This window comes from Cryptomeria japonica, chromosome 5 (assembly GCF_030272615.1).
Source record: "Cryptomeria japonica chromosome 5, Sugi_1.0, whole genome shotgun sequence".
NCBI classification, from domain to species: Eukaryota; Viridiplantae; Streptophyta; class Pinopsida; order Cupressales; family Cupressaceae; genus Cryptomeria; species Cryptomeria japonica.
In genome coordinates, this window is record NC_081409.1 from 711143389 (window position 1) to 711215477 (window position 72089).

At 33.6% G+C, this 72089-nt stretch overlaps 2 protein-coding genes and 2 pseudogenes across 2 annotated transcripts; all 4 read left to right on the forward strand.

The window, feature by feature from the left end:
• Positions 1-9847: 9847 nt before the first annotated feature.
• On the forward strand, positions 9848-10195 carry LOC131876106 (G-type lectin S-receptor-like serine/threonine-protein kinase SD2-2). The gene has a single exon (XM_059220894.1). It carries the CDS (start codon positions 9848-9850, stop codon positions 10193-10195), a length of 348 nt encoding a protein of 115 aa, XP_059076877.1.
• A 14308-nt stretch (positions 10196-24503) lies between these two features.
• On the forward strand, positions 24504-25946 carry LOC131876107 (uncharacterized). The gene is made up of 2 exons (XM_059220895.1): positions 24504-24927; positions 25018-25946. Exons 1-2 carry the CDS (start codon positions 24504-24506, stop codon positions 25944-25946), a joined length of 1353 nt encoding a protein of 450 aa, XP_059076878.1.
• A 3256-nt stretch (positions 25947-29202) lies between these two features.
• On the forward strand, positions 29203-37012 carry LOC131042174 (G-type lectin S-receptor-like serine/threonine-protein kinase At2g19130; annotated as a pseudogene).
• A 2388-nt stretch (positions 37013-39400) lies between these two features.
• Positions 39401-40161, forward strand: LOC131876108 (ADP,ATP carrier protein 1, chloroplastic-like; annotated as a pseudogene).
• Positions 40162-72089: the final 31928 nt, after the last annotated feature.

Genomic DNA, 72089 nt, shown 5'->3' on the forward strand with positions numbered 1-72089 from the left:
TTTCAATATAATTTGAATATTTTATGGATAAAATATTTCATTTAGCCATATTTTGTATATCATTTCTATGCACTCACTAGGCACATTTTTGAAGGTCAACTATAAACTCTATAGGTGAAACAGAGCACCAAATCAATTGAAATCACATGATAAGACAAAATACTTAAAACACATATACAAAATAGTTAAAATAGAAATAATACAATTATCACTATTGTGATAACATATATAAGATTGAAATATTAATAATAATAATGTTTAATTTAAATATAGATAAATGTCTTACAATTGATAAAATTGATATTCCTAAATTTTGATTTAATTTAAACTTAATAATAAAACCAATCACAAAATATAAAAATAATAATTAATTTAATTTAATTCTTAGAACTTTATTAATAAGAAAAGAAGTTAGATACTAATAAAGTTAAATACATTAAAAATTATTCTTATTATTTACATCTAAAAAAATTGTTTAAAGTGTTTTTGTATTAAATGCACGCCCTTAAAAATATATTTTTTAAAATTATTATAAATTAAATGTATCATATATTTTTTTAATTTAATTAACAAACAATATCATATAATATACTATTATGATTTATTAGTTAGCATGGTGAGTGGTGGAGGTAGAGGGCTAGGGTTGCTACTAATGGAGAAGATGTAGATGAGGATGAGGATGAGGATATAGAGGCAGATGGTGAGGGACTGGTGTCTGGCCTCTTGGACCATTCTTGTGCCCTTGTGGATGAGGTGTTTGTGGCCTTTTTGGGCTTGGTTGGCTAGCTAACACTCTCATTGATGTCTTCCACTTGTCTAGGTCCTCTAGTGAATCTCTGGTGCCTCAACGTGTGTATTCTGGTGAGGGCTTGGTTTGATCATGGGAACCCATATTATGGGCTCTTTGGCCTTTCTCTCATCACCCATGTTCTATTATTTGGCATTTCCTTTGTCCTCCCCCTGCAACGGACCTCTGGATCTACTCTGCATTGGGGTCTTTGGTGTTGTTGTTGCTTCCTTTCATGACTTGGTAGTTCTTTTGTGCTTGGTTGTGCCCTTTGTCCTATGTTCTACCTGCCTTGAATTCTGAGTGTGGGTTGTCCCATAGAATTGGCATTGGCCCTTCCAATATTTTGTTGGTGCTAGTTCTCTGTGGTGGGGTTTTCTGTTGGGCTTCTCCTTCAGAGGTTGAGATCTAACTTGTCCTCTGTTCAGTGTTGCTAATAACCTTGTTTTGATATGGTTCGAGATGTGGCTTCTAAGAAGTGTGAAGTGCTTGTTCTCTGACATCTTCAAGCTACTTATTCTAAGTTCTCTTTGTTGTTGTTTGTTAGATGGAGTTGTCATTTTGTGGGTTGTGTACTTTATTCCCTGTGCTTGGCTATTCGATACCCCTTTGTTTAGCCTATCTAAGGAGGTCCTTTTTGTTATAGATGATGGTGTTCGTTGGGGCTCTGGCTATCGTGATGGGTGTTCTTCCTTTAGCTTAGTGTGCATTTGTTTCAGCTCTACCTTTCTTTTTGGTCTAGGTTAAGAAAGTGTCTCCTGTTGTGATACTTTAAGCGTCCCTATGGAGGTAGGACTTGAAGTTTTGATTTTCATTAAGGCTATGTCTAATGGTGATTGTTTATAGGTTTTTTGGGTTGCTCTTTGTGATGGTGACATCTTCTATGGGAGTAGCTTTCTTTGTACTATGGGAGATGGATTCTGGTGCATGTTGAGGGTTGGTTACCTTGTGGGAACCTAATCAGAGAGGGCTCTTTATTTTGTGTACTTGCTAGAGTGTTGCTTTAGATGACCGTTGCTATTATGGAGGATTCCCAATCCTAGCCCTTACATTCTCTATCACTCTTTGCTTGCCTTTTTGGTTTATTTTCTAAGAGTGTTTCTGGTAAGGATGACCTTATTGTGGAAATGTTTTGTGGGGCCTTTTAAAACCCAAGAGTTGTGTGGATCTTTGTTGCTAATTTTGACAAAAATCTTTTTATGGACAACATATCTAGGGAGGTGACTGATGTGGGCCTTTTGTGGGGGCCCATTTTTTGGTGTCCACAATGGTTTTTCTTTGGATGTGGATTTTCTTTTTGTCCTTCTCCCTTTCTATGGACAATTTGGTTGATAGTGTTTATTCTAGTAAAAGGTTTTGAGATACCTCTCAAAACTAAGTGTTGGTTCTCCTCTCCCTTGCCTACTTCATTTCTTCACAAGGAGTACTCATTGATGATTACTTCAAAGTGATCATAAACCCATTTCTTTTGTATTAGGTAAATTTGCTTGTTTGGGAACTCTTTCCCACTATTTGATGCTCGAGCAAAACGTATCATCTTCAAAAAAAAGGTGTTCTTTTTTTTTTTTTTCTTACATGGTGATCTCACTGCTTGCGAGTTCCTCCTTGTGCATCTTTTTGGTAGTTATGTATCAGTAATTGGCCTATACCATCTTTTATTAATCAAAACAATATCATATATTATATAATCTTTCAAATAAAGGATCAGAGAGCATGATTTAAAATGTCAATCTAAATAAATTTACATATTTTATGATTGATACTCTTAATGAAGAATTTTGTTTGATATCTAAGCCTCTTCAAAAGTTAAATATTAAAGTTACAAAGTTGATCTCTTTTTCTGAGAATTCACAAAGTGTGATACAAAATATTAATAAAAAGATGACACAATTTGTTTTTGAGTAAACGTGTCAAATCTTATTATTTAAACAATGTGTACAAATATTCACAAAAAAAGTAGGATACAATTTTAATCTAAAATCCTTTCAAAATCACTCAATTTTAATAACTTTTTATAATATTCTTGGTTTTTAATCTTTGATGTTTCATTTTTAGTTTACTTTTTATTTATTAAGAATATTTATTTCTATTTCTTTCTTAATTTATTCTTTATGTTCACATAAATGTTTTAGCGATTTGAGATCTCAAACTTAATCTTGGGATCACTCCAAATGGTTTTCTTCTTTTAATTTTTATTTTATTAAGAACATCAAAAAAAAATTCATAAACTATATTTGTTACAACGTATTACCATTGTTTACATTTTGCAACATGTCTACCAAGTAGCTACAACATTGAATAGCCTATTAATGGGCTCTCTTTGGTTGATTCAAATTGTCAAGATAGAACCAAAGTGGACTGGCATAGACCATATCAGGGATGGATGAAAATTAACTTTAATAGTGCATCAAAAGGGAATGCAGGCCCATCGGGAGCTAGACATATAGCTTGCAACTGGAAGGGTGATATTTTTGCTCTTGGCGCAAGATGGTTTCTAAAAGGGACTAATAATGAATTTGAGGCCCAAGCAACATTGTGGGGTGTTTGGACCATCAAAAGACTAAATGTTTCAAAGATTCACCTTGAAGGGGACTTGTTGATTATTTTTAATGCTCTCATCAAAAGAGAAGTTGTGTCATGGAAATTGAATAAATATATAGAAATATTAATAAAATAATTAAATGAATTTGAAAACTTCTGAATATATCACACTCTATGGGAGGGTAATAATGTAGCAGACATACTATGTGAAGTAGGTGGATCATCAAATTTAATACAAGGGAAGGAGATTTGGGAGGATTTCCAAGGGACTGAGTTGTCACATGAGAAGGATAGTATGTCAATATTTGTGTGGCAATGATGTTTATGAGTGGCCAAGATCGGTGTTGTGGGATAAAAGGACACTTTGGGTTACTTCCAATTTCCAAAGTGAGGTAGAAAAGAGTGAAAGTGAGGGTATTTTAAAGTTGGAAAACTGTGTAGGAGGGTGATCATGGAGATGAATTTCACACTCTTGTCATCTAAACAACAACTAACCTTTTGGGCAAGATATTTCAGAAGCATCTATGTGAAATTTCCATGTATGAGGAGCCCATTTTCATCCAAAATCTGGATTTATTACATTGAGAAGAGTATATGAAATCAAAATTTAGGTTCTAGACCAATGATAATTTTGACTCTATAATGGCATCCTGGGGTTTGGAATTGGCCACCGAGGAGGAGGTTGAGTGGGTGGTTTTGGCTTATGTTCTAGAGATTTACCTTTTTGGACTAAAATGTCTATTGGTGAAGGTTATTTTGTGGAAGGGCTTGCGAAGAAATGCAAGTGAGGACATTTGTACTGGAGAAGAGAGTGATGAGTTTAGGCCCTTCATTATTTGGAAGGATGGGATGAATAGAGAGGAATGGTAGGACGAGGCCCTAATAAGTTGGGAAGACCTACAAGAATTTGTTCAAGAGAAGGAGATTGAGCAATGGAAGCTCCAAGAGGAGAAAAGGAGACAAGGTGTCCAAGGTCTGAGCTTCAATTTAGAAGAGTATTGGGACAATGGTCCAAAGAAGTTGAAGCAACAAGGAGCTAGGTAAATACTAACTTTACAGGGATGCAATTGGTTTTTGTGGGTGACTTTGCCCACAAATTTGTATCATGCATAGTTTTTGATAATTTCCATGTCTATATATGAATAGGATTTGGTACTGTTAGTATTTATAATGTCATATTCTTGGGTGACCATTTTGGTTTATGAGCTCCATGAATGGTAGATGTGATTTACAAAATCTTGTGCACTAAAAAATGTATGGTATAAAGGGGCTTGTGAAGGTGGTGGGCATTATTAGTTGTTACTATTTTAGATTGGGCGGTTATTGGACTGCTATATTTTATAGTTTTAAATGTAATCCTTATTTTGTAAATAATAAAAATCATAACAATAAAAAAAAACCTACAAAATCGAACAAAAATCTAATTTTAGTTTATTCTATTTATACTATCAATAACAAGTGTATGCATACTTTTAAGTTGTATGTTTTATATTAGAATTCAATTTTCTTTATTTTTAAAATAATTATAACATGATTTAAAAAAAATTAAATCAATTAGAATTATTTTTATTATTTGAAAATATAAAAAAACATTTAATAGAAGCCCCCATTACGCGACACTTCTTTTAATATATTTCATTGAATTTAATAGAAATAACAATTTTTTCGTAATAAATAAAATTAAATATTGTTTATAATATATTAAGTGACTCAATTGTTTTTATGGAAAGAGGTTGTATTAAAAGTGGACTATAAATCGGTACTATTAGCAATTGATGAGTCATCTTTATTATGTTGCATTTTACCATTTCGTAAAACTTTCCCGGAAAGGTTGGCATCTCTTGAAAGTGGTCAATCATGCAAATTTAACGTTGATTGTCCTCCATATAAATTACAATAGTAGATTTTAATTTATAGGTAGTAAAGTATAAATTATTAAAAAATTAATTATCATCATTAAGTTTTCTAAGATGTAATGTCTTTGATTATTTTAAATTTAAATTGATCAGGTAAAATTTATTTAAATAAAAAATTATTTGATTGTCATAATTATTTAAATTTCTTTAGATTTATGTCATAATTTTGATCACCAAATGTGATTCCAAATGTTTGATGTTTTGTGAAATATACATTGTTTATTATATTGTCTTCTTGAATGACATTTGTGATGTTATTCAAAATTAAATACTATGTAGTTTATAAAATACCTACCTACTTTATGTATTGTCTATTCTAACAATTATCATTTTTATTTTTACAAATGATAATATTTATTGTTTTGATAGTTTTTTTTAATTTTGTTATTATTTTTTATATATCTATTATTTATACAATATATAATAGATTATTATTGTATAAAAATAAATAGATACAAATATTTTAAATTTATATATAATTACTATAATTAATAACAACATTTTACTAATTCAACTATTTATTTATTGATATTTCCACTGATCTAGCTAGTCTACCTAAGAATATAATGAGTCTCCTGTTTTTAACAATTCTGACCAATTTCTTAACAAATACAATTTCAAAACAAATAATTTCTTTTCAAAATTATTGATATGGCTATTGAACCTTTATGACGACGCATTAAGAACAAGATTTACAGAAATGGTACCATATTTTTCGGAGTTCTAGCCCTAATTTTACTATATAATCTGATCTACTCATTAAATATGAAAACCAGTCATACGAAAATGGGAAAGAGTGGTCTCCAACCATATACGATCTTCGCTCTTACTGTATTAATTACAATGTGCATCTGTGACGAGTTATCTAATGTGAACCCACTCCTGGGCTTTTCTCCTTTCGATTTGAGCAATCTGGAGCTAAACAAGGTGTGCTAACATGGAATAATTCTGTCCTGTATTGGGAGAGTGGAACTTGTGACGGCAAAATTTTCAGTGCAGTTCCAGAAATGGTAAATGGGGTGTTCTACACTCTCAGCATTGAAAATAATAGCTCTGGTTTGTATTATACTTATGTGTCCCTGAAAGGGATCTCTCGTTTTCTGCAAGTTAGGGCCGTAGAAATACAAGAATATGCATTATTTGGTGGCAGTAAATGGACCATGCAATATGCGTTGTATATGGTTTCTGTGGCGCTTACGGAACCTGCAACTCCAACAATCTCTTGTTCTGCAGCTGTGTGGAAGGCTTCACCCCCAAAAGACAATCGCGCCTGGGACTCGCAAGAGTGGTGGTCTAGTGGCTGTGTTCGCAAGAGCCCATTAAACCGCGATACCAAAAAAGGCAGCACTGACGAATTTATCGAGCCTGGTGTAACGTTGTCTGATGGTTCAGCTTCGTCATACTTCACACCCACAAAGGAAGATTGCCAGAAAGCCTGCCTCCACAACTGCTCGTGCACTGCGTTTGCTTTCAATTCTCCTTCCGGTACCTGTCAGATCTGGTCCGGAGATTTGCTAAACATGCATAACTCTGAATCATTTAAAAAACAGGTAGGTCCAAAAAATAAAACATAACAACAACAATAAACAGATAAAAAATAGGACAAAATAGGGTTAGAAAAGATATATAAATTCAATTCAAAAATACAGTGTACAGCAGCTATCTTCAATCACACATATATATAGCTATTACATCTTTGAAGCCTATAATCTTCTTGCTTTCTAGAAAACTCTAAACTCTCGAAACTTCTTTTTACAACAGCTCTTTTTTTTAAAACAGCTCTTGGAAGACTCTAGAAATATTCTATTATTTTCTAGACAATCTTAATCATTCCTAACATCCCCCCTTAAGATTGGCTAGAAGAATACAAAGAAAATTCAAAAGAAAGGGGAACATTATATTACTATCCCCCCTTAATGTTCACCTCAATCATGCCTAGCATACCCCGTAATTTCAGAAATTTGGCTTCAAGCATACTCTTAGTAAATATATCAGCTGCTTGGTCTTCACTTGGACAGAATTGGAGATTAACAAAATTGGCTTGAACAAGATCCCGAATATAGTGAACATCAATCTCAATGTGTTTTATTTTAGCATGAAAAACATGATTATTTGCAACTTGTATAGTACTTTGATTATCACAATACAAAGGAGTAGCTAAACTTTGTCCAAAACCAAGCTCAAATAAAAGGTTGCGAATCCAAACTGCTTCCTTTCTAGCTTCTTTTGCTGCTCAATATTTTGCTTCACATGAGGACAATGATGTAGTTGTTTGTTTTTTGCTGTTCCATGTAATTGGACCTGACCCAAGCTGAAAAATATAACCACCAGTAGATTTCCTGTCATCTATATCACCTTCCCAGTCTGAATCTATAAAGCCAATCAAATAAGTTGAAGACTTGTAACTATAATGTATGCCATAGTAAATGGTTCCACGAATGTATCACAAAATCCTTTTGGCATCCAACCAATGACTTTCTTTTGGTTCTTGCATAAATCTAGATACCATATTGACTGCAAAACAAATGTCTGGTCTAGAATGTGTTAGATAAACCAAGCTACCAACAAGTTGTCTATATAAAGTAGCATCCACCTTCTTGGAAGTACATTCCTTAGTAAGCTTAACTCTAGATTGAAAAGGAGTAGGGGCTGGCTTGCATTCAACCATTTGAATTTTTTCTAAAAGATCCAAAGCATATTTTGTTTGAGAAATAAACAACCCATCATGAAGCCTACTAACTTGCAAGCCAAGAAAATAATTTAGGTCACCCAAATCACTCATAAAAATGTTCCCTTAAGATCTGATTTTAAGTCATTAATCAACCCAATATTTGGTCCAGCTATAAGCAAATCATCTACATAAACTGCAACAATAATAATGTCATTTTGCACTTTCTTCACATATAAATTTGGATTTGATTTACATTTTTTAAACCCATGAAGCTGAAAATACCTGTCAATCTTCTCATTCCATGCCCTTGGTGCCTACTTAAGTCCATAAAGTGACTTCTTTAATCTGCAAACAAGATTAGGATGTTGCTGATCTACAAAACTTGGTGGTTGATTCATATATATTTCTTCATATAAATCTCCATTTAAGAAAACATTTTTGACATCCATTTGATGAATATGCCACCCAAGACTTGCAACCAAAGAAAGAATAATTCTAATTGTATTCATTTTAATGACAGGAGCAAATGTTTCTTCATAATCAACACCCTCTTTTTGATTGAATCCCTTAGCAACCAATCTAGCTTTAAATTTTTCTATAGCACCATCTGATTTAAGTTTTATTTTATAAACCCATTTGCAACCTATCACATTCTTACCTTTGGGAAGTGGCACAAGTTCCCAAGTTTTATTTTTCACCAAAGCATCATATTCTTCTTCCATAGCTTGCTCCCATTCTCTCTTCCCACTAGCTTCTTCATATGAGCTTGGGTCATTTACATGCAATACTTTGGCCATGAGAGCACTACCATTCCATCCTTGGATCTTTGAGCCTTGCCTATATATTTCTTCAACACTCCTTGTCTTTTGTCTAGCTGAAAAGTCACCTTCTTCATCATCACGACCTATAGAAAATGTCTGATTACAAGCATTAGTTGTTTCATTTTCAATAGTATTGTCATCATTTGTATCCTCATCAATGTAGTCAACATTGCTTTCTAAAATATCTGAAAAATGAGAAGCATTTGTTGTTGTAGAGTGAGAGGGAATGGCTATAAGTTGTGAATGCTCATCAAATTTCACATCTCTACTAACAAAGACCTTGTTTGTTGTCAAATCATATAACCTATAAGCCTTTGATTCTTCACTATAACCCATAAACAAACACTTATGACTCTTTGGTTCTAACTTTTTTCTCTTTTCATCAGGAATGTGTGCCCAATCAATACACCCAAAAACTTTAAAATAACCAATGTGAGGTTTCCTACCACTCCATGCTTCTTCGGGAGTGATATGTGTGAGAGCTTTAGTGGAAATTCTATTTATAATATGTGCAGCATAGGAAACAGCCAAACCCCAAAATTTATTATGTAAACTTTTAAAATACAACATACAACGAGCCATTTCTAAAAGAGTTCTATTCATTCGTTCAACCACCTCGTTTTGTTGAGGAGTATAAGGAACTATTCTTTGCACCTTAATACCATAATTTTCACAAAATGACTAAAATGGGTTTTCTTTCAAGCTGAAATTGAAAGGTTCAATACATGATGATAAGCAATTCCAAGCCGAAATTAGTTCTCTTGTCAACATACAACATGCAAATTTGATCAGACTTTGAGGGTTTTGTGCAGAAGGGTCCGGACGGTTGCTATTCTATGATTACATGTTGAATGGCTCTCTAAATTCCTTACTGTTCAATCAAAAGCTACTGGACTGGAAAACCCGATTCCAGATTTCTCTAGGCACTGCACGAGGTTTAGTTTATCTCCATGAGGAGTGCAGAGATCACATCATTCATGGAGACGTAAAGCCTTAGAACATTCTTCTAGACGGTAATTTTTCACCCAAGATAGCAGATTTTGGTTTGGCAAAGCTTGTGGGTAGAGATTTCAGCAGCGTATTGACCACAACGAGAGGACCAATAGGGTATATGGCTCTAGAGTGGATCTACGGTCTTCCCATCACGTCCAAGGTTGATGTCTATAGTTTTGGTATGACGCTCTTGGAAATAATTTCAGGCCGACGAAATCTAGGTATGAACTGGCAAGTTTCAAGCAAGCATTACTTTGCCTCTTGGGCAGAAACCCAAATTTCTGAGGGGAATATGAGATACATTGTGGATGAGATTGTTGTACTTGTAGAGGAGACAGACATAGAAGAGATGAAACGAGCTATTGTTATTGGATTGCTATGCATAGAAGGGGAAGAGGAGATGAGACCAAGCATGGAACAAGTGGTGCAGATGCTGGAGGGGAAGATGGATCCTCAAACTCTGTAGATGCTTAGTTGTGAAGTCAAAGACAGACAAGCAAACCAATGAGTTGTCCAGTGAAGGACAAACAAGTAGACCGACGCTGACACTAAGAGCGATCCCAATGAAAATGTTTTAGGGTAGAATAATATAACCGGGGGATGCATTTTAAAATTAAGAACGAGCTTACAAGCCTAAATGTTAGGGAATGTATTAGTATAAATATCTTAATGTATTTGTATGTATTATAGTGCAAATTTGTTATTTTGATAGTTTTAAAGTTTTATATAAGGATGCAATTAAGTTGGTGATTTTGGTTTATGTGTAATTTTAAGATTCTTTATTTAAGGAAATTCATATTTATTTTAGAATTAATCTTGTTTTTAGATTATATTAGATTATTATGTATGGTTTTCAATCAATTTTTATAATGTTTTTGTGAACAGTAATAATCACAGCTTCAAAATGAATGATTAAGTTTCTTCCAAGGATTTATGTGTTTATTTCTATTCTAATTCTAACAACTACACTCTTTAATAACTAAGAAAAGAGATGATTTATTTTATATTTTTTAGCATTATTTTACATAATGGTTGGTTTCTTAAATGTACTTTTGTTGGTGCAACAAAATAATGCCCATGTATGGAATCAAAAGTTGAATATTTTTTATACTAGATTATTCTTATAAAAATTGTGTGAATTAAAGAACACCTTGTTTTGAGTCATACATATTTGAAAGTTATGGTTTCAAAAGCTTGTTACTAAAGGCATTCAACTGTCCCAATTGCTATTAAACTCTAAACAATGTGTTTTTAACTTGTACAATTCCTATCAATGAATAACTCATGAGAAGTGGGATGGAAATGTCTATACCCTTTGACATCATCTAAGTATCCAACAAATATATAAGGCTTTCTCTACAGATCCATATCCTTGCATTTCTCTATCAGAATGTGAGCCCAAGCAAGAGAACCAAACACTCAGAAGAGTTTAACTATAGGTTTTTGACAAGTCTAAGCTTGAAAAGGAATTACCCCCTTCACAACTTCGTGAGGAAGTCGATTCTAGATGTAACACGCACAGTTGATGGCCTCTTCCTAATACTAAGGTGCTAAAGAATTCGAGTGACTCATACAACTGGCCATCTCCTTCAAAGACCCGTTCTTGCGTTCTATGACACCATTCTGTTGAGGATTGTATGGAACTATGTACTGCATATTGATACCTTTTGAAGCACAAAATTTTTGAAACTAATTAGTAACATATTTACCCCCATTATCTATATGCAAAATCTTGATGAACTTCCCATATTGTTTCTCTGCAAAAGCATTGAAATCTAGAAAATACTAAAATACTTCAGACTTTTGTTTGAGAAAGTAAACCCATGTATATTTGTAAAAGTTATCAATAAATGTCAAGACATATCCAGCCTTGCTACAACATGGTTGTGGAAAATCCTACCAAGTCACTGTGTACCAACTCCAATAGCTGTGTAGCTCTCCATGCTTTACCTTTATCATAATTCTTCTTAGGATGCTTACCAAGAAGGCATCCATGGAAAACTCCATTAGAAAATCAATTAGAAGGCAATCTTGAAACCATGTCTTGTTGACTGAGTTGTTGCAAGTAATCGTAATTCAAGTGGCCAAACCATTGATGTCATAAACAACTCATCTCATCTGCATGAGTGAGTAACATTGTTGAAGGAAATTTACGAACAGAGTGAGAAAACTAATATAATTTGGAATGATGTTCTGCTTTTCCCACAACAACAGTAGACCTATTATGCATTTCACTGATTACTGCTATATCTGGTGTGAACTCAACTCGCTTTCTAGAACCAGTGTGAGTGATTAGATAAATAGATAGGAGATTCATTGATAAAGATGGGAAACAAAGAAAATCCTCAAATGTTCCTTCACCCACATTAAGAAACCCTCTCCCATGCACTTCAATAGGAGTGTCATCACCCATTAGTATAGAAGGCATAGATCATGGTTCTAAAGGGGTGAAATCATCTTCTGAAGAAGCCATGTGGTGTGAAGCACCCAAATTAATTATCTAGGAATTGGATTGTGAAGCAACAAAAACTAGGGCCATACCCTTTCCTTTCCCCTTCCTCTTATCTATGTTCTTTAAAGATCCTCTTGATGAACTCTGTTTGACTAAATCAAGCACCTTGATATTATTCTTTTCAAGAAGATATGAAAGGTGATCTATTTGTTTCTTTAAACACTTATGTTCATCATGACGAGGCCTCTTACAATAAGAACACTTGACCTCCCCCTTCTTAGTTTGATCACCTTTTGATGAAGAAGTCTGATTATCTGCTTTTGAAGTAGTAGATTTATGATATTTCTTCTTCTCTCCTTGGTTATTTTTTTTCTTATGTTGCTTACTCAACACTTTTTCTTCTTTTGTACCTTTATTTATAGCTAAGGCATATGACTTAGAGGGTTTTATCAATACCCATTTGAACCAATTTGTCCTGCTCCCTAGTGAGTTCTTTAGAAAGTTCTTCTAGAGAGGAAATTTTTAATGTGGTACCTAGTACACATTTTGTAGCATAGAATGTAGAAACAAACACTGAATAGTTAGGACCAAGTTTAGAAAGAATTCTCAAGATCAGCTGCTTGTAGTCATCTTTCTTAGTTCCACACTATTCCAACTGCAATCTTATAGACTTGATTTTTTTGAAGGAGTCTTGTATACTATCAAAATTGTTTGGATTCAACCCTATGAGTTCATTCTCCAACTGATGATCTCTTAGCTCATCCTACTTACCGAAGAGGTTTTCCAGAGTGGTCCACACGAGACATCCACCCTTTCCACTAGTCTTAGAAATCATCCCCTCCCCTCCAAATATTATGAGGCTGGTACTTCATAGTTAGTGAATTTACAAGGGTTTTTATCATATTACAATGCTTCCTAAGGCTTCAATGGCCAAAAATAGAAAGTCTTAATACAAGTAAATTTGATACAAGATCTAACAAAAATAACCTTTTAACTCTGTAATAATTCCCAATTCCTTTCCAACAACTAATAGTTTTTGAAAAACAGAGTTATGAGGTTAAAGATATGACATGTTCAAAGAAAAAATGCAGCTGATTCAACCCCTATTTTGAGAAACCCCCAACCCTTAGCTACCCATGACGTGAATGATGTTTCATAGATGAAATTTGCTGAGGAAGAGGGTAGAATGGCATGGATTGGAATGACATCCATGTGTCTGATGACTCAAAGTACAAAACCTTAGAGGATGAGAGACCTCCTCAGAAGCCAACTCTTGACACTACTAGTAGCAGGAAAAGCATAAATCTACCTAGATGGACAGTGAAAAAAGTTGAAAACTTTTATTCTCATCCCAAAAATTTGTGCTTGCAAAATCTAAAAAAGCAAAAATCTTGGAAAAGGGTAGAGAATCAAGATAAAGGTGAGGATTAAATTAAACTTGATATCCCCCTTATTGTGGATGCAAAGGAGTTGAAAAAGGATGAAACATATGTTGACATGCTCTTGGTAAATTCGATTTCTAACCAGGAGAAATGTTTCTGTTGGGTTTTTAGTGAAATTGACCTCCTAAAATAGGGCATCAAGGACATTATATACACTTCCACTGAGAATCTGACACCTGATAAAACTGATAAGCTCCTGAAGTTGACACAAAAAATTACAGAGGACATCAAGGTCATGAAAATAGAGTATGAATCTAAGATTTCCAATCTAGAGAATGATATACAAGAATTAAAGGAAAAACTTAGGGATTGGTGGAGATCAGCAAAGAGGCAATGTTTAAAAGTGTGGAAGGTCTGAAAAGAGTTCACGATAAAATTGCCATACATAAAGCCCAACGGGTAAGATCTGATCTATCCTCAAGTGGCAATTTGGTCAAAAAGAACCAAGAGATGCAAACTTCTACAGGGCCCTCTACTAGCACCAAGACAAAAAAATAGGAAAGAGGCAGTTCGAGAGTTATTATGGAGGAGTTTGAGGAGATTAACAATAGGATGATTTAGAAGAATGCTAAGATCATGAAAGCTCTTAGTTAGTTGTTTCTAGCTTGTGCCTTTTGCTCTCATTTTTTTTATTGAACTCTATGGGGTTTGTTCCATGTTTCTATTGTTGTTTAGATGTTGTTTAAACTATGTTTTGATACTATTTATCCTTTTTTTGGATTTGGGTTTTGGGTCCCTGTAAAACCCATTTATCTTAATCAAAAACACTAATTTAACCCCAACCCTTACCCTAAGAATTATCCTAGAATAGTAACCCTAATTGTAGCACAACCATAACCCTAAACCTAATCTTATCCTTATTGAAACCTAATCATTATAACCTAACCCTAAACTAAACTCTAACCCTAACTACAATTTTATCCCTATTTCTAACCCTAATTGAACTATAATCCATAGTATAATTAAACCTTATCATTATCAAACCCTAACCTTGACAATATCCCTAATCTAGACCTAATTGAACCTTTGGAATATCTAATCTTACCATAATCAAATTGCTATTGTAATTAAACCCCAATTCTAATTAACTATAACTTTAACCCTTGATGTTGATCCCTCTAATTTAATTTCAACCTTAACCTAACCAAAAAATTAACTCTAAAACCATAGAATTAAACCCTACCTACAAGATGAAGCTTAATCTAGCCCTACTTGAACCCTAACTACAATATTAATTTAAGATATAATCCTAATATCTCTTTAGAATGTTGACCCAATTAAGAATTGTATTTATATAATATTAATACTAACCCTAATTAATCTTAAACTATAATTCTAATTAACCTAACCCTAACTTAACCTCAATCCTTACCCCAAGCATTATCGTAGAATAGTAATCCTAGTTGTAGCGTGACCATAACCCTAAATGCAATCTTACCCTAACTGAAACCTAACCCTAAACTAAAGCCTAACGATAGAATCAAAACCTAACTACAAGTTGACCCCGATTTCTAACCCTAATTGAACTATAATCCATACTATAATTAAAATGTAGCCACAATCAAACGTTGACTATAATTAAATTGTTACCGTATTCAAATCCTAACTGTAAAACTATAACCTTAATCGTAACTCAAAGATTTCCCTTGCATTGAACCCCAACTCTAAACTAATGTTAACCCTAACCTTGATTATGCTTGAGCCAAAATAATAATTAAATTATAACCCGAATCATATTTGAACACTAACCATAATCCCAATATTTATCTTACAATAGTAACCTTAATTATAACCTAAGTTTAACCATGCCCCTAATTGAAGCTAACCTTAACACTAACCCTAATCTAAATATAATTCAACTAAAGAATTATCCTACAATACTTTAACTGTAATCTTAGCATTACCCTAATTTAAGATTATCCTACAAAAATTTAACCCTCGCTTAGCATCACCTAAAACCTAACCCTAACCCTAAACATGATCCTAATATAATAAAACATGATTATAGTAAAATTATGATTAGAAATCATAAACATAATATAATAGCATTTTTATATTAACATAATTGTATTTAATAATATATATTGTATACTTATATAATATCTTATTCAATGTCTTCCATGTTACCTTGCAACTATTACTAACTTATATATATTAATATTATATATAAATACACCAAATGATATCCTTTTCAAGATGTTTATTTTTAATTAGTTTTACACCCTATAATCAAATAAATGCCTCCAAAAATATATCTCTACACATATTTTATATATAATATTAATGTATATATATAAACTAGTCATATTATAATCTCATATATCTTACCAATTTCTCTCTAATACGTAAATTTCGTAATACAATTTCTAAGAAACTATGTCTCTAACAGTTTTCACAATTTTATCTTTTTAAATTACGTATGTACACATTGAACCTTTATGATGCAATTTATAGTTTTTTCGCCGAGAGGCGATCTACAATGGAATCGATCTTATCCGTTAACACAAAACCGTTTTTATAAGAAATTGACGTGCATTCAGATGTCAAAAATCTCAAGGAGTGGCGATATAGCTGTAGCGGATTGTATTCTTGGCCAAGGTGAATATTATTGGCCAGTGCGACTATTCTTGGTTAGGGTGACCCAACTCTGCTTCAATATCTGGCAGTGATGTCAGAGGATTTGTGTAACGGTGTACAAGCAGAAAATTACACTTAATCCAATTTTGTAGGGCATTGCATCTCACTCTCATGCGTTACATTTTGTAGCGCATTTCACTCCACCATTGAGCGTTACATTTTGCACGACAAAGATGACTTAAAATAGTCAGTATTGCATAGGCTACCACTTTTCTCCATTCATACATAGCGAACATCTCTTACCATTTCTCCATTCGTTTCTTCGTTTACCTTTGGAAGTTCAGAGCCTCAACTATTTGAACATGATCATGTTCCTTTTGGTCACTGCGATAGCTATGCAGTTGTATTCTCTTGCTTTCGACAAGCTTTAGGTTTGCATTTTCCTCTGTCAATATTTTATATTTAAGCCAAAGGAAGAAATACTGGCATTTCTCTCTGTATCTTTTCTAAATTTTCAATGGAGAAATTTTAGGAATTTGATTTAGAGAACAATGTTGAAATCATGGCATTCTTATTTTTATCATAGGCACACATTTGAATATTTTTATTATTTAGGTTGAAATCTATAAGTAAGTTGTTTCATAAAAGAGTTTTGAATTCATGGCGTTCTTATTTTGGAATATCTTCAACAATCTGTTGAGGAGCCAATCGATTTAAAGGTTTATATTTCATTAAATTCTGTCAAATCTCTGCCAAAAAATTATATTTACATGAGATATTGCCTAGAAATCTTAAAAAATCTCCATTCATAAATTCATAAGTGAATAGCCTTAAAGGCGTGAGAGTTCAGGGAGGTTAATGGGCGCGCTGGCCTAACAGAACTCCTAAAATTTGATTCGCTTTAATTGAAATGAAGCACAGTAATGTTGTAGAATTCTTTATTGCAGTTCATGTGTAACACACTTATCTCATAAATGACGGCAAACATATCGAGGATTTGAACTATTGATCTGTTAATAACTTTTCTTTTTTATTCAATAGGTTTCCACTTTTGCATGCCACACATAGATTTTCATCAAATTTGATTTCTTCATAAAACATAGGAATTCATTGATTACAACAGATATGCTTAGGTAATATCTGCTTATATTTGTTTGTCTGTAAGTTCAACTTTGATATTATTGCTACATAATATATTATAGTTGTCTTTGGTTTTGATGGGCAATTTGATTCATGATGTTATTTAGTCAATGTTAACATCTTGCATTCAATTGTTTATCTCTTTATGTTGGCAGAATATGTTTTCGAAAAAAGCCCTCAGTAGTTGTACCAAAAAATGGTTCGCGGTATATTGTTTGTTAGGGTTTCTTAAATCTTAAACAATAACAAATGTTGCAGGCAGTTTATTTGTAGGCCAATTTCATTACCTTTGCCTTGTGTGAACATATATTCAGTTTATTGTGATTCAGTTTATTGTGTATATCTCTGATGTGTTTTGTTTCTAACGGACCAGCATTGCAAGCACATACGGTTATGATCTAATATCTCTGCCAACTTCAGATTCAATTGACTCATTACAGGTATTTTGCATGTTATTGTATTGTCTTGTACAAATGAAAAAAGAAATCGCATATGTTAATATTATCTTTGTTCATTACCAGGTGCTTTGAACAGACAATTTGTTCTCCATTGTGCAATCAACACAAAAACTGAGGCAAGTAGCACAATAACTATTAGCAAAGTTGAAAAGTTTCAATGACCATTTAAAAATTCCATTTTCTAGAGATATGCACTCTCTCAAATGCTCTATATTGTAGAAGCTTAGAAGGGAATTTTCAGTGCATGCAAAACTAAAATCTCTGTATCCAAATCTGCTATTATTTTGTTTGTAAACTGATTTATTTAGAAAACTCTCACAACACTATAACACATCCTAAAAGAAAACATTAACATATGAGGAAAAAATGCTTTATTCAGAAAGAAGAAGCTTTCCGCGCTTTTTATAGTTCTCTGGATTTTGTTGAGAAGCTCTTCCATTTGTATAGTTCATCAAGGTTATTTTGGCTTTAAAAGACTTGTGGCGCAGTAAAGCACTTTCTCAAAGATGAATTATGCTCTTCTAAATAGAAACACTGACACGTATTCATAAAAATATGACTGAAATTTCTGTACGAAATTTTTTTGGTTGAAAATCACATCTCTGTAATCTGTATCATGCAGGGAAAATGACATGGTTGACCCATATTTTAAAAGTGGCTCGAGAAAGTGGTGTAATGACCGTGAAAATTTATTCCATGTTATTTGGGATGAGCTCTGAGCTACTTTAATGGGTTCTCTTTAAATTCCATTAAAAACATGCAGGATAACAAGTCACATTCATTCCAATCTAATCCAATCATATCATGTGATTTTACGTACTTAGAATAATTTGAATATAAAAAAAAGAAAGAAAAACTTATTTATCTCAATGAAAACACTTACCTCAGTCACGCACCCACTGTGACAAAAGCTTCATTCTGATCCGAACACAAATGCCCCATCAATATTGTGAAGAAGCTTTTGATTCTCCCATTTCGAGCTGGAAACGTAAACATCATTATTCTTTGTTTATGTTTTTTTTTCAATCTGCTTTGGTACAAATCTCACACGCCCTTGGTTCTGGTCTTGTCGAGTCTTGAACCGGTGAACTTTGGCTTTTGTTGTTCCTAGAGTCTACTGGTGTTGCTGGGTTTCAAACTAGAGACCTTTGCAAGCTTAACTATGCCAAACCTCCCAACTACTGTTGCTTCTTCTTCTTCTCCGACCAACAGTAAAACTGCGAAGCTGATTCAATATAGGATGAAAAAATCATGATTCACAGCTACTGACCAACAGTAAAATTGCGCACTCCTACATATTAACATGTTTAAAAATGCATTGAAAAACTTTGCACCCCTACAAAACTTCAAAGAAATGAAAACACACGCATTTAGTTTACAGTAATAGGAAACATTTATTCAGCAAACACAAAGGACCCCATGAAAATAAGAACATATAAGAGGACTAACAAATGTTTTAGCAGATGCCCTTTGTTTTGTCCCCAGAGTTTTGAGGATGGCGGGCATGGCATCCCTTTCTTCGCCTGTGACTATGGCTATCACCACCATTCGACTCTGTGATAGCTTCTTTTGCCTGCTGCCCCTATTTATCTTCTTCACTAATGGCTAAGCCTTGAACTGCATGAATTATCTTAGGAGGAAGCTCTTCCAATTCCTTCGATACTCTGTCAACATCTGCAGCCAGGCGCTCTGCCAGCGTTCGGTTGAAGTCCTCTCTCACTACAGCACGCAGAAGTGTAATGTGCTGAGCATCTGGAGCCATTGTATAGGATGGAACAATCCACCCATATTTTCTTAGATGATCTGATATTTCATATTCATCGTGCTCAGTGTTGTCCTTGAGCGAGAAGGAGAAGGCCACTACAGGAACCCCCATGTCTTTGGATAATATTTTAAATTTCTCCGTTCTTTCCAGATTTTCTGTCAGAGTCCTGGCATTTGATAGTAATTTATTTAAAATTTGATAATTGTCACCAGCCCATGAGATTTTGAAAATTTTCACAATTCTGATGAGCTTCTCAGAATAATTTATTAAATTGTTAAATTCCAGTCATAGTTGGCCATTAGAGATCCACTATATAACTAAGAAAAAAATTGAATTTAATAAAATATTTGTTAAGGGAGGTGAATTAAAAACATTATCAGCACAGTGCAGAATCAGAATTTAATTTTCAATGCTTTTTAGGTAGAATCCATATTATATATGCTCTCTAATATCTAGAAACTCTATTTTTTAATAAATTATGGACCATTGTTTGAAAGTTTTTTGTTTTCCTTTATAACTTGTTACTACAACTATGGATGAGAAGCACTTATTCTTCTTACATTTTCTTTTACACAGGTGTAATTTATAGGAAATATAATATTTTTCAAATTAGAAAGTTGCATATCATAGAATAAATTTAGAATATTAAATTTTAAAAAAAAATTAGAAATCATGAAAAAATAGATTTTTTTTCTTGAAATGTTAATTTAGATAGAATTTGTTCAAAATAGAAACTTTTCATTTTGTTTCATATTTTACTTTCTAAATTTACTATTAGTTACATCTTTTTCTTTCAAATTTGAAGATGAATATTATATTTCAAATAAAAAGATAGAACATTATTCTAATATGAAACTCTAAAACTATAGGGTGCACTTAATTAAATGTATATTGATATAGATTTGTTAATTTAATGTTGTGTAGGCATTAAAATTTTTGTTCACCAAGCAAACACTTTCACATTTTCAGGAGAGTTTGTCTTCCAGGTTAGTATGCTATTTTTTACAATAATTTTTTTTTTGTGAAATAATTTTTAAAATATATTGTAAATTCTAATTTATAACAATAATCTATTTTATTTTTAGAAATTTTGGTTTTTAATAAATTCTAATTTATTACATTCTCATCTTTCTTTTTAATTTATTTGTATATTCCATACCACCATATGCATTTAACAACAATTGTGTATGAAATTTGTTAATAATATATCTATCACCATACACTCTCATAACAAGTTCAATCATTCTCTCTATACATAGATAATTCCAATATTCAATTGTTACAAATAATTCTACTTTTCTTCACAGTTTTTTTAAACTTCATTTCTATTCTGATCCTATAACATTATATAAATTAGAAATATAATTTATTGTGTAGCTATGGATCAACCAATATTGAATTTTGAATCGGAAGAGGAGAGGAGGCAATATCAAAGAGCACAAAGAAGAGAGTATCAAAGAGAATATCAAAGAGAATATAGGAGACGACAACGGGAACGTTTGACAGATGATCAAAGGGAAGAAGAAAGAAGAAGACAAAGTGAAGCTCGAAGACAAAGAAATGCTAGACGAGCAGAAGTAACAATACAAGAGTTGGTATTTCTAAATAGAGAGGAAGCTAATATTATTACAAATAGTCATCAAAGAACATCTCAACAACTCTCTCATATTGAAAGAGACCAAAGGCAACAAGTTGATTCACATTCAAGTGGGCAGTACAATTAACCATCAAATCAAAATATTGAGTGTCATCTTCAGAATGAAAGCTCAAGGTCAATAGAACGAGTTGCAGAGACACCTCGACCTAGAAGTCAATTTGAGAATAATTTGGGTGCAGAAGGTGATGCACAAAATAGACAAAATACAAATGGAATGATTCGAGCTGATTTTCAAAGATTTCAAATGCAATTTCGACACCAATTAGATCGCTTTAGAATGCCAAGCATGTGTTATATTTGTCAAGAGTGTTATCTGGGAATTAAAGTAAATCGTAGCTCACAAGGTCCTATATGCACTAGATGTAGACAAGAGAGAGGAAACAATAGATTTTCAGCTTCAAACAATATGGATCCTGGGTCACAACCAGAAGAGCTTGCAAGTTTGACTCAAGTAGAAGAAATGTTGATTGCACGTGTCAACCCAATATTACAAGTTACACATGCAACAGGTGGTCAATACAAATACAAAGGACACACAATAAGTTTTCCACAAAATGTGGAACATATTTCAAACATTTTACCACATACAATAGATCATTTGCCAATCATTATTGTTCGAAGAAGGGACCAACGTGGCACAAATTATAACTTTACAGTGAATAGGGATCGTGTGTACAAAGCACTTAAATACAAAATTGAGCATGATAAATATTATTCTGATGTCATAGTTAATGAGAATGCTCTCAATGATCTATCTAGCAATTTTGATGAAAATATTTTCAACAGATTGAAGATAGTGCATATGGAATTTGATTCTGATGCAAATGAAATCATATTTGTGGGTCCAATCATGGAAACAGATGAAGGTAATACAATTGACCACACAAATTCAATGGCTTCTAAACTACCTAATGCTCAAAAAGAAATGGAATTAATACATGCATGGATTAATAATCCTGATACAAATCAAACAGCATTGATCGATTGGCCAGCAATTGGTACATCTCCTATCAATGAGTATGTCACATTAGGATTACTTGATATGGCATTTCCAACATTGTTTCCTGATGGTAGATGTGACTAGTTAGAGCCACGAATGAGGCGAGTGCATTTGCATGAATTTGTGAAACATCTACTGCGGTATAGAGATCATCGATTTGGTCAACATCCAAGATTCAAATATTTTATGATGAACATGATTATGAGACATCGTGCACAAAATTCATCTGCAGTCTTTGTAAAATGAGGTTTTCATGACATGCCAATCACTATCAATGAATTGCGTCAGCATATGGAAAATATGCCACAATCCCATTTGGCAGATAGGTTGATGCGGTTTGGAACATCATTGAGGGGTACAAGGTCATATTGGGCCAAATGTCGTGCAGAATTAACAGACATGCTTCATCAAATAGGCTCCCCTACGATATTCTTCACATTAAGTGCAGCAGATATGTATTGGCCTGATTTGCATGCACTAATGTCAGGAACATCACCAACCACTCCACGAGAAGCTCAAAATTGGAGAAAGCAGAATGTTATCAACTACCCCCATATAGTTGCACATTACATGCACTTAAGACATTCAATATTTAGAAAAGAAATCCTAGAAAAAGGAATGAATGTTGAAGATTTTTGGTCTAGGTATGAGTGGCAACATAGGGGGTCACCACATGTGCATGGATTCATATGGATGAATGGAGCACCCAATATGGACAATATTGACTGGTCAAATGAAGAGCAACGAAAACATGCAGAAAAATACTTTCATTCCATTGTTCATGCATGGAATCCTAGAGAAGATCCACATCAACGAAATATACAGGCAAGTCTATGAAAACTTCAACATATATATGGTTTATTGTTTGACATAAAGTATTTTATAGCTTATGATGTAGCTAACATATTTGTTTTTATTTTAAATTGTAGGCATTTCAAAATTTTCCTCTACATCCATGTCTAAAAAATACAAGACAACTTGCACAGATAGATATTGATAAGGACTATGAAGAGATCCTTAACTATGTAGAACGACATACATTGTGTAGGGAGGGTGCATGCCTGCGAAAAAAAAGAGGAAAGATGGTTTGTAGGTAAATATTTATCAAATCAAATATTTATATAAGAATTAAATACTATACAAAAGAAAAGTAACCAAATATTTATGACAAGTCTTGATATTTTTTATAGGTATAATGCTCCTTGGCCTTTGAATCTCAGTGGGTCCAAATTATATGAAGATATAGAAACAGGTGAAAAAAAATTTGAACCTGCAAGAAATGATGATAGGGTGAATTCACATAATCGTCACATATTGCAATTATGGAGAGCAAATATAGATTGGCAACCTGTTCTTTCCAAACATGCAGTAGTCAAATATATTGCCAAGTATGCAGCAAAAGCAGAGAAAAGCTCTGAAACATATCACCAGATGTTGATGCGCCTCTCCAACATGGAAGACCCTAATGATTTAGTTGCTCGAGCATATAGAAGGCTTCTAACTGAAACAATTATTGAAAGGGACATTGGTGCTCAAGAAACATGTCACATGTTGTTAGAACTTCCATTAGTAGAGAGTAGTAGAAGATTTGTTAATCTAAATGTCTCACGTGAGGTGTTCAAACCTGTAACTATAAATGATGAAGAGAATAATGAAGAGCAGACAAAATCTTTCATTGATGGATATAAAACAAGGCCTCTTTGTATGGAAGGTGTCACATTAATTGATGCAGCTAGATCATGGATATATAATCCTAAAAGAAAACGAGACAACAAATGGGAACCAAGGGAAAGAGCAGCAATTGTTAGAGTTTTTCCTAGGTTTGTATCTCTTCCTCCACGTGAGTCAAATAAATGGATTGACTTTTGTTTATCAGAGTTATTACTCTACAAACCATTTCGTGACATAGAAAGGGATATTGGTCATGATGATGACTCTATGATAGCAAATTGGGAGTCATTTACCTACAATCCTTAGCATGTCGAACGAATAACAAGTATTGAAAATGTAGAGGCTAATACTGATTCAGAAATTGAAGAGAATGAACCTATTCAGAGAAATACCACAGAGCATGAATGGGAAATTATATCTAGGCTACATCATGGTCAAAATATACAATTTTCAGAAATAGATATGTTGGGGAGAAGAGACATTGATAGACATACAAATTGGTCTACTGATTATCAAGGTGAAGAGTACACAACTACATCAATCAGTTTCATAACTAACATGAGGGATCATGGATGTCTTATATATGATGATATACCCCAATGCATCAACTACATGACCCTCAGTGATAAGCAAAAAAAGGCAGTTGATATAATTATGACACACTATCAGAGGAGTCAAAATAAAGTGCCATTGTTCATGATAATTCAGGGAACAACAGGTACAGGAAAGTCATATTTAATTGGTGCCATCAGTCAAGCTCTTGAAAATGCTACAATGCCATCTCATTCTCCCCTTCTATTACTCGCACCAACAGGAGTTGCAGCGTTCAATATAGGGGCCTCTACAGTTCATTCCAAATTGAGAATCCCAATACGAGATTTCACTCAACTACAGGGAACAAGACTTGCCATTTTTCAAGAAGAAATGGCGCATATCAAGTACATTTTGATTGATGAAATGAGCTTCATTGGTCAAAAAAACATAGATTCTCGACTCCGACAAGCATACCCACAAAGTGCACACCTAAGTTTTGCAGGTATGCATTTAATTTTGACTAATGAGGAAAAATAAATTTCAATAACAATATTATATATTTTTAAAATAATTATTTTGAAATATCTTTCAGGTATATCTATGATTTTGGTAGGAGATTTGGGTCAATTGCCTCCGGTTAATGATAGACCTGCATATGCCAGTAATAGATGGGCAAAGCTACTATGGGAGGAATTCAAAATTGTGGTTACTTTAGATAAAATATTCAGACAAGATGGAGAAAATATTCAGCAACAAAGATTTCGTCAACTTTTGACAAATCTAAGAGATGCAAACCCTCAAATTGATGATTGGAAGCTACTAATGATGAGAACCCCTACTAACATAGATGTTGCAAGTAATTTTGAATTTGAAAATACTGTCCATTTGTTCTCCACAAATGACAATGTTCATAGTCCTAATAAAAAAATGTTATATTCATTGAGGCATCCCGTTGCACGAAGTGTTGCAACAAAAGCAAGAAGTGTTAATATAGCAGAAGATTTCTCAACTCGTGAACTTGATCTAGAGTTATTGATCAGTAAGAATTCAAGGGTCATGCTAACTTCAAACCTTTGGATACAAGCAGGTCTTGTAAATGGAGCTTTGGGATATGTTCAAAAGATTGTCTACAAGCCAGGAAGTGCTCCACCTGACCCACCGACATATGTGATGGTTGAATTTGATAATTACTCAGGATTACCATTTGAAGATCATCATCCAAATACAATTCCAATAACACCAATACAAAAGGGCAGAACACTTCAGCTACCATTGAGATTGGCATGGGCATTGACTATACATAAATCTCAAGGATTGACTCTTCCAAAAGTAACTATCGATATAGGACCAAGAGAAAGAATTGGATTGACATTTGTTGCAGTATCTCGTGTAAAATCTCTAGAGGGTTTGAGAATAATGCCACCATTTACATATGATCGTTATGAGAAAATGAAAAAGGGTAGACAACTTGCGAAGCGCAAGGCTGAGGAAAATAGGCTCAAACTTTTGGAAGATAATTGATGTAATATATTTTTTGTTGAATTTTTTTTTATTTTCTTTGACACCTCTGTTCTTTATTGCCACTATAATTATTTCTAATATTTAATATATCATATATGCTTTCACAATGTCTACTCAATAATTATAAATGATAAGAAATATTACATGAATTCAATCAATGAAAGGTTTTTTGTTTCCATACAAATCTCTAGAGGGCTTTAAAATAATATTACCATTCATTATGAGAAAATAAAAAAGGGTAGACAACTTTCCAAAAATAAGGCTAAATAAAATAAACTCAAATTTGTAGGAGATTAAATTTGTGTATATATTTTTTTGATCAAATTTGCTTCCATGGCTCTAATACTTGTGTTATGTCTGCCCACAACAAATAATTGTTAACATTTTATACACCACTAAATGCTTCCACAATATCTATTAAATAAACAAATATAAATTATCAGTTAATGTTACATAAATTTAAACAAGCCATTTATTTATTTATTTCCATATCCAGTATAAATTTCATTTGAAATGTGAAGGAGATTTCTTTTTGACAGCCATATTTCTTAGATGCACCTAATATAATCTTGCATCATTTTTTATATCATCATGGTAAAGAAAATTCGTACATGTATGAATTGTTATGGTCCTCCTTGTGTTTAATATACTAACCTAGAAAACAATGTATGTATGTATATCTCTTTGACTAAAAATGTATGAATATATATATTTAGGTACTTTAATAACATTCATTTTCTTAATGTTTATTACCCTTTATGTGATTTTCTATTTAAATTGGAAAGTATATTCCTTGAGCAATTTAATAGTAATTTAAGAGCTAATAATAATTTGCATGCATGTCAGGAAGATGTCAGATAATATACGTACAAAATGGGTGTCCACTTGGATGTCAATGTATCACCCGTATCTTCCACGCAATGTCCTCCTTCGTATAGAGGAATTGAGTGTTCGCTATTGGGTCAGAGACAGGATGGTCAAGAAAATTAACAACAATGGATTAAGGACCACTCAATTCAAATTTGACAATTATGCTGTATATTTTAACTTCTTATATGAATCGAAGATCAAAATGAACTTAGATGTCAGATTTAATAATCTTCAAATTGAGATTGTAGATTTGTGTGGTTGGTCGATTTCTCTATACCATGAGATTCGAGATCTTTACCTTGCTGGATGCATTTGGAGAATCGTTATTAGACCAACAATAAAAATTGAGAAGCACACTCTATCCGATCAACTTAGTATGAAGCTTATGAGATTTCTTAAGGGACAATCACGGATCAGTTATCACACAGGCCCACCTGAGGAATGGTTTCTTACTACTCTTAAGCTCGGGTACTCTATAAGATTCACAGTGCATCAAGTTATGCCATCATTCAGGTTGTTGCATGCATACTATGGGATACCTGTCTTGTATGCAGTGAAGTCCAATGTGACAATTAAAGTTCGGACTAATCTTGACGATACTGAAGATCCAGAGATATTACCTGTGCATCCATGGTTAAGAAAGTGAAAGTAGTCTATAGATATTATTTGATAAATGTGTGCAAACTATTTAAACATTGCATTTATGACTATATTCAATTATTCTATTTTTATATTATTATTTGATGCAATAAAGCCTAAATTCAATTTTAATAATATTTTGTAACTATTGTTGTAAAATTGCTAAGAATGTGATATTTTATGGTTTATGTATTCTTTCTTGCATCAAACAAAACTAATGAATTTGGTGACTACAAAAAAATTGTCAATGTTTGTTATGTTGTTAATTATATTTTATTGGTTATTTAATAATCAAATAGAAAGATTAATTTTTAATTTGTCACGTCATTTGCTTATGATTTTATAATTTTTGTGGTATTTCATATGATTTTGGTGACATCTCAACATAGTAAGCCAGCTAATATCATATTTTAATGGTTGAATTTTTCCAATGACTATTAGGTATTTTCATTATTTATTTCATGTACAATTTGTATTACTTAATATTATTTTTTTATAATTTTATTTTATTTCAAATTATGAATTATTTTATTCTCATTGTACCTTAATACTAATCTTAGTTTTATTGTTTTTTTTTAATTTTTAGCAAAAAGTTGAAACTATGGATGCTTCACAGAATGAATCAGAAATCATTGTTGAGAGTCCTCATGCTTCTGTAAACTCTAATAATTTTGTTGAAACCCCTATCGACAAATGTGCAAGAACCATTTTAGAGTATTGCGACAAAATCGTCAAGGAAATTGAAAACACTGCCTTAATGATAGATGATGTCGAAGAACTCAAAATATTGGAAATGGAAGATGTTGCAAGGAAAACTCATGAGGCATATACAATAGTGGCTGGATTTCCAGCTATGTTGAAAGAAGTATATCGTGATCACTATGAAAACAAAGGTCGTAATACTATTCTCATCACTGAAGAATTTGTAATGGGTTTACACCATTACAATGAAGTGTTATTACTATAGTTACTTTGTATTTGATTTTCAATACTTTTTATTTTTACAAACATTTTACACATTTTAGAAATATTTATCAATTTTGTTTGACTTATATTATGATATAAGAGAAATAATATTTTTTTGGTAGGATTAGTGTGGGATATTATCTAAGGTTTTCATTAAAATTGTTATATGTAAATACATTTTCTTCTATCAATTTGATGATTTATAATGCATGTGTTGAATTGTTCTTATCTTCTTGCAACATACCTATAATAATATATTTATAGTGATTCTATAAATTGTTGCAATTTTTTTCTTGCATAGTTCTCACTTGTCAAATAGAAGGTATGGTGATTTATTCATTGTTTATGAATTCTGGGATACTATGTGAGATTTCTATTCAAAAATGCTATATGTAAAAATATTTTCTTCTATCAATATGATGATTTATAAGGCATTTGGTTGGTTATTTTGATCGTCTTGCATAACTCCTCTAATAACATATTTATAGTGAATCTTTTGATTGATGCAAGTATTTTTCTTGCATAGCTCTCATTTGTCACATAGAAGGTAAAATGATTTATTCATTTTTATGAATCTTAAATATTTTGAAATTAGATATCTCTCGGCGAATTTTACATAGATTTTTTAAAATATAAGTATACTAGTATTACTATTACCGCAACTCATGGGTTACGACCAGAAGAGATTCAGAGAAATGGTGCCTCATATTTCGGAGTTTTAGTCCTGATTCTAATATATAATCCGATCAACTCAGTAAATATGTAAACAAATACAACCGAAATGGAAAGGAACGGTCTCCTACCATATATGATCTTCGCTCTCACTACACTGATTATAACTTACAACTATGTCGGGTTATCTGCTGGCAGGGGAGATTCTCTTTCCTTGGGCGTCTCGCTTGTTGCAAATCAGACAATAATTTCAAAGAACGGCACGTTTGAATTGGGATTTTTCAGCCCAAATGGAAACTATAACTGGTATATTGGTATCTGGTATGCCAACGTACCAGAGAAGATAGTCGTTTGGGTGGCTAATAGGGAGAGTCCGGCGAAAAACAGGCCTGGCGTTTTGGAGCTGTCAAAAGAAGGTAATCTCAGACTGTTTGATGCTGAGGGCACGTCCCTTTGGTCCGTCAACATATCGTACAAGTGCTCGCAGGCTGTGCTATTAGATTCTGGTAATTTTTTAATGCTCAGCGAGGACAATATATCTGAGATTGTTTGGCAGAGTTTCGACTATCCTGCAGATACCTTATTGCCCGAGATGAGGTTCGGTGGAAAGCAAAAGATAGTCAGTTGGAAAAGCCCACTGGATCCCTCTCCTGGGCTTTTCTCCGTTGAGTGGGATCCATCTGGAGCTATACAATTCGTGCTAAAATGGAACAATTCTGTCCAGTATTGGGAGAGTGGAACTTGGGACGGCAAAACTTTCAGTGCAGTTCCAGAAATGATAAACGGGGTATTCTACAACCTCAGCATTCAATATACTAGCTCTGGTTTTTATGTCAGTTATAAATCACTGAGAGGGATCCCTCGTTTTCTCCAACTCAAGTCCGGAGAAATACAAGAATATGCTATATTTAGTGGCAGTAAATGGACCGTGCAGGGATATCGCCCCAGAGATCAATGCGCCGTATATGGTTTCTGTGGTGCTTACGGAAGCTGCAACTCCAACAATCTTTTGTTCTGCAGCTGTCTCGAAGGCTTCACACCCAGAGACGGTCGCGCCTGGGACTCGCAAGAGTGGTGGTCTAGTGGCTGTGTTCGCCAGAGCCCATTAAACTGCGATTCCACAAAAGGCAGCACTGATGGATTTATCGAGCCTGGTGTAACGTTGTCTGATGATTCAGCATCCTCATACCCCGCATCCACAAAGGCTGATTGCCAGAAAGCCTGCCTCCGCAGCTGCTCGTGCACTGCGTTTGCTTTCAATTCTCCTTCAGGACCCTGTCAAATCTGGTCCGGAGATTTGCTAAACATGCATAACTCTCCATCAAATAACCGATGGACTGTCTCCATTCGAGTAGCTGCCTCTGCATCTCCAAAGTTTCACAAGCCACCGTCCTCTTCCAAATTGAAAACCATAATTATTGTGAGTGCTCTCGCTCTTGCTCTTGCTTTGAGTCTCCTTTCATTTTTAATGTGGCAAAAGTATCGGCTACCACCACCAGTAGACACGTCTGTGGATTCCCCGGACTGTTTTCTTAGAATGTTTAGTTACATGGAGTTGAAACTTGCAACTAGGAATTTCAGGTCTAAGTTGGGAAGTGGAGGATTCGGCTCTGTGTTTAAAGGATCTCTACCAGACGGTACACTTGTGGCCGTAAAAAAATTAGAAGGTTCAAGACAACTAGATAAGCAATTCCGAGCAGAAATCAGTTCTCTTGGCAACATACAACATGCGAATTTGATCAGACTTCGGGGTTTTTGTGCAGAAGGATCCAAACGGTTACTGGTCTATGATTACATGCCCAATGGCTCTCTCAATTCCTTACTGTTCACTAGTAATTCCAAAAAAAACGGAAGGTACTGGACTGGAAGACCCGATTCCAGATCGCTTTAGGCACTGCGCGAGGTTTAGTTTATCTCCACGAGGAGTGTAGGGATCGCATCATTCACGGCGATGTAAAGCCCGAAAACATTCTGCTAGACGGTAATTTTTCACCCAAGTTGGCAGATTTTGGGTTGGCAAAGCTTGTGGGTAGAGATTTCAGCCGTGTACTGACAACAACGAGAGGAACAAGAGGGTATTTGGCTCCAGAGTGGATTTCTGGTCTTCCCATCAGTCCCAAGGTTGATGTTTACAGTTTTGGTATGACACTCTTGGAAATCATTTCTGGCCGAAGAAGTGTGGATTTAGACACGGAAGATTCAAGTAAGTATTACTTTCCCGCTTGGGCTGCAACTCAAATTTACCAGGGGAAGACAACTAGTATTGTGGACGAACATGTTGCAGCAGAGGCAGATATTGAAGAGGTGAGAAGAGCAGGCGTTGTAGGGTTGTTATGCATTGAAAGGGAGGAAGAGATGAGGCCAAGCATGGAACAAGTGGTGCAGATGCTGGAGGGAAAGATGGAACCTCGAACTCCGCAGATGCCAAGCTCTGCACTCGTGGACAGACAAGCAGACCGAAGCGAGACCGACAGCTATGCAGGTTTAAATTAAGAACGAGCTTAGAGGCTAAGCTTGAATGTTATTGAATAAATTAGTATAAATATCTGATGTATTCCTAGGTATTCTAGTTGTAAATTGATTATTTTGATAGTTTACAGTTTTAAATTAGGATTCAATTAAGTTGGAGATTTTGGTTGTTTAAATTAAGAACGAGCTTAGAGGCTAAGCTTGAATGTTATTGAATAAATTAGTATAAATATCTGATGTATTCCTAGGTATTCTAGTTGCAAATTTATTATTTTGATAGTTGAATTCAATTAAGTTGGAGATTTTGGTTTATGTATAATTTTAGAATTTTTAACAGAGTAATTTACTTATTATTAATCTCGTCTCTTTAGAGTATATTAAGTTATTATATATAGTTTTTAGATGAATCTTTACAATACTTGTAATTTACAATAAAATTCATGGTGTTTAAGTGAATGAATAGGTTTCTTCCATAGAATATGAATTTATTTTTGTTGATACTAATAGTCAGAATAATTACTTGTACTCTTTAATGATCAATCCAAGAGAGGATTCAATTATTTGCAATAAATTTTTCATCATGTTTACTAAAGAATACCAATCAAATTGGCATACAATCATCTCATTTATAATTTCTCAATATATCCTACTATCTATTGGCAAAAAAATGTAATATTTTAAGATTGAATGAACTATATGCAAAGTGGGGTGTTACACTACTAAACGCCAAAAACTTTGCAATGAATAGCATGGATATCACAAAACACTTTAAATTCATTATTTCAATAATTTTTATATGATACATGATCCTTTTTATCATGCTTTGTGGTTTCAATTATCAATCATTCTACTACCATTTTAAATGTTTCACTCTCAATAAGAAGAGAAATGGTGGTCATTAACATCATGAAAAGAAAATATTTTAAGCATTAATAGGATTCTCAAAGCTACAATGACAACCATTAGCCATATTACAACACTTCACTTGACAATCCTTACTATAATGTCATCATACATGAAAAAAATGGTTTGAGAAAAATAAATATATCTTTTTATCTCAAATATTCTTATTCTTGTATTTTTTTTCATATTTGTGTTGACTAATAAATATATCCTCACTTTCTTATTAAGAACTTGATTTACCTACAATTGTATTGTACTTGTAACTTTTCACATATTTGTAATGCTAAACATGTTCTTAACAAGTAAATTTATACTCGATTTCCTTGAAACTCTTGCTTGTCATCATCAACTTCAATTCCCCTAAAGCATTTGCATATCTATGTCAACTTGCTTCTTGTGTTTTTTCTCTCTCTCTCTCTCTAGTTCTAAGGAAATGGGTTCTACTCCTTCCTCTTTCTTAGTGGTGAAGATAATGGCTTTCTTGGACTACTATTTAAATAATGAAAGAAAGATTCTTCAAAGCATGTATCACAGTCCCATACCCATTATCATCATTTTATTATTAAAGATAGTAGAATCTTATTTACCATTTTTGGTTTCTAATAAAAAATAATAATGGTATTATAGAATCCTTAAAGATATTTAGTCATGAAAATAAATAAAAAATTAATTATTAAGTTGAAATTATTTCAACTTGATAAATTAAAAAGTTATTTATATGAATACATTATGGTACAAGTATTTCTTAGTAGGATAAAGTTCAAACTTTTAAATGTGATAAGCAATTACATGTAGATTATTCACTTAGTTGTTAACATTATGGAAGATAATGATGTATCATTATTAACATTTCATTATATCAATATAATAACACACAAAACAATAGTACATTTTATAGTTTCACTTATATTGTAAAGGTGTTTTATGATATTATATTTTATTTATATATACAATTTGAAAGTATTTATCATGAAAAATAATAAATAATTCATTAAAATGTTGTAAATTATTTGAATCATATTTATACACATAATCTTCATCCCAAAAGATAGAAAAAAGATTAATTGTTATTTTTTAAGCTCAATTAGTAATAAATGTAAGTAAAATAAGTGTCTATGATTTTTTTTTTTGAATTACTTGATTGAACCTAATTAAAATAAATAAGTTTTCTGAAAGCTAAGAACCAATCAAGTAGACTCAAGCCCAAGATCTCCAATGTAGGAGGCTTGCAACTAGCCACTGTATTGTGGGGTCATCCCCTTTAATTAATAATATTATTATATTATATTATATTATATTGTTTTGAATTTACTAATGGAAAATTAAAGATATAAAAGAAAAAAATGCCACAAATTAATTAGTGAAAACTAAAACCATATTATTTAAATATAGTGAATGCCCCATTCCCTTTAACTTGATAGTGGGTGATTAATTTCTAAAGAAGATTTACACATCCTAAATAATTGTTTAAATATTTTTTTCATCGTAGTGGATGTGTGAAATAAACTTTATAAGAAAATTTATTATTATAGATATTTTAAAATTATTATAAATTACATAAATCAAATATTATTGAAAGTATAATCATCTAGTAAAAGAAACATATAATATAATAGTTTTTTCAAATAATGAATCATGGAAGACAATTTCAAATCTTGATTTAAAATAATTTACATAATTTTTTCAGAATCTTTCCAAATGCTATCGCAATAGGTTGTTGAGATATAATGTATCTACTTGACTCCCTTTATGAAAGGAATGCTTCAAAGATAACCTTTTTGAGAAATTAATCATTAAATTTTCAAAATTGATCAAAATCACAAAATTTGAACATGGATTAAAAAAAACACTCAATATTTTCAAAAAACTTTTCAAAATCATATTCTAAATTCTTTCAAATAAAAATATTAAAAAACATCACAAAAAGTAGTTATTAGTTTTAAATATTCTTTTTCAACGCAATATATTTCCAACTATTCTCTTGTCTCTAGATAAAATTGACTAACTTCACCTACAAAAACAAACCTTAATAGAATAAAATATATATTAACGAATCTTTTAATATTCAAAATTTCAACCACCTATTAGAAATACAATGATCAAAAAATAAAATTGTTAATTATTTATTATACAAGTAATCCTTAACCTCGACCAACAACCTTTAACAGAATAAAATATATATTAATCAATCTTTCATACTCTTTTTTAAAATAATCATTTGACTTTAAGTCACCTCACCAACCCCAAAAATAATATCTTAAAAATAAAACACACATTATTCAGTCTTTTCAAATTCTAATTTCTTTGTATCCAAAACGTACCTTAACTTTAATTTACCTTGCCTAGTAAAAGAGAAAGACTCGACTAATTTAATCAACTAAATAATATAATAAATATTAGTCATCTTTTAGTAGACTAATTTCTCCATTAAGTTTCGCATCATCCTAAAATATGAGTGATTTTTACGCAATTCAGAGCGAAAATCGCAGAAAAAATAAGTTGGAAAGGCGGCAATCACGCCCATTCAACGCTGACTAGGCAATGGTGAGTATTCAACGCGCAACTTTGATTTTAATTCCAAAACATGGAGCTAAGGGGCATATATTATTCTATGTAATTTTAAAATTAAAAATTTCTAAAATGTTTTTATTATGTAGGATTATGTCTTTTTTTTTAATAGAATACAAAACTTTGTCCATTTTAATGCATTTGAAAGCATGTTTGTATAGAATGCAAAACCTTGTCTATTTTAATGCATTGGAAAGCATGTTTGTATAGAATTCAAAATCATGTCCATTCTTATTCTTTTAAAAGAAGATTGATCTTTGGATTGTTTAAGATTATGGTACTTTTAGGTGGATTGGAGTGGCTAATTATTAAAAATTTTAGAAGAGTTGGGAAAGGCACCAAAGATGTCGCTTACATAAAGTTGAATTTTTTTAATTAATTATTAAAAAATAATTAATAGTTTGAGCACGAAAGAAGTTCTCCACATGTGTGTAGGCATTAAAGAAGTCCTTTAAATGGATGTGAGCACTAAATAAATCATGTCAAAGAAATTTCCAAAGAAAAACACATCCAATACACAATTTTATTTTTAAGATGATAACATCCAGCCTTGGAATACACATAGCATAATGCTCACTAGAGTGGAATTATATATGAGCTAGTGATCTCTTTCAAAATTTGGTAACATCACAAGATTCATTTATTGAAACTGCGTAGGCATTACTATTAATCTTAGTGTAGGCATTTTTAGCATCAATATAGGACTATTTAGTCTAATTACCCAATCATTATTGTTCCCTTATTTGAATTTTGAAGGGATCCCAACCTTTATTAGTAGTATTGGTTGTAATACTTGTGATAAATTAACACCTTTATTTGAAGCCATTTCTTGTTGTTTTTTATTAAAGGGTAAGCCATTTTTTGTTGTTAATAATACTCAAGCATGCATTTTTTAATGGAATTAGCCTTTTCATACAATAACATTATTACTATTAATGGCACAATTCTATATGCAACCTTAACATTATTAATATTATTAATGTGTTCACCCCTAATAACATTATTACAAGCATTTAAGCCTAAGCACAATATTATTAATGATATTAAAGTCGTTATGTTTAGCATTAGAGTGTAACTCCACTTTATTTTGGCAAGATTAGTGTTGCCATTTAATCTAATCATTTAAGATTATTATGTTATAATTACTAACCTTAATGGTCCTAACAAAATAATTTTTATTGGCCCACATTTATAATTAAATAATGATAACAATAATAATAAAATTATTAAACTTCATATTATATTCACAGTTTTTGGAAATATCTAAATTACTTTTATCACTTTGATTCTTTCACTACTTATCACTTTTACTGTTATTTTAAATTCACTAAAAAATTAAATTACTTTTATCAATTTAATGCTTTCACTACTTTCATCACTTTTATTGTTATTTTAAATTCACTATATTATTTTCACGACTTTCACTTCTTTTATCACTTTTACTGTTATTTTAAATTCACCTTATTAACTAGTGATTAATGTGATGCCAATGAACCAATCAAAAATAATTGTTCTCAAATATTTTAACATTTGTTAATGTTCAACAGTGGTGAACTTGCTTATTAGTTAAGAAAAATATTCTTGACAGATTTTATGGTGTTTAACTACTAGTGTTGTTTGTGGTGTGAAGGGCTTCGTGCAGTTTTCAATGGGAGAGAATGCACAACTCCAGAAGTAGGTGCAGGGCCACCAAAATGGAACTTTGACAGAGCGCAATTGCTAGAAAACATGGACGACAGAAAGGGCCTACAGAGTGAAAGCAACATTTGGCAACATCACAGGATATATTGCAGAGTATGGATTCGAAATGACGTGTTAGCTCACAGGTCTAGTATGATGGTTTCTAATATGGATTGGTAGTCGCATTACTAAAATTTTCATCTCTGCTAAACTTTATTTCATTTTTGCATATAAAAAATGATGATATGATTGAGCTTTCCATTTTTGCAGGCTACCAGCAGAGCATGGATACGGGGTGATTAGGGTTTCAGTTTTGGCATTATTAAATTTCATAGGCTGCGTTTTCATTTTCTTTGGGAGTTTTAAATTTTGAAGGTGATACTTATGTAGTAACTGGAAGGGCGCTCATTTACCAACAGGAAATCGATAATTTTTCTATAGCCTGTATCGCAACAAAAGAAGATTAAAATGAAATAGCATTATTGTTCTTTGTCGTGAAAATTATTAGTTTCTGCCTACAGGAAACTATAGCAGAGGCAATGATGCTTCATTGTCATTAATCCATTTCCATTCAACTAATCAAAGTGCCACAATTCTTTGCATAAAATTATTTTTGAATATTCGTTAGGTACAAGTTGCATATTTTTTAATGCAAAATATTGATTCAAAATATTTTGAAGGTGTTTCATTGGCATAAAAATGGTTGCTAGAAGGGTTCCTAGATATCAAGGGAAGAGAACGCATAAAAAACTATGTCTGCGTGTGTGTGTTGCAGGTCGTTATTAATATGGCTGACAACAATGGAATAACGGGGATTTTCAAGCACAAGATGGCATTCATTCACCTAGCCACATGTCTTGCGTGTACTTCCACATTTTGCATACTCGTCTCAATGTGGTGAACATTGAAGAAATAGGGAGTAATTTACCTCACGCATTCATCGCCCATTAATTCATTCAAATATGCTAACCCACGTGTTTTTCTCTACCACTCTGCAATGCCAAATACTCCACCATCTCCCCCAGTAAAACGTAAAATTCAAGGTAAATTTTGCTCACATTTCTGCCATTTTATTTTATTTAAGTTTCAAGCATCCAAAAATAATGAAGATTTCACATTTTTTTGGGCATCGTTCTCTGTTATTTTTTGTGTTTTTGTTAAATTTTAATAGTTGGTCAGGTTTTTCTTGTGCATTCATTGTGGTGAATGTCTTGATCTAGTTTTTAATATGTGTCTGGTACAATAACCACATTACAATCACACTTCCCCTTTTATTTGAGTGCACCTGATGGATTGCTTGCATGGTTCAAACAAGGGCCTCATTTTCACTATGATGATAGGTAAATAATTCTTTTTTCTTCTCTTCCACAATGTTTTTAGCCTATAAATACCCTGCACCTTTCATTAGCTATGCCAATTCTTCCAACCTGCATATGCACAAACGAGGATATTGGCAAAGATCGTTAATTTTAGCTTTATGCCTACCAACTGCATTTTTTTAAAAGCTAAAGATTTTTCAAAAAATTCATTTTGTGCATATCATACAATCATTACATTTCATGAGAGATGTCTCTCCAAGGTTTCTCTTCTTTTTATATAGTGCAAATGCCACGTGTAAGCTTCCACATCTACGCGCACATTTCTATAAAGAATTTTGTACACAAATTTGTTTACATCTCTTTGAGACATTTTGTCAAATAGTTTGCTTGACTTGTCTATGCTCCACAGTATGGCACAACCACATTTGCATTTTTGTGGGATTTAGTCAAACAATTTGTTTACATCTGTTTGAGAATTCTGTCAAACAATTTGCTTGACTTGTCTATACTCCACAATATGGCAAAACCCCTTTTGCATTTCTGAGGGATGATGTCAAACAATTTAGGTGCTTAGTCTATAATTTCATATTTTGTACACATGTCTAATTTGGCACTTGCAGTTACAACATCTGATAGATACTTATGTGAGAGCAGAGTATTCAGAGCCTTGATAAGGATCAGGCTATATCTGCCTCATTTTGAATGTAGTTGTGATTAATTTCCCTCACTAAACATCTTCATAAAGCCATTATAAGTTCAACATGTTAAAGTTTTACTATAGCTAACAACATAGATTGGTACAGGGGGTTGTACAAGCTCATCCTTATTCTTATTATCTAATTACTGTATATTCATTAATAACATGCTCAATTTCATTTGCATTCTATAATAACTAGAAAAGAATGTTTAATCCTCCAATACCGTCTTCCAATGCACATGCTGAGTTTTATTCTTTCTAATGTTAGATAGTGAAGAAAGTTTATCTATGCACCTACCTTGAAATTTGTAGTTCCCTGAACCATGGTTACACTTGTGCTCACACCCTTTATGGTCCTTAGTTACTCATGGCCTTGCATAGCCCAACTTCTCTACTTGTACTAGAACTTTGGTTTTTCTTAATAAACCTAAAATAAACTTCATTCAAAATTTGTATGAAAAATAAACATCAAAAAGTTTTTTCATAAAATTTCTCATGCTCTTCGGTTTCTAATTCATATAGTAGAATAGCACCCTATCTCTGATTACTTGAGGACCACAACATCAATCCATTAGCTCATAAATACTTTTTAAGCAAAGATTGTCTGCTTGATTTTTGGGACATTTTTTGGCAATATGATTTTAGATATTTTGTGTTTCCAATAATTTCAAAGTCCAAATGATTACTCTGCCTTAATGGGAGACTTTTCAACATGCATAGGAATCACCACCTTCTCAATGATGTTGCCAAGTAGAGTTAAATATTTTGCAAATATGTGTGCGGAGTAGCAGCTACCATTACACGAATGGTGCTACTTGCCATAGGAGTAGCCTTCTTTGGTCTTATAATCTGTGGGGAGCCACTTGCTCCTGTAATGGGTAAAGTGCTTTGACACCTCTTTTGGCAGAAGTGCATGTTGGGGCTCTCCAAAATATTCTCAGCAAGAGTGCTAAGTATAGTTTGTTTGATCCTTGCAAAGGGATGGCCTATATTCCTTTTGATGAGGATACCACGATAAATCAGTTGTTTTCAAATTATAGAGTTTTTTGTGTTTACTATTTGTGTTTTCATTTTTTGGGTTTACAATGAAGTATACAATCATATAGTAGGATGTATTGTCATAGCAAAAGCACCAAATATTTGAAATATTGGCCTCTAGAATTCATTAATTTTTGTGCCTTATTGTATGACTTTAATTACTATATCAATCCTCTGCTTATAGATAAAGGGCAAGACTGCAATAGATGTTGTCTACATAATCCCCTTGGAAAATCTAGAGGTGCACTGATTTAGCAATTTCTGATTTTAACCTTTGGTTCCCTTTCCAACTCTACTCCCTACCTTGGTGGCCTATAGTTGGTCAATAGTGTTGGCATGGTTAGCAGCTGCAAGATCATTGGACAATCAGTTCACTGCATTGGTCAAGAATTGAGAGGTCGGCACCTAAAATGCAATATTGCATAAATGGTTTTGTACATATACATATATATGTTTTGATCTTTCATCCTATTTGGTCTTGTATACATAATTGTAGGGGTAAAGTTAGAGCTGATCTGAATAGACATCTAAGAGTTTCTAAATATAAATATTTTTCTTTTTGCCTTGTTTGCTTCTTCTATTCTTGTTTTCAGTAGAGTTTTCCCCTCTACTATTCTTATGTTGTCTTTGTTCTTCCATGGTGAATAGTGGGGTAGTATCAACACTCCTTTCCTTTAAACAAGTGTGGGGCAAAACTATGGTGAATACTCACTACAGGGACATTGGACAGGATACAAGAGTTTCTATTCCATAGATTTGCAAGATAATTCATTTTGTTAGGTTCAATATGGTGTAGATTCTAGTTAGGATTGCTATCATTATAGCCCTCAATAATATGTATTCTTTGTATGTGAATGAGGTGTTTAGTTTCATGTACTCTATATTGCATGGCACAAAAAAATACTTTGATGTGTTTCATTGATTGGAATTTGTAATCTATCTTCATTGTCTTTAATGTTGTGAAATATTAGATATAAAAGGCACTTTTACAATGCACAATTATGTTGTCAGTCATTTAATGTTAGCTTTCTATTCATTAGCAAGCAAAATAATATAGTATTGTATTTCTATTATATAAAGTCATATAGATCAATGTTAAAAATTATGTGCCAAATACACAAACAAATCACACAACACCAATACTCCAGACTCAGCAAGTAGTGCTTTGACTTAAAAGGATGTCTATTTTCATGTATACACAAACACATCATGCAACAACAATACCATAACTGTTTTTCCGGCCTCTGGGAGGAACTTCGCTGCTTGCAACTCTTGTTATTATTATAAGTATTAGTATTAGTATTAATCATGTTAAGATAAATTTTTTTTATAGCATTGATACGATTATTTAATTATATCAATATTTATATATGTTAATAACATAACGGTCATCCTTTACAAACTAATACTATTACTAATGATTCACTAAATCATTTCATTCATATTCAATAGATAGCAGAGTAGCTTAATCCATTGTTAGAATCAGAATAAATCATCAGTTCTGTCAAAAGAAGCATTCCTGCCAAAAGAACTACTTCTCACACTTCTATCATTGATATTGTCCTCTCAAGTGAATTCACAGGAATTGCAACAATCACACTCAGATGATGTAGACAATTGAGGATTGTCTATGACAAGACTTTGATAATTTCATCCTCCATCTATTTGCACTGCTCAAGGATTTGATGAACTCGTTACATTCACAACAACATGATCTACATCTGGTGAGCTCAGTGGGCATCATTAGCAAAGGATGCTGGTTGCAACTAGTTTAGCTTTCACATTCGAATATAGCATAACCAACAACAATGGAATTCCCTCAATGACCCAAAGGGAAACTATAAAAGCCTGTTATCTATAGTGATCTCCAAGTTAAATAACAAAGAGAGATTTATTTCATCCAAGTCTAATGCACATGTACATCATACGCTTCAGCCTATATTCATACCTTTTCTTAGAGCAGTGTTGGAAATACCTAGAATATATTCATACGTTTTCAATTATGACACCTACATTTGCTAACTCCATTTAAACCTTTGCACATTATATTTCAATAGTGACATCTAAAATTTTCATAGAACTTCCCATGTTTCTAGAATCTAATTATTATTATTATTTTGATATTTAGAATTTTAACAAGATTAAATAGATCTTTTTTTACATGTAGTAGGGGGATAGTTTCTCAAGTATATTAATGATCTAAGAATTATTTATTTTTATTCATATCATATCCCTAAGTTTTAGATAACCAATATAAAATAAATTGGCATCTTATTCAAGGTATGACTAAATAAAAGAATTTTATATTATTTTTTAGGTTTTGATTAACAAAAGTAGGAGAGGGTCTTTACCCTTTACATAACTAGGAAGAGCTCACAAGCAATGAAACTCCTAGACACCAAAAAAAAGGACACCCCTTTTTCGAGAAATAGTGCTAAAGACAAAATCACCCAACAAGTAGGAACAAGGTTCCCAAACCCTCAAAAAGCTTTCACTCTTAGAACAAAGGGGTTTTGGAGAGAACCCCGAACCATAACCCTAACAAAAACCCTTTCACTAATTGAATAGTCAAGAAAACTAAAACCTAATAGTGGATTTTGAAAGGCACCTGATGAGCTTAAATTATGCTCATAATTTGGATGTTATGATAAACTTTTAAATGCCTTTACTGTTATTATTTCATGGCTGTTCAAACATTGTTGAAACCTTTTATTGAGATATCCTGTAGCAAGATACTTTTATATTCCTGCAGCTCATTGTGTTGACTTGATTGCATTTATTGCCCCGTTGACTCCCTAAAATGACTGGTATATCCTATACAGTTTTTGAATGATGAAGTAGATTTAAATGTGTGATTAATGAATAGATATCGTGTATATGCCATACGCCTTTTCTATTGCCTGTTACCTTTTGTTGCAGGTTGTTGAAGAATGATTGAGTCAAGCACAACTGATCTCAGCCTTGCAGTAAAGTCCATTTCCTGCATGACTTTGAGGGAGCTCCGGCGAAGACTCTTTGACCGAAACCATGGGAAAAAATTTGAATGACAGTTAATCTGGAAAGAGTGGAGCGCTAGATTCTCTCTGGATCAGGTTGAACGCATAAATTCATTTATGAAGTTTGTTCCTTGATTCAGGGATATATTTTACTCCCATGTCTTTTTTTGATGGAGTTAGTTAGTTAGTTAGTTGCTCTCCTATTTTTAAATAAAGCTCTCCTCCTGCGCGAGAAAAAAGAGAGAGAAAAAAAAAAAAGAGATGATAGATAGAGTAAGATAGAATCAGAGTAGTAGATATCATGTAAGAATCAATATGATAATGAAAGACAGAATCTGTTTAACCAGAGACAGAGTTTGTTGTTAGTTTCCATATCAACAAAACAATGTATGTCATTCTGTTTTTATGAATAAAGTTCAATGAAGTTCTGAGTTTAGCATCTGTGTAATCAATAGATGCTTGCTAAGGGGGCCCACTTAGTAAGTATCTATAGCTAGTTAGTTAGTTGTTCTTTCTTGTTAAGCTTCAGTTTACTTTCATCTTTAAAGTTTTTATGCAAACTCACCCTTATATTGCTTCTGCAGCATAAGGAATCCATCACTGTACCTGCTCCTGCAGCATAAGGCCAGTTCATAGTCTGTGTTTCAGTTGTAGTTATCATGGTTTCTATTTTAATCAAATCATGGTTGAGTTAAAGAACTTTGCATTACCTTCCTATAGCGTAGATAGAATTTCTTTCCAGTATGTATTTCTGCTAAGATTTGACCAAAAATGAGTTCCTAGTGCATATATTTTGCTGTGCCATTTAACGTATACATCCCCTGGTTTAACAAGTAAATGAACGTCTATAGAGAGAGATATTGGTCACCTGTTGGAATGCCCAATTCCCAGTAAAGGTTTTACTATGATTTTCATATCCTTTTGTGGGCGTGACCATTTTTGGCGCCGCTGCTGGGGATGGCGTTTACCTAGGAGTTTATCAGAAGTCATTTTTAGCATTAGTTTAGCTTGTTAGTAAAATTTTCTAGATCCTTCAAGCCACTATTCATCATATTGCATGCATAGAAGAAGAAGAGACGCCCTGGGAAGGTTCTTCCCTGAAAATCTGTTTATTGAATTACCATTTGACCCAGCTGACGAAGAACTTGAGGAAAATCCATTCGCTCTGTTATTCCAGCAACCAAACATGACAAATAATCTACCTCCTGCATTTGAGTTTCCCATTGTTCCTCAGAGAGATACTGACAATCTTAAAAGAATTCCCTCTTCTTTGCTTCCAAAGTTTTATGGCTTGGTCACAGAGGACCCAGAAACCTTTTTGTTTGAATTTGATGTCCTCTATCGCAGTTATGACTACAACACAAACGCTTATAAACTGAAGTTATTTCCTTCCACCTTGAAGGAAGGAGCTCTTAGATGGTTCATGAGTCTGGGAAGAGGTGTCGTCGATAGTTGGGCGGCCATGCAGACAACATTCCTTGACAAGTATAAGGAATATTGTAAGAGCGCCAGCAAAAGTGATGACATATTCCGAATTCAGTAGAAGGACGATGAAAGTCTGGAAGATTATATTTCCAGATTCTTGTTTTCACTAAAGAGGAACTCAAACCATACTCTCAACGAAGACTCTCAGAAACTACTGTTTCTAAGAGGAATCAGTGATGCCTGTATAGATGCCCTGGACCTGATAGGAGGAGGTGATATAACCCAGCTACCTTGGGATGATATAAAAAAAATATGTCTTAGCTACTCTCGAGCAATAGTTAAAAAAGGTCGAGGTCATCATGCTACAATAGGGAAGTCTTCTTCTAGTGGAGTTTCCTGAATGGAGATAACAAATTTGCTATCTGACTTCAAGCAGGACATCATTAATAATATGGCTACACAACTAGACACTATGCAAGCTCGGAAGAAACATGAGGAGGCTGAAGCAGTTTTGGCCGAGTTCTATCCACACTGCAGACAAAAGAAGCATGACTGCAGATGCAAGATGGTGGCTAATTTGAAAGCAAAACAACTACTTACTGACTTCAAGCCAGTAGAAGGAGATGATGATCAAGTGTTCTTTGTTGCACAAAGGAGACCATGGGCCCAAATACAAGGTATGCCTCAAGATCCTTTAACTTTTGGTAATTCCTATTCTGGCTATAATAACCAATGGCAACATGCATATGGACCACCACCACCCTGGAATCCACCTCAACCAAATTGGCCTAATTATCAGAACCAGCAATGTCAATCCCCTCAAGGAGGATGGCAGCAGCCACAAGGGCAATGGACCCCACCTTCAGGAAATTGGCAGCAAAATCCTCAATGGCGAGGCTCTCAGCAATGGCAAAACTAGTCCTCTAGATTCCTGCAACTTCCACAGCCACAACCACAGGCCCTTATGCCGCCTCCTGCAGTAACTGCCACAAATCTTGGACCTCCAAAACAAATGCCTATGCCTGCCCAGCCATTGCCCAATCCCAATAATAAGCAACAGCAGCAGCAGCAGCCTGCGTATCTTGCTGAAGCTAACCAATATCAAGCTTATGCTTTAAATGTTAATGACATCCATTTGAGATCTGGAACTACTTTACCTGCTCCAAAACCGCCTCTGATTACTGAAATACCAGATTCTTCCCATGAAAAATCTACTGTACCTATTGTTCCTACTGAGCACATGCTCATAACTGATACAGTTCCTAAAGAGCCTGTTCTGCAAAATTAAGACAACCCACCTTTTCCTCAGAGGTTACAAAGTACTGCATATAAACCAATGGAAGAACCCACTTTTGACATTCTGGATCAGCTCAAGAATGTGCAGATTCAAATTCCTTTATTTTAGGCTATTAAAAATATTCTTATTTTTGGAAAAGCTATTAAAGAAGCCTGTTTAAAAAAGCCTGGACGAAAGAAAAAGGATCCTCAAACAATTCATGTACTAGGGAAATTGGCTGATATAATGTTGGGAAATATAGTTATTCCAAAGTATATTGACCTTGGAAGTCTTGTAGTGTAGATAAATGTAAATGGCCAAGTTGTAAAAAATGTTTTGATTGATTTAGGTGCTGCCATTAATGTCATGAAAAAGCATATTATGGACTCCCTGAATATTTCAAACATTAGGTCTACACCCACAGTTCTGCAACTTGCAGACAGCTCCACAGTTAAACCTGATGAGATAGTAGAAGATGTAATTGTCACTCTTGAATCTTGGGAGTATCCTACTGATTTCACAATATTATCAGTTAAGACAACTTTAGGAGGGTATCCAGTTATTCTTGATAGACCATGGTTAGCAACTGCTGATGCTTTTATAGGATGCCGTTCTGGAGATATGACCATTTCTGATGGACAGCCCACAAAGAAATTGGCTCTGTATCCACCTGCTAGACCTCAGCCAAATTTGTCTCAACCTATTTGGCCAGATGTGGTGGAAGAAATTGAAGAAGCCAATTCTTTGGCTCAATTAATGATGATTCAAAATGACCCATTCTCACAACTTTAAAGTGAGGATGCCTTGCTATTTCAAATTCTACAGTACAACTCTGATCCAAATGGTCCTCATTTACAATGTTTCCTGCAGCAACCAGATTCTGAAAGTTCACTGCCTAAACTTCCAGCGATTTTTCATAATTTGCTTCCACAAGAGGTACAAAAATTACCTGTAGACTCTATGAGTAATCTCACGGAGCAGATAGAATTGTCTCAAGGTTATTGTTTGAATATCAATAGCAAGCTGTCACAGTCTCAACAGGCTGACCTATTTAAAATGCTACAAGAATAGCATAAAGCTTTTGCTTGGGAATATAGGGACATGCAAGGAATCGATCCTCTAGTTTGTACTCATAGGATATATATCAAAGAAGATTGTTCACCAATTAGACAACCTCAAAGAAGAATAAATCCAGCACTTAGAGAGATAGTTAAAAGTGAGCTTCAAAAGTTGCTTGATGCTGGTTTTATTTATCCAATCTCTAACAGTCAATGGGTTTCTCCATTAGTTATTGTCCCCAAGAAAGGTGGAAAATGGAGAGTATGTGTAGATTACAGAGAATTGAACAGTGCCACTAAAAAAGATCACTTTCCACTACCTTTTGTAGATCAAGTACTAGACTCACTGTTTGGCAAAAGATATTTTTCCTTTTTGGATGGTTACAGTGGGTACAATTAGATAAAAATTGCCCCTGAAGATCAAGATAAGACCACTTTTACCTATCCATGGGGAACATTTGCTTATTCGGTCTTGCCTTTTGGCCTATGCAATGCGCCAACAACATTTCAGAGAGCAGTAATTAGTATCTTTACTGATATATCTCATGAATGTATGGAGATTTACATGGATGATTTCACTACCTATGGAGTCACATTTGAAGAAGCACTGGTGAATTTAGAAAAAGTATTGAAAAGGTGTAGAGAGCAAAATTTGTCTCTAAACAGTGAGAAGTGTTTTCTAATGATGGAAGAAGGTATTGTTCTAGGTCATCATGTTTCAAAGAATGGAATTCAGGTTGACCCTGCTAAAATTGAAGTAATTCAGAATTTACAAACTCCTGCAAAACAGAAAGATGTCAGAAGTTTTCTTGGTCATGCAAGGTATTATAGAAGATTTATAAAAGACTTCAGTAAAATTGCCAGTCCACTTTATGCTTTGTTAACAAAGGATTCCCAATTTGAGTGGACAGAGGCCTGTGAAAAATCCTTCCTACAACTAAAGGACTTGCTTACTAAAGCCCCTGTTCTTCAAGGTCCAAAATGGAATTTGCCTTTTCACATACATGCTGATGCTTCTGACTTTGGCATAGGAGCAGTTCTGAGTCAAAAAGAAAATTCGGTTGAACATGCTATTTACTTTATCAGCAAGAACCTTCAAGGTCCTGAGCTCAACTATACTGTCACAGAAAAGGAGTTGCTCGCAATAGTGTATGCTTTGAATAAATTTACGCTTTATGTCACAGGTTATCAGATATTCATCCATACTGACCATGCAGCAATCAAATATCTGATGAACAAACCTGCCATCTCTGGTAGGTTGGCACGTTGGCTCCTGTTGTTACAAGAATTTGACATTACCATAATTGACAAACCAGGGAGAGCTAATGTTGTAGTTGACTTTTTATCAAGACTTCAATCAGCTGCACCTGTTGAAGATGAGATCATTGATGATAGGTTCCCAGATGAACACTTTTTTTCCATCACTGCACATACACCCTGGTATGCAGACATTGCCAATTATCTAGCAGCAAACAGAATACCAGCCCACTTTTCTCCAAAAGAAAAGAAATTGTTAATAGAAAACTTTTCTTGGATTGCAAATAGTTTGTTTTATACTGGACCTGATCAAGTAATGCGAAGATGTGTAAGAGAAGATGAAACTTATGACATATTGCATGCTTGCCATGATGAACCATGTGGAGGATATTTTACAACAAAAAGAACATCAATGAAAGTTCTTACAACAGGGTACTACTGGCCAACATTACATAAGGATGTTGTGGCCTATACAAGAAAATGTGACAGATGCCAGCATATGGGAAGACCAACTAAGTCCGATGAAATGCCACTATATCCATAGATAATAGTCACCCCTTTTGATAAATGGGGGATGGATTTTGTAGGGCCAATTGATCCACCATCAAATGGAAAGTCATACATTCTAGTTTGTATGGACTATGTAACAAAATGGGTCGAGGTAGCAGCTATGACTCATGCCTAAGATAACAAAGTTGCTGAATTTCTGTATGAACAAATTTTCACAAGATTTGGAGTTCCCAGAGAGCTTGTAACTGATCAAGGAGCTCAATTTATGTCGAATCTGATCACTGTACTAATGAATGACTATAAAATCAAACATAGGAAGTCCAGCCCATATCACCCTCAAGCCAATGGTCAGGCGGAGGTAACAAACAAGGAAATTGAGGCAATCCTCACAAAGACAATGCAGATCCATAGAAAAGATTGGAGCAATAGACTTCCTGAAGTAGTTTGGGCTTACAGAACTACATGGAAAACAGCAACTGGGTTTACACCTTTTGAGCTTCTTTATGGGAAAATAGCCATGTTACCCATAGAATTTGAACACAAAACTTTGAGGATAGCTCTTGAACTCAATATAGACATATCTGAAGCACAGAAGGACCGTCTCCTGTAGTTAAATGCTTTAGACATTTTCTACTAGAGATTGGGCTCTGTTATATGATTCCAGATATCAAGAAAACCAAGGTAAGCTCACAACATGCTGGCTTGGCCCCTATGAAGTTGAGAATGTATTCGACAATGGCGCTGTACAGCTGGTAACAATAGACCCAGTCCACTTCAAATTGCTAGTGAATGGCCACCGACTCCGGTTGTACCACAAACCAGTCTCCAAGGAAGAATTCATGCAGAAGTTCGTTCAGGTTCCTCTCACTACTCTTCCTGTAGCCGAAGGCTTTAGTCTTTCTCTTGCAGCGTTACCGTAATTTTCAAAAAAGCATGCCCATAATAAAAGTTTTCTTATTTTAAAAGGAAACCCCTTTTTCTCCATTTTCATTTATCGTCTCCATTTCACTTCTTTATCTTGCATCCATCCGTCACCCATCCAATTCATCCATCCACATCAACCTTAATTAAGATATCTTTCCCACTTGTCAATTCATGCAGAAGCCGTCATCTTTCTTCACACGTACATGCAATTATCAAAGGTACGCAATATCTTTTCTTATCGCATATTTGATTTATTTCATTCTATTCATTTATTGTTATGCATGTACCAGTCATTATTACCCGAACCTCTACCTGATCTTTACGACATGTGAGGACACATGTCATACTTTAAGTAGGGGGCGGGGTAATCCATCTTTTAAAACTTGTCTTTTTGCTACTGCCATAACTGCAAAATAATCTTTCTTTAATATTTTTCTAGTACTTTCCAAATATGCTCACATGTCCTTCTTTATTGCATGTTTTTTCAATTAAGACTGCTTGTTCAGAAAGTTCATTTTTGGAAAAAAGAAAGAAATGTGACGACACGAAAGAAGAAAAACTAGAGCAGAAAGGGAAACAGAGAATTTGAATCTTCAGCAAGGAATTGAGTTCATCTAACGGAAAACTACAAACATGGGTGGTTAGTTGGTGCGACATGAGCCTGTAGCTCATGAATTGTTGTTACAAAATCCGCAAACAGTCCACGCATTTAGTCTTTGTGGATGGTTAAATTATTTCTTGAGCTTAAATGATTTTGATGAGGAGGCTGCTGGAGAATTTTTGAGAACCCTTTCTAAAGGGGAAGCCACCGTATGGGGTCTAACAGCTGTTGCAACCGAAAATAGAATTGCTGAAGTAACCGGGCTTCTAGCCGTTGGAGAAAACTTTTCTTCAGACGCTGCAGCTGCAAGGGCTGAGTTTTCAATGCCTACTGATGGACCTCTGGAAGTCTCCAAGCAGGGATGAAAGCACGTATCATTGCCTCCTCCTTATTCAGAGTATGCTAATTACATAATCAGGTATTTGACCTATGAAGGCCATTTTTCCTATCTGCATTCTCATCATTTTAAATTATTGAGCCATATGAGGCATGGGTTAGTTATAAATGTTCTGAATTTCTTGTTAAAATTTTTAGAACAAAGTGCCCACGGAACTCAACAGGGGAAAGATAATTTTGTCGCTCATCATGGCCTTATTAAATTACTGATTGAGCGCTCTTTGAGGGATGTCTCACCTCTCTCCTGGCAATAATTTGTTGCCCAAAAGAGTTTGCAAATTCCACAACCCCCTAGGGTACTTACCTCACAGCCTCAGAAAAAGAAGAAAGAAATTGCATCTACCAGTAGAATAGGGCAAGGGTCATCTACTCCTGTAGCACCTGGTCCTGCAGCTTTCGCACCTGAATCCTTTGGTAGGGTAGAACCCTCTGAACAAACAAGGAAGAGGAAAGCTACCGGAACACTTCCTACAGCCGCATCAGTGCCAAGAAGGGTTTTCATAAGGAAACAATCTAAGACCTCCCCTGCTTCACCACAACCAAAGGTGATTGTAATTTCAAAAGGGTCTGTTGAGTCCGAATTTAATGTTTCTCAGAATGTGTCCGAAAATGCTGCTCAAAGTTCATTCATTCCTGAAGAGGAACAAGTTGAGACAAAAGAAACAAGGCATAATGAGCAAAAGTTACCAAATCTTGATGATTTGGCTACTGCTGCTATGTAATTTTTGGAGAAAGCACAAACTTCTCCACCATAGCAACAAGAAGAATTTATCTTGCAGCAAGAGCAAGAACAGACTGAACAATTGAATGTGCCTAGTAAAGTTGTATTCCACCCTGCAATTTGTAAAGCCATTGTTGTGTATAAGAGAGCATTTTTAATTAAGTTTCTGGAATATGTTAAAGCTAATTGGGAAACAGTTACATTGCAAACCCTGACTTTTTGACTCATAGCCTAGACTAACATGCAACAAAGTCTATGGGAAATAGAAAAGAGAAAATTAAAAAAGAAAATTGAAAGTCAGAAGCAGAAAATTGCTGAGTTGAAAGCAAAAATGGACGAAACGTTAAAAGTAACTGGTCAGATTATGGAATGTAGACCACCACCCAGAGTTTATGCTCTGTGCCTTAAAGAACAGTTTTTATGGTTTCAATTGATGAGAATTTCTAGAAACCAAAATCCTATAATTCATACTGCTAAGGAATTCTATGAAGCATACCAGGCAGCCCCTAACTGGTTAAGGAATTCTCTGTGTGAATTCTATTTGCATGGCTTTTTAATACCATTTGAAATAGAATGGAATCCTCTTCTATATATTGGTGATATTCATTTGAGAGCATTTATGTCATGGGCAGCAAATGAGGCAAATTATGGCAGGCAGTGGGAAACATATGAGGAAGTTGAGAAAACAGAGCCTATTCCATTACGTTCTCAAAGTTCAAACCCCCATGCAATGTTGAAAGATTGGTTTGCTCTAACATATGGTATTAATAATGTTTCAGCAAGAGAGAAAATATTTGATATCAGAAAATAAGTATATGATGAATTCCAGGCACAACAATATTCATTTTGGAAACTGGCATACACCAGAAGTGAGAAAAGATGGGAGAGATTAACTGTTGGGTTAAGAAAGTTAGAACCACATGGTCCTCTAAATTTTACAGCAGCTCTCAAATGAACCAACAGATATATTCAATTAGGACTTCAAACAAGATTTGAACTGTGGCTGCCACTGACATTCAAACCCCATGTGCTAATGTGGCCACTTTATCGTCACCAGGCTACAAATCTTAACAATGAATTAGAAGACCAAAGGTATGAAAGATGCTAGGATTTCAGAGGATTTTATTACATGTTTGGAAATTCATTTCAAAGCCAGGAAGCAACCACCGACTTCAGAGAAACCACCAGGAAAGTTAATGCTGGAGGACCAGCATTGGGCTAAGTAGGGGGCAGTGATGAGCTTAAATATGCTCATAATTTGGATGTTATGATAAACTTTTAAATGCCTTTACTGTTGTTATTTCATGGCTATTCAAACTTTGTTGAAACCTTTTATTGGGATATCCTGTAGCAAGATACTTTTATATTCCTGCAGCTCATTGTGTTGACTTGATTGCATTTATTGCCTCGTTGACTCCCTAAAATGACTGGTATATCATATACAGTTTTTGAATGATGAAGTAGATTTAAATGTGTGATTAATGAATAGATATCGTGTATATGCCATACGCCTTTTCTATTGCCTGTTACCTTTTATTGCAGGTTGTTGAGGAATGATCGAGTCAAGCACAGCCGATCTCGGCCTTGTAGTAAAGTCCATTTCTTGCACGACTTCGAGGGAGCTCTGGCGAAGACTCTTTGACCGAAACCATGGGAAAGAATTTTAATGACAGTTAATCTGGAAAGAGTGGAGCACTAGATTCTCTCTGGATCGATTTGAATGCATAAATTCATTTATGAAGTTTGTTCCTTGATTCGGGGATATATTTTACTCCCACATCTTTCTTTGATGGAGTTAGTTAGTTAGTTAGTTGCTCTCCTTTTTTTAAATAAAGCTCTCCTCCTACGCGAGAAAAAAAAGAGAGAAAAAAAAGAGAGATGATAGATAGAGCAAGATAGAATCAGAGTAGTAGATATCATGTAAGAATCAATATGATAATGAAAGACAAAATTTGTTTAATCAGAGACAGAGTTTGTTGTTAGTTTCCATATCAACAAAACAATGTATGTCATTCTATTTTTATGAATAAAGTTCAATGAAGTTCTGAGTTTAGCATCTGTGTAATTAGTAGATGCTTGCTAAAGGGCCCCACTTAGTAAGTATCTGTAGCTAGTTAGTTAGTTGTTCTTTCTTGTTAAGCTTCAGTTTACTTTCATCTTTAAAGTTTTTATGCAAACTCAGCCTTGTATTGCTTCTGTAGCACAAGGAATCCATCACTGTACCTGTTCCTGCAGCATAAGGCCAGTTCATAGTCTATGTTTCAGTTGTAGTTATCATGGTTTCTGTTTTAATCAAATCATGGTTGAGTTAAAGAACTTTTCATTACCTTCCTATAGCGTAGATAGAATTTCTTTCCAATATGTATTTCTGTTAAGATTTGACCAAAATGAGTTCCTAGTGCATATATTTTGCTATGCCATTTAAAGGATACGTCCCCTGGTTTGATAAGTAAATGAACGTCTACAGAGAGAGATATTGGTCACCTATTGGAATGCCCAATTCCCAGGAAAGGTTTTACTGTGATTTTCATATCTTTTTGTGGGCGCGACCAGCACCCTGCAACCTTAAAGGAACAACTAGCCATTCCTTCAAAACATAATTTTTATTTGGAATGAACTAGCCCAAACATGCATAGAAGCACCTCAATAAGCCACTCGATAACATAAATTATTAGGAGGAAAATCTCAAAAAGAAGTATAACTGGGGAAGAAACCCTAGCCAAAAAACCAAAGAAATAGAGATCCCAGAACTTGCCATAGGTACAAGATCCAAAGGGAAAGCCACAAAGGCATAAACGATGGGGGAGCACAGAGTGAAAGTAGAATTCCTCACCCTCCAGAAGCAATAATGATCTAGAATTATAGCAGAAGCATGAGAATTAGAGCCCTATTTGGTTAGGCTCCTACAGGCTAACTGGTGCCCAACATCCACCCTAGGTCCATCCACCACAACACAAGGAAACCAACTACCAAAGGAAACTTGGCCTTCACAGATAATGAAGATAACAGCCTACCATATCACAACACCAACAGCCTGCAACACAATACCTTCATAATGAACCAGCAAAGGGTTACCAGAAGGGGAAAGGTAACAAACACTTTCAGGGCCCCCACCAAGCAAGATAAGAGAATTGAAAGAAAGCCACAAAAAGAGAAAAATGAAGAAGCCCTTCTGAAGAATCCCTAGGTGTCGGAAGACTCTACTATCCAAAGAAAGAGTCCCCCCTCCATAGGACCAGAAGCATAGAATAGAGGAATCCATGGTGCACATAAGAAGCATCCAGAACCAAATGAAGATATCCATAACTGACCACACAGGAATGGTAACCCAATATAAACACCACCAAAAATTAAATGAGCCTAGCCATGGCATGTAAAATGCAATGGGAAATATACATAGACACCAAATGCATCCACACCATGACAAAAGGAGCACCTTGATACCTAATACCGAATACCAATACACAACACCCATCCTTTGACAACAAAAATGATGGGGATGGGGAGAGAAAAGATTCCCTGATCAAACAAAAGGCATCAGGAAAACCACCATAGAGGTTACGCATACACCAAGAGGCCCATGTAAGAGAAAAAACCCCAGCGTAGAGCTAAGAAACTCATCGGAGCCAAAAGAAACCCCAACAAAGGGTTGTCTGAAGGCACAAAACCCCAAATGTCATGGAGAACATGCAAAGAGTGCAACTTCTTACTAGCAAGAATAAGTACAAAAGCCAGAGGCGAGGGAAACCAACCCAACCCTCCCACCTAAGCAAAGGCATGACATGAAGCAACCAAGCCCCAAAAAACCTCCACCCAAAAGCCATGAGAGGCAACAAACACACCATCACAACCAAACCAGGGCACAAGGGCCTTTAAACATCCCATCCTCTTTAAAATCATTGTTCTCCTCATCATGTTCACCTACAACACTCTACCTAGATTAAAAAATGAGCACCGAAATTGCTATATTATTTAAATATGTTGTGATATTTTTTAATCCTCAATATATTTATCTTTTTTAACTTTATGTTTATTTTTAATTTAGGATCTGTTATCATTTTTTAAACCCTAAGCATAACCATAATCATATCCTTAACCCTAACCCCAACCATGATGTAAACCATAATCATAACCTTAACCATAACACCAACCATGATGTAAACCATAAACCTCACCATAACTCTAAACCCTAACCCTAACCCTAACCCTAACCTAAAGTATGATGTACACATTATCCCTAACCGTAATCCTAACCCTAAGCATGATGTAAACCTCACCTTGATCATATCACTAGCAGTAATTGTAATCCCTTACACTAACTCTAACCATGATTTAAACCCTAACCGTAATTTAATATATAATCCTATACCCTAAACCTAGGCCTAACCCTAAGCATGGTGTAAATCCAAACTGTAAATCTAATCCTAACCATTATTTAAACTCTTATGTAATATAACTAAACCTAGCCATAACCTAACCATAATTCTAACTCTAAACTTGATCATACCCCAAATCCTAAACATAACCTTAACCCTAAATGTGATGTAAATCCAAACTATAATCCTAATAGTAACTCTAACCCTAACCCAAACCATAACCCTAACCATGATGTAAACCTTAGTTCCCTAACCATAATCCAAAGCACTTACCCTAACCATAACCCTAAACCCTTACCCTAACCATAATCCTAATCCTAACCCTAACTAGGAGGTAAATAGTAACCCTAACCTTAACAATAACCCTAAACCTTGCCCTAACCATTATATAAATCATAGCCAATATGCTAAACCCTAACTCTAACCTTAATCCTAACCTTTATCGCAAACCTAAATCATAGCCATAATTCTAACCCTAAACCTAACCCTTCCTAGGTAAACATGATGCAAGCCCTAACCACAATCGTAATCTTAAGCCTGAACCCTAATCCAAACCATGTAACCCTAACCCTAATTATAGTCCTAATGCTCACAATAACACTCATGTGATTTCTTTTTCCTCATTCTAATGATGGATCAAAGAATATTATCAAAAACATTCCTTCAAAATCTCTTCCAGAATCTCTATCATAATCTCTTTATTGATTTTTAAGAGATTGGAGATATCATATCTATAGAAATTCATCATCAAAAAATAAATATTCTATCTTCCACATGGAAGTCAAATGATACAATAAAAATTTGTGAAATTTGTCTAATAATCATAGCCTTCCATTTGTTTTATATAATAAAGAGTGGATCTTAAGTTAAAATATTAATTAATTTTTGAAGTTCTTTCACACTCTCTTAGAGTAGGGAATACAAAAATATTTTTTAACACAAGTTGCGTAGGTACATTCAGTATCAATTTTAATTCTTGTGCTATGAGAGATACTAGTGATAACAACTTTATCAAAATTGTTTATGAATTTTTTTCATGTTCAATTACATGAAATTATAAAACATGATAAGGGAGAAGACCACCAATGTTTCACATCAGTATGTTTGAGGAAGGAATCATAGAATAGTTACATAACAAAGTTTTTTTTTTCAATCAAAGATAGAAACTAATAATATACCTAAAGATATCATAAGATAGAACCTAAATAAAACTGAAGTTACAACTCCATTGAAAAACTAAGCACACATATAATTTTGAAAACATACCTATATTAGTAAATCACAATAGTTTAATTGAAATAACCACATATGACACTTTAACTTGCCATCCCAAGCACATTGAAGTAGCTCGAATTGAAAGAAAATTCAATCCAATAATCCTTAGAGTGATCATCACTTGATAATTTTCATTTATAGTTAACTTTTTGCATCCTATAGACAATGTAACCCCACTTCTTTCAACCAAGGTCTTTGATCTTTGCTTCATTCTTTGTTAGGTTCCCTATGAAAAATGATCTTGTACTGATAAACTAATGTAACAACACCATGCTACACTACAAGGTCCATCAAAGTTGATCTTCATGAAGTTTTACTAAGGATTTCTTCATGAGGTAGTCATTCTCAAATTTTGTTTTTACATTACCACATCAACAAGGGGTGAACTCTTAATCTTTTGATTTAAGGTATTTTGTAATTTAAATCTTTAAATTTTAATCTTTATGGTTGACATTACCATCTTTATTTTCCATTGTGTCAACTAGTTTTATCCTTACCTCATGAGGCATGTGTAGGCAACTTAAAGCTTGAGGAAGATTTCCTAGTTCTACTAGTGGATCCATTAGCATTACCCCTGACATTGAAATGCTATCAAATGTAGCTAGTGTACTATCAAGATAAGTTTAATTAGAGAAATTGTTCCCAACTATTCTGAGGAGCTCAAACTTATCTTTTCCATGTCTTGCAACATTCTATATGACTGAAAATATGTTATGTAAAATCAAAACATCATCAGGGTTAAAACACCTCATTAGGATATGCATCTCATGCATCTTATTTTCAATCAATCTCATAAGAAGTTACTTTGGTATAAATATAAATTATAAAACATATTATTCTTTTTTGACATTAAGAATTTTATTTTTGATGGAAACCTATTGGATATACAAAATTTAGAAGTTGTGAGTAGCACGATAGGGAAAAATATACTTCACGAAGAGGATAATAAGTTAGTTGTTCCACTCTATTAAATCATAGAGAAAGAAAGATCAACCCTCAATATCATAATCCCGAAATCCTAATTGGTATTAACATTTTATAGAGCTTACAAAGGAACTACTAAAACTGGCAAAGCAGGAGGAATTATATGTGATAAGAATGCTAACCTAACCATCACTTGATCAAGAAGAAATAGTTTTGCATACAATAATAAGTATTATAGCTCTATTTCATTTAATTCTCGAGGCCTAGTAAATTAAATATCTTTAAAAATAGAAAACTTAACATTAATGTAGAAGCTTTACTAATCATCAACTTTATCACTAAATATTGGAATAGCAACAAATCAAGGATCATAAATATATGTCAGAAAGCCATAAAATAATTGGACTTTAATTTGATCCACTTTTTTTGTAGTTTCTGAAAAAATAAAGGATTCCAAAAATATGGCAATAAATAGAGGATAATGAAATAAATACAGAATAAATTTATTTAATCAACTCCAGAATTGATTACATCATGTCTTGCAATAATTAGGTCTTTCTTGTACATCGCAACACTTATTTCAAACTCAATTGCATTGGAGAGAGAAAATCGTATAGATACTTTGCATACTAATCCATTTCATGCATAATCTTTATTGGGTGATACATTATTCTTCATTCAACCACATAAAAAAACTGAACTGACAATTGCATGGACAACTCTACAAACTAAACTCTAAACTAATAGTCCAAAACCAGAACTGAGCATCAATTTCTTGCACAACACTGCATGGTGGATGCATGGTAGTGAACTAAACAATATATGATGGCAAGGCTCATGGATGAGTTCAAAACACTCTCCATTGATTTGAGACTCACAATTTAATTTTGGACCATTAAAAACTAGATCTTTGCAACACGATGTGACCTTTTTGTACAAGGTGACTCAATTTGGTAAAATTAGAACGTTTACAACTCACTACATCCAACCTTTTCATCCAATTATTTTCTCTCCTTCTCGTGAGATCACATGGATTTCCCTTTCTTTCTCTAAAGAAGACCAATGGAACTTCATTCTATCAATCACAACAAGCAGTCATCAACTACTTGATTGAAATTTCTGGTATTCACATGCAAACACTTCATCTTATATTCATTAAATTTTTTCCAAGAAGATCCATTGATCCAACCATAATCAATCTACATAAAACCTTTCTTAGATTTCTCACACATCTCTCTATTCCAACATGATTTATAACAATGATTCTTCAACCCACAAATTAAAGAAGTATGAAGATCCCAACACTTATCTACTTTATGTCCTTCCTCGTGGTAGTATGAACATTGCATTCTTAAAGCTAATGTGCATGAGTTTGTAAGATTAGAAACTTTAGATATATCTTTCTTATCATATCTGAGAACTTCATACTTTTGTCTCATAACTAGATGATTGGGCTCTTGAATCCTTTGACCATGCTTTCCTAGCCCTCTTCCTTCCTAACCCATTTTTCACATGATCTTCAAACCAATATTATTTTTATAACAACCTTTGTTTTTAACATCACAACATGCACCTAAAATGTTTGAAGATTCATACATATACTTACCTTTGATTTGACCATCTTCACCTAAAGAATCTTTAGATTCATTATCCATATCAACTGATTGCTCAAAGGAACAAAAAAAATCTTCTATGCCACATAAGACCTCACAAATTTGAAAAGCTCATTTTATTTTTCCAATAATTTTAACTTCTTTTCCAAATCTTCATTTGCCTTCTTGATTTTCTCCAATTCCTTTCAAGAATATCATTTTCACATGAAATTTCATAGACATCTTTTGTCAAATACTTTATAATTTCTATCAATTTTCAATTAAACTTTTTCACTTTTACCAATTCATTTTCAAAATATCCTTTTCAAATACTAAATTTTCATTATCTTTCTTCACTATTTTACTAGACTTGCCATTTGATAAATGATTTAAACTCAACTATTAAAGCTAATTTCCTTGATTTCCTTCACGACTTTACGATCTCCACCTCTTCAATATCCTTGTATAGTCTCCTTTGTAAGGAATTTTTTTAGTGACAACTCCTTCAACTTATTCTGCATTCCTCAGTGATCACAATTTTTTGATCTTCTTTCAAAATTCAAACCTGCAATCTAGAGATGACAGCTTCAGAATCAGCTTAGCAATTTCCTTTTAATACACTAATTCTTTCTTTCAGCAACAACACTTTCAGTCCTGTAGCAATCTTCTTGAATAGATTACAACTTGTAACAAAATTCTTGACTCACAATCCCTATCAAGTACTGCGGTCACTAAATGATGCACTTCTTTCTAGTGGCTGCAATTACTCTAAAAATTTTCTTCAATCTACTCTAACAATTTAACTCTCATGATGTTCCCAGTTTTTTTTTCTCACTCTGATACCATTTGTAGTTTATAAAACATACATGATTACGAAAATAGGGCAATAAACAACAGATAAAGAAATAAACATAGAATAAATTTCTTTATTCAATTCCAAAATAGATTACATCATATGCCTAAAAAATGAGATCTTTCTTATAAATCACAATACTCATTTCAGACTCATTAATATTGCAAGGGCAACTATTATATATACTTGGCATACTAATCCATTTCATGCATAAGATATGTTGAGTGATACCTTATTCTTTAGTTAACAACATCTTAGAAACATTTAACTGACAATTGTATGGACAACTTTGCAAACAAAACTCTAAACTAATAGTCCAATAATAGAACCGAGCATGAATTTATTGCACGACATTACATGGTTGGTGCGTTGTAGTGAACTGAACAATTGATGGCCGCGAGGCTCATGTATCGGTTTGCAACACGTTTGGTGTGTTCAAGGGAAATAAATAAATCTAAGTTATTAGCTAGCAAAATCACTTAGAGTCCACTCCAATCAACCCCCTTAGACAACTTGCCAATATAATATTAAACAATACAAGATTGTACTAAAATGAACACTTAGAAGATGAAGTAGAATACAAAACTCTCTCTTCTATCAGCTTTTCCTTGAAAACAATGCATATACAAATAAAAGCACCTAACAAAATTCTATTCTTCATGGAATAGAGGTAATGTAATTGGCAAATTAAGGAAAAAGTCTCCCCCATATTTGTAGTAGGAATGGCCAAAATGGTGTGATAAAAAGTAGTAGGAAAGGAAACGAAATTTATATTTAAGTGAAGGATTCCTACAAGGGAACAATTAAAATTAAAAATTAAGATGAAGTATCCTAGATCTACTAGATAATAGAGAAAAATGTTTCATTCCATCTAAGGCAAGTTGCCAATTAGAAAAATGGTGAAAATAACTTTGGTGGGTATCATGAATGATTGTCAACATGTATGTGATTATTATAAAGCTTCTTTACAATTTCATAAAGTTGGAACCTACTTGTAGGATATGGAGAAGGAGAAGAAATGACAAAATTCGTGACTACAAAATGGGAGGATGATTCTCTTTATACAACAAATTCCTATACTTGAAAGTTGAAAGCATGATGGTTTATAATCCAAGGTATTACATTGAGAGAGATATTCGCTTCACTTACTATGACTACACATTGACATAAAACCACCTATTACACAAGTAAACTTGTAAATGAAATTCCATAATACAACAAAAATGAGTAAATGTGTTTTGCTTGGGACATAATATACTTTTTTGCCATTTCAAATTTTTGTCCCTAAAACATGAGAACCAAACATAGGTGCATCCATTATTACCATAGTTGAGAAGAGAAAATTAAAATGACAACATGACATTTTGAATATTATTGTTGATTAGAAATGGATCTTCCATAAGATATATATGTTTCTTTAAAAATATTATTTTGTAGGCATTTTTTGTTTTACATTAATCAAGTTTTGATATGTACATTGTCCATTTTAAACAAACCAAAATTGTATATATTAATCAAATATCGCTATTGTAATTCATCCTAAAATGCTTACCCTTTTGATGCAAAAGAGAGACTCCCTTTCTTGCAAACCCCAAAATCAAATAGCACACAAACAAGCAAATTCTATTCCCTCTCAATTTGAATTCACACCACAGATAATTTTGCAACAAAAATTATTTAATTAGTTTATCAAACAAAAAATAACATTACATAAATAGCCTTCCCATTGGCTTCTCCATTATTCTATATACTTTGGAATTCACATACTCTATTTTTGTCAACTACATAGTCTTTCCTTTACTTAGCACCCAAATTTCATTCTCTATCAAATTTATTGGGATTAAGATGTCTCAACCATGGATTCATATTTTTTAAATTTTGTTTACTATATTGCACCCACTTTGAAAGTCTTAAACAAAAGGGATTAATGTCATAGGTTGCTATGTTTTTTATTATATAATCAGAGAGAACACCTTGAACCTATGAAACAACATGATTACCACATAATAACATTAACCCATCTGAAAACAACCATCCCAAAAGACATAGAAGCAACATTGACACTAACAAGCAGGCAGTTGAACATAGCAATATCAGCATCCCCATCTTCAGCAGAGATCATCAGAGCCACAAATATGACACGTGCAGAGGTTGTACTAACAATTTATTGCACAATAATCCAACCTATTGTGAATTTAAAATTGGTGATTTTAGTTGATTCTAGTTCTTAATTCTTCTCGGTAGCCCTTTCTCTGTGTTTATGTTTGTGACTTTTATTTTTCTTAAGAAGTTATTTCATGTTATTTTAATGATTCCAGGTCCTTGGATGTTCAACATAGATCTTGGCATCACAGCGAGCCCTGGTGGTGTTAGATAATATTGATGATAACAAGCAGATGGAGTTACTGACTTGCAAAAATTAGGGCGGTCAGGGAAGAGAATGATTGTAACAACTTGCGATAAGCACGTATTAAACCTGGAATAGATAGACATGGTTTACAAGATGGAAGGACTTGAATTTGAGGATGCTTTGCGTTTGTTCTCTTGGAATTCATTTTTGAGGCCTGTGCCGGATAAAATATATAGACAACAGTCAAAAAGAATTGTGAAGGCATGTTGGGGCCTGCCCCTGGCAATTGAAGCCGCAGGAGATCTTTTGCATGACAAAAAGGACTCTTAAATACTAGAAAGAAGCATTGAGAACCCTGCAAAGCATGTCACCAAAAAATTTACGACATGCTCAGGACTAGTTATGATAATCTTACTTATCAGGAGAAAAAGATATTTTTGGATATCGTTTGCATTTTCAGAGGTAAGGAGAAAGATTAGGGGATCCGATACTAGAAAAGATTCAAATGGGATGCGCATACGACCATCACAAATCTCAAGCTTAAATTGCTTATAATAATAGGTGATGATGATGTATTAATGATGCACAGCCTTCTCAGAGATATGGGAAAAGTGATTGGAAAAGAAGACTAGTATATCTATAATTAAAAAATATAGGTAAATTATATCAAAAGATATCTTACAATAGAAGGGAATTTGATCATTGCAACAATATTAGTAGTCCAACCATTTTGCAAAGATGAGCGTTGCCCATTTAGAGATACACATAGCTAAAAGGGAAGGATTTAGAAAGGTCTGGCTGGAATCTGACTCACTTAACATTATCAACTGTTTGAATGGGCGTATAGATCCTATCTAGACTATTGCCAACTTGATCAAATATTGTTGTAATATGATTAAAGAGTTGGATGAATTCAAAATCTCTCACGTATTTCGGGAAGGCAATAAAGTGGCAGATTTATTGACCAATATGGCGGTGGGCTATGTGGCAGCAAAATAATGGAGCAATCGGGACTCTTTCCCAAAAAACTTGTGCGACTTGGCATATGATGATACCATCCACTTGCGGTAATTAATGAAGAAAAATCATGATTTTATTAAATTGTTGGGGAAATGGTTTCCTTTTGATTTCCCTATTTGAAGATCTAGAAACTTCCCTTGTGCCTAGATTTTTTGTCTTCTTGTGTGGCCCTTGTCCTGCTTTTGTTTAGAGACTTGTCTTGTGTGGCCCATTTCCTACTTCTGTTTGGCGACCCAGACCATTATGGGTGAGGACAAGAATAGGCCAGAACAACCCACTTTTGATAAATGGAAGAAAAACAAGGAGGTGTGGCAGGAAATTGTTGATGGGGGGATGGTTCCCTTCTTGGAAAGACTCCATGGCCCTTCTCCTCTACTCATGAAAACATTTGTCAATGGGTGGAAGAAAGGGGTTTTGAGGATTTATGGTGCTAAATTTCAGGTTGATGAAACCCTAGTGGCTACGGTTACGAGTTTGGCTATGATGGCAGAAGGTTTTATAGAGATAGAAAAACTGGGGAGGAAAAAAATGGTGAATTTTTTTGATAAAGATAAGGAATGTTTAAGAGTTAATAAAATGGTGGATGGTGGCTACAGCAGAAAGGACCTAATGGCTCCCTGGGCGGATTTGGCCAAATTCATTATGATGTACATTACGCTTGATGGCATATATGCCAATATCTTTCCTTATCATTTTACCATCTTAAATCACTTTAGGCATGGCAAAGTTATTTCAATTCCATTCTATCTGATTTATTCTTTGGAGAATAGTCTAGAAAAACATGCTAAGAATCTAAATAATCTAGTCCTCCATGAAGGGTTTATTGTTCTCATTATGGAGTACACCAAAGCCTATGAGGTTGTGCACTCTCTCTCTAAGAAAGGCCAAATCCCTAATACTTATTTTCAAGATGTCTCTGATATGGATATGGAGATTGAGGATAGTGGGAGTGTCAAATCTCTTGTTGGCCCTGATTACAAGCTGGTTGAAGAGGGTGAGATGTTGGTCACTCTTGGAACCCATAGCAGCAAGAACCCCCCCAGATGGGTTGCAAGTAAATATAAATTGACCAGCAAGATGGTTTCTCAAACTAAGACTTATTCCAAAAAGAAGAAATCAGTTGCTAAAGACTATGGTCCCAAGACCTTGGACCAGGAAATCAAATTGGACATTCCTCTTCATGTCCTGAAGGAGAAGTAAGGGACTCTACCTAAAGATGTGGATAGTGGCTTATAGAAGGAAAGTACTATGATGAATCTGGTTATGCAAGCAACTAGAAGCCAAGAGAACTTTTGGAAGTGGGTGGGGAAGGATATTGATACCCTATAAGAGGGGATTAAGGAGATAATTGATATCTTCACTGATTCGCCCGAGCCTAACAAAATAGAGAAGCTCACGATCATGACCTAGAAGCTTTCCCATGATGTAGAGGTTATGAAATGTAATCATGAGGAAAGAATTGAGAAGGTTGAGCAGTTTATGGAGGAGATCAAGAATAACCTTAATAATATGGTAAACATAAGCAAGGAGGCTATGAGAAATAGTATGGAAGGGCTAGAAATGATCAATGCCATGGTGGCGAAGTACAAGTCCAATTCTATTGATAGTGATTATCCTAGTGATAGTAATAGAAAGAAAGAACTAGGTAGTGAAGGCTATTGTGGGTGACAATAAAACTACAGGCCCTAGTTCTAGGACTAGAAGCAGAAGCAACAAGAAGGGTACCTCCAGGTTCATTATGAAGGACTTGGAGGAAATAAAAAAGCTATCATCTAGAAGAACAAGGAGCTAGTGTAGTCACTTAGTTGAGTGTTTGTCTATGCTTTGTTTTGTTGCATGTTGTTTCTTTTTCTTTTGAGCTTGGTTTGGGGTGCTCCCCTATTTTGTTGTTGGTTTCTGTTTGGTTGGTTGATGACCAGTTTTTGTAAAACTCTTGGTTTTAGGTCCATGTAAAACCCATTTATCTTTATCAAAACAATATTAGTAGTATACAAGAGTTTCAAAAATATGGTTAATAATAGAGTTGCTTAAGTATGACACTCTTCCACTATCATTTGAATGCAATGGCTTCATTTATTGAAGACAAGTGGTGAGCATTCTATTTTATTTGGAGTAATAAAATAACACCTCCACAAAAACACAAAGATGGCATATTTCATCGATTTACTCATTATTTGCATGTCAAATTGTTTCAAAATTGAATTTTTATTTATAGACATTTTGATGTCATTGTAGATGCCTCTCGACATAACTCAGCATAATAAAACTTCACATTTATCTTTCAACTATGTGCCTATGTTGACCTCTTGATGAAAAATGTGAAGGAACTTTGGTACTAATAAAAGATTACCGACAACAATGGTTGTTGAAAGCACAATTCTAGATGGGAGAAATGTGTAAGATGTGAAGCGGTTAATGGATGCGGCTGATTTGTTAACTAAAACTAGATTTAGCACTTCAAACTTCACTTTGAATGTTCTGTAGGAAAATCTCTAGACTTTAGAAATGGCTTGGACACTTCTTTAAATAGTACATGAATAATTTGATTTCGAGTGTTTAACATGTTAACAAGAGCTGCATGACATCATAGTTCCTGTAAAATGTTGGGAGCAAGTTGGTAAAATCGGATTTTGAAAAATGAATAAGGTTATAAGTCTACAGTCTAAATAACAATTCTCTAAAATATTAAGAATTTAACTCAAGTTTCATGACATCTTATAACAAATAAATCACAGAAGCCTTATCATAGCTAGGAGTGGTAATGTTTGTGTTGAATATCTAAACATTTTAGATGTTTCATTGATTAATGGGATCTTTCTTTTTTCTTAGACATAACTATTAGAAAGTAGATTAATAAAGAATTTATTTTTTATTTTGTTTAAAAGAATTTCAATTCTCACCCATCTATTATAAAGTTTGTCTGGAACTCAAAATGAATTAGCGAAACATGTAAGGTGTAAAGCATTTATATCAATACAATTCATCTAATCCGTATATATATATATATATATATATATATATATATATATATATATATATATATATATTAAAATTTATAATTTTAAGTTCTAGAACATTGTCTACATCAAAAGAACAAGTTCATTAACAAATACATCAAAGGATTGCAAATGTTATTATAGGGATAGGAAAAGATATGCTTATGTATTTACAATAAGAATGAGCGAGATTGGCAAACCTAGGTACTTGAATAACTGCATGATATTATTAACAAAAATATGAACTATAAAAGTCAATTTCAACTTTTCAAAAGATAAAATTTTCATAACAGTGATTGCTAATTCACTATCTACAATGTTGTGATGACCAAAATTCTATTATCTAGATATCAATTTTCTAGATCTATCACATTGGGACATATTTTTACTTCATTCTCATTTATCAAGTACCACATTAAAAATTTGGAAGTTATAATTAAATAAATTTTCCTTCTATTTGATGGCAACTTCAATGGAGTTGCATCACCATCATCCTCTTTGGATGTACTTGTTATTCATCCTCCTCTTCTTTTGTATTAGTTTGATAATGGATTGAAGAGCTTTGAGAAACATTTGAAGGCATCAAATTGGTAGAAATTATATACAAAATCATCTTTCTTATTTTATTTTCATATTTGGAATGGGAAGATATCTTTAACACATCTATGGATAGAACTATTTCTTACCAAGGTAATAAATTTTGCTCAATGATCATGGATCATCTTTAACATCTAATGTCAAGAATATTTAACAAGAAATGCTCAACAAATGAGGGTAAATGCTTGATGATCATAATATTAAACTACAAGGCAATATATATAGGGAGGAATTAGAATTGCAATGTAATTGCATAAACCAAATAGTTACATAATATAATGTAATATAATAGCTACATCAAAATTCCCCACTTACATTCTATCATTCCTACAAGTATACCCCTAAAACAACAAACTTCACCTTGCCAAGGGACCCCCCTTAAGGTTTACACAATAAAAGTTTCTAATTGCATAAAATAAATGCATATTCTTGAGAAGATATTTCCTTGAAGAACCAAATCTTGAATCAAGTGTAACTCCACCAAGCTACCTCATAACCCTCATAAATGTGTAGCACTAAGATAAATTCTTGAGTTCTCCTTTCCTCAAACTCTTGAATCATATCCACTGAATTATAGGACAACCATCCATATTGAGCTCTACAAACATAGGGCTCGCCAAGTTGTCTCTTTAACCTCTTAGAGGTATAATTACTAATCATACTCTTATGAAAAATTTGGAAAACAATCCATATTGAGTTCAACACCAAACCCCTTGTCTCCAAAAGTTAAACTTCACAATGTCTATTCTTAAAATCTGTCAACAACTACAAGGAAATCAAAATAAGAAATTAAAGCCAAAAATGCTTCTCATGCAAAGCACCATCTCAAAGCAAGAAGCTAGCTTGAGATGATGGGAATCCTTCATCCTATAATGCCATCACCCTCCAAAGGTGAAGGCTTGTAGTACTAATGCATTATTAGAACCACCAAAAGAAGAATCATTAATAAAAGCTTCATCATTTGGTGAATCGTCATCCTCAATATAGACAAATTTACCTTCATCTAGTTGATCTTTTAGATTCCCTTTAAGAAGATCACTAGATCAAATTCTTCAAAAATTTACTATGTGACCCTTCTTCTTACAATAAAAGTATACATTTTCTCCTTTTTTTTTACCTAACCTTTTATTGTCATTTTGTAAATATAGTGCTTTCTCCTATAGAGAGTCATGTTATATATATTCCTTTGTCCTCTTTTCTTCTACTAGAAGACTTGAAATCATATCTTCTAAATTTGGTGAAGTTATTTGACTAAGTGTAAAAATAACATTATTGTATTTATAAGGCAATCTATTTAACAAAATAGCTTTAGCATTGTCATTATGTACTAAAGCTCTAGCTTTTGTTAGCTACCTAACCAAAGACCTCAAATTACTTATATGATTTGATATGGAAACCTCACATTAAATATATGATTTGGAATTGTGATTCCATCTTCCATATTGAATCTTAATAATTGAAGTCTTAGGGAGAACTTTGCATTGATGTCTTCTACTCTAAATATTTTATTCAAATAATCCCAAATTTTCATTGATGATTATCTAAATCTATATGTAGTTTAGAGTCAAAAGTGAAAGACCAATAATAGCCTTGGATTTATCATCTCTACTATACCAATCCAATAACTTAGTTGCATCTATAGGTGCTTTTTCTTTTCCTCTTACTATTCCCCATAAAATTTTATTCATTAGTTGAATTTTTATTTTCATTCTCTAAGTATGAAAATTGAATCTAAACTATTTGGCTACTGGAGTCTCCAGTTTACAAAATACAAATTAATACCAACCTTATCACTCTAAACAATCACACACAACCACGATCACACCTACTTCAAATTAGTTTAGAAATGACAAAAAAAATAATTGCAAAATCACTCACCTGAATATCTTCAAAAGAGCATTGATTAAATAATTTCATTGCCTTCATAAACACCTTTTCTCCTTGCAAATTTCAAGGCACAATAAAAATGATTTTATGGTTCCCTATCTCATGACATTCCTATGAATCCTTTCTTTCATGCACTCCACACAGTAGGTAATTTTCTTCACACCATCTTCACTTTCTTATGTCCAACAAGTCGATTAATCATGCTTCCTTTTTTTATTGTAATACAAAACAATAAATGAGGTTGCCTCTTCAAACATTTCAGTCCTTAAGTGCCACAATTATATCTAAACTCTTATTACTATATCACAAAGTTCTTATGCTAAAATAGAAAGCAACACAGTCATGTGAGACATTAAAAAAGAGAAATAATAAACCTCTTCCAACAGCTAAAATAGATTAAACTATAGGGAAATTGAGCATCCAAGACCAACAAATACAAACAAATCTAGCTTCATAAAAAATGCATTACTTGTTTAAGTCATTTTCTTTAGCTTTCCAATGCATATTTCTACACTTTATTAAAATTTAGACTCTTCTTTTCATAGGTTTCCAACGCATAGGTTTCAAGTCATTCTTTTTAGTTTTCCAATGCATTACTTGTTCAAGTAATTCTTATTAGTTTTCCAATGCACTATAGGAGGAAATTGGGGCTAGGCTTCATAGGTTTCTCATCTCATTTCAGTTTTGGGATGGAACATTTTTTCACATGGGGTTTGTTCTTTCTTATTTTTTGGATGTCACATAGACCTTCTCTCGTATTTCTATTATAGAGTGAACATAGGGGAAAGGACCCAATAGTTGAGTGTGTTCCAATGGCTGTGATAGCATTTGTTGATTTAATACCCACACTTGTTGATTTAATGTCCAATATTTTTTACAATATTACACCAATAGTTGTGACTTTAAAATTGTTATTACTGATGATGACTACCCATAATTGAATGAAATGCATCCCTTAGATGTTAAAATCATCGATTTATGTGATGCCTCATCAACACGCGTGTATTAGTCTCCCTTTTGCACAAGTATTGGTCTCACTTTTTGGGGGCTGTTTTGGACACCTTGGAAAAACGCAGGTCGATGTGACATCGTATTTGATTATGTGGCCCTAAAACCTTACTTATAAGAAGGGGACTTGCCAATTAAGCTGCTGTAAAAAATTGGGAGTTTTAAAATTTCCATGTAGGATTTTGAGAAGCGCAAAGTTAGGGTGCTCAACTACTAGGTCCTCTCCCCTATATTATACTTTGTTATTGAATTTGTCATTGGATGGCCATAATAGATAGGGCCCTTTCATTTTCACATGCACTTTTTCTATGTATTTTTATATTTTGGAGAGTATTTTTGTTTCACATTGGCTTGCCTTCTTTATTTCATGAATGATCATTTGTTTGTACCAAGATGGCCTAATAGTTGAGACCCATCACAATTTCATTCATTACTCCCTAATTTGTGCATAAGGGTTGGACTAAATAGAGATATTATTAAAGTAGTTAACTTTTAGTTCGGTGAGTGCAGGATCATCATGTGCCAAACAAAACTTTTAAGAAATTGGAAAAATTCCAAATGAAAATTCCAAATTAATTTATTCTATCATATGAGATCTCTCTTATATTTTCATATAAGTTTTTAGATCTTTGATGGCTACAATATTCAGCCAAATTTTGTATGGTATAGAGAATTCGATACTAACTCTTACATCATATTAGATATTTTCTTCTTGTTAGTATAAATTGATATATTTAGGTTGTAAATCTTTGTAGATCTTGAATCTGATAAAATCCATCTCCATTATACTTGGTGGCTGTGCATACCCTATTCCAAGGCTTCCATTTTGTCACAGGTAGGTGGAAGCTGGCAAAGAATTTGGCTTCATAACTGCGGAACGTATTTGTTTGAACGTTTCTAAAGCCTTTGAAACAAATCCACTCTGTGCAATCACTGATATCATGTTAAAATTTTGTCAAACAATTCATGCACCTTGTCTGAGCTTCCATGTTTTGCACGTATGTCTGGCAGTGCTCTTGTGACTACAACGTCTGACCAAATTTGTTTGCGTTCGACGGATGTCCTTTCATAATTTTATGATATCTGAAACAGTGCAATACCAAAAGAACATTTTCTGAGACAAAATTCACCTTCGTTATGCTCAGATGGATCCAAGGCTCCCATTCTATCAGCGGTAGGGGACAGCGACTAGGAAATCAGTTTTACACCTAGCCATTTGCATTTGCTTGAAATATTCTAAAGCTTTTCTCCAAATCCATTGAAGCATAATCGGTTCTCTCTGTGAATGATTCTCCTTATCTTTTAACCGCACAAGCTGTTATTTGTTTTGCAATCCTCAAATAAGTAACACACATGACTTTGGAATAAGTAACTATAGCTTAGTGTATTTATAGAAAGATATTTTCCTGTTAATTGAATTGATAAGAATAAAAGGTTATTTACCTAGGATCTTTTATATATATATATATATATATGGTCCTCAATGACGTCATATGTTAAGCTGATCATAGAGTAACAAAAGCTATAGGAGATTCTAGATGAAGTCTTTGTAGTCTTGTGCTTGAAATGAGACTACGGCTGTGATTCCATTAAATAAAATGGATACATGTTTGAATTTTTATTTAAATATTTCTTAAATGTATAAGGAATATTTTAGGATGTTTTTATGATTAAGAAATGATAGAAAGTTGTAATAGTGATAGGAAAATTTAGCATGGCTATTTAATCGATCACAATTCCTTTAGTAACAAAATGAGGTTTCTTTAGCATTTCTTTTTTATTGTATCTTTTTGAAGAAAGCCATATTTCAATCTTTTTATTAAGATATTAATCACACAATGGCATTAGAATGAAGCTTGTGAATCGTCGAAGGTAAGAGAATAAGAATGGTTTTAGGATGACATGTTAGGATAGGATATGCTTTATCCTTTATCTTAAATATTATGTTTTCTTAGAACATCACATATGATTTCATAGAATTAAGTGTGGAACATGCCATTTTATCTTATCTTCTCATTTGTGTACTTGTGGATGGTAATTTATTATTACTTTTGATGACCTTAATAATTGAGGTTTGGAAATGTTTGTTATGAGAAGATACCATATGTGTCCTTTAATGAATTCTTGTTTAGATTAGGTGTATCTCATATCACAATTAGTATTATAAAAATCTTGTTGAGTATACAAGTGGATATACATATATTGATGGATTTTAAGCTATATGTGTGTCCTTGCGTGTTCTTGCATGCCCTCAAACATCCATGAGGCTTGTATAATCAC

Excerpts from the sequence above, each read along its gene's own strand:
- LOC131876107 (XM_059220895.1), top strand. The coding sequence starts at position 24,504 with ATGACCCTCAGTGATAAGCAAAAAAAGGCAGTTGATATAATTATGACA. Across the intron at positions 24,928-25,017 it reads TGCACACCTAAGTTTTGCAG|GTATATCTATGATTTTGGTA; the intron begins GTATGCATTTAA and ends AATATCTTTCAG.
- LOC131876106 (XM_059220894.1), top strand. The coding sequence starts at position 9,848 with ATGGCTCTAGAGTGGATCTACGGTCTTCCCATCACGTCCAAGGTTGAT.